This window comes from Pristiophorus japonicus, unplaced genomic scaffold (genome assembly GCF_044704955.1).
Source record: "Pristiophorus japonicus isolate sPriJap1 unplaced genomic scaffold, sPriJap1.hap1 HAP1_SCAFFOLD_52, whole genome shotgun sequence".
NCBI classification, from domain to species: domain Eukaryota; kingdom Metazoa; phylum Chordata; class Chondrichthyes; family Pristiophoridae; genus Pristiophorus; species Pristiophorus japonicus.
In genome coordinates this window covers 2228869-2300957 of record NW_027254426.1, presented here as the reverse complement: position 1 = coordinate 2300957, position 72089 = coordinate 2228869, and the positions used below count along the sequence as shown (strand labels likewise).

The following is a 72089-nucleotide window of genomic DNA, read 5'->3' as shown; positions in this document are numbered from 1 at the left end:
TCCCGGAGGATCATCTCACAGCACATGTCCTATCTCCCGGAGGGTCTCACACAGCACATGTCCCATCTCCCGGAGGGGCTCACACAGCACATGTCCCATCTCACGGAGGGGCTCACACAGCACATGTCCCATCTCCCGGAGGACCCTAACACAGCACATGTCCATCTCCCGTAGGACCCTCACACAGCACATGTCCATCTCCCGGAGGACCCTCACACAGCACATGTCCCATCTCCCGGAGGACCTTCACACAGCACATGTCCATCTCCCGGAGGACCCTCACACAGCACATGTCCCATATCCCGGCGACCCTCACACAGCAGATGTCCCATCTCCCGGAGGACCCTCACACAGCACATGTCCCATCTCCCGGAGGGGCTCACACAGCACATGTCCCATCTCCCGGAGGACCCTCACACAGCACAGGTCCCATCTCCTGGAGGACCCTGACACAACACAAGTCCCATCTCCCGGAGGGGTTCACACAGCACATGTCCCATCTCCCGGAGGGCCTCACACAGCACACGTCCCATCTCCCGGAGGACCCTCACACAGCACATGTCCCATCTCCCGGAGGGGCACACACAGCACATGTCCCATCTCCCGGAGGACCCTCACACAGCACATGTCCCATCTGCCGGCGGACCCTCACACAGCACATGTCCCATCTCCCGGAGGAGCTCACACAGCACATGTCCCATCTCCCGGAGGAACCTCACACAGCACATGTCCCATCTCCCGGAGGAACCTCACACAGCAGATGTCCCATCTCCCGGAGGACCCTCACACAGCATATGCTCCATCTCCCGGAGGACCCTCACACAGCACTTTCCCATCTCCTGGAGGACCCTCGGCTGCCTGCTCTCTGTATTTTTAAGTTCTTAATTTTTTTCTAATGCAATATTCTTATCTATGTTAATGTTACTGAGAAAAACTAGTGTTATTAAATTCTAATAGTTGAGCATAATCGTCAAGGGTGAAGACTGATGCAAAGTACTCACTAATATTTCCGCCATACTCAGTGAGTCCTTTGTAACCTGTCCTTGAACACCCTTCAGTGGCCCAACACAGTCTTTGATAGTTCTCTGACACTTTACATAAATAAAAAAGGCTCTTTGCATGACTGCCACAGTTGCCTACAATTCTTTTTTCCAAATAACCTTTTTGCTGATCGAATAGCAGCTTCCGTTTTCATTGTATTCAACGCTATTTATTTGAGTGTTAAATTTCTTTAATTTATAGAGATATTTCTGTTTTCATGTTATTTGTCTTTGGACAGAGCCAGTCAGCCACCTTGGCTTTTTCTTACCACATTTGCACCTTTAGATTTTGGCTACGTTAGTTTTCCACATTTTAATTCTGAAATACGTTCCATTTATATTCAACATCGGTCACATCACCACCGAGTAGGGTTGACCAATTTACCTGTTGCAAGTCCTCTGCCATATTCGAGAAGTTTGCCTTTCTGAAATGCGGTGCGAGTTGCAGGTTCTCAGTCACTTTTGTTTACCCGGCCAATTGGGACCCTGCAATGTGATCACTGTTGCCCAGATGTTCCCCCACACGGAGACCTGATACGACGTCAGGCTCACTACTAAACACCACATCCAATATATAATTTTCCCAAGTTACGTCATTAACATTTTGAGTCTGGAAATAAGAACATAAGAACATAAGAAATAGGAGCAGTAGTAGGCCATAAGGCCTCTTGAACCTGCTCCTCCGTTCAATAAGCTCATGGCTGATGCGATCATGGACTCAGCTCCACTTCCCTGCCCGCTCCCGATAACCCCTTAACCCCTTTTCGTTTAATTAAATTGAAGACAGAAATAGACAGTTTCTTAATGTCCCAACTTCCACAGCTCTCTGAGGCAACGAATTCCACAGATTCACAACCGTTTGAGAGCAGAAATTTCTCGTCATCTCAATTCTAAATGGGCGGCCCCTTATTCTAAGATCAAGCCATCTAGTTATATTCTCCCCCATGAGTGGAAACATCTTCTCTGCATCCACCTTGTCAAGCCCTGTCATGATCTTACATGTTTCTATAAGATCACCTCTCATTCATAGAAACATAGAAAATCGGTGCAGGAGTAGGCCAGTCGGCCCTTCGAGCCTGCACCACCATTCAATAAGATCATGGCTGATCACTCCATCAGTACCCCTTTCCTGCTTTCTCTCCATACCCCTTGATTCCCTTAGCCGTAAGGGCCATATCTAACTCCTTCTTAAATATATCCATTGAACTGGCATCAACAACTGTCTGCGGCAGGCAATTCCAAAGGTTAACAACTCACTGAGTGAAGAAGTTTCTCCTCATCTTAGTCCTAAATGGCCTACCCCTTATCCTAAGACTGTGTCCCCTGGCTCTGGACTTCCCCATCATTGGGAACCTTCTTCCCGCATCTATCCTGTCCTGTCAGAATCTTTTATGTTTCTATGAGATCCCCTCTGATCCTTCTCAATTCCAATGTATAAAGGCCCAGGTGATTCAGTCTCTCCTCATATGTCAGTCCGGCGATCCCGGGAATCAGTCTGGTGAATCTTCGCTGCACTCGCTCAATAGCAAGAACGTCCTTCCTCAGATTAGGAGACCAAAGCTGAACACAATATTCCAGATGAGGCCTCAACAAGGCCCTGTATAACTGCAGTAAGACCGCCATGCTCCTATACTCAAATCCCCTCGCTATGAAGGCCAACATACCATTTGTCTTCTTCACCGCCTGCTGAACCTGCATGCCAACTTTCAATGACTGATGAACCATGACACCCAGGTCTCGTTGCACCTCCCCTTTTCCTAATCTGCCACCATTCAAATTAAATTGTCATCGCGTTTTTGCCCCCAAAGTGGATAACCTCACATTTATCCACATTATACTGCATCTGACATGCATTGGCCCACTCACCTAACCTGTCCAAGTCAACCTGCAGTCTTTTAGTGTCCCTCTCACCGCTCACACTGCCACCCACTTTAGTGTCATCTGCAAACTTGGAGATATTGCATTCAATTCCTTCATCCAAATCATTGATGTATGTTGTAAAGAGCTGGGGTCCCAGCATTCAAATCCCCTCGCTATGAAGGCCAACATGCCATTTGCTTTCTTAACCGCCTGCTGTACCTGCATGCTAACCTTCAATGACTTATGTACCATGACACCCAGTTCTCGTTGCACCTTCCTTGTTCCTAATCTGTCACCATTCAGATAATAGTCTGTTTCTCTGTTTTTACCACAAAAGTGGATAACCTCACATTTATCCACATTATACTTCATCTGCCATGCATTTGCCACTCACCTAACCTACCCAAGTCACTCTGCAGCCTCATAGCATCCTCCTCGCAGCTCACACTGCCACCCAACTTAGTGTCATCCGCAAATTTGGAGATAGAGCATTTAATTCCCTCGTCTAAATCATTAATGTTCAATGTAAACAGCTGGGGCCCGAACACAGAACCTTGCGGCACCCCACTAGTCACTGCCTGCCATTCTGAAAAGTACCCGTTTACTCCTACTCTTTGCTTCCTGTCTGACAAGCAGTTCTCAATCCACGTCAGCTCACTACCCCCAATCCCATGTGCTTTAACTTTGCACATTAATCTCTTGTGTGGGACCTTGTCGAAAGCCTTCTTAAAGTCCAAATATACAACATCAACTGGTTCTCCTTTGTCCACTTTACTGGAAACATCCTCAAAAAATTCCAGAATATTTGTCAAGCATGATTTCCCTTTCACAAATCCATGCTGACTTCGACCTATCATGTCACCATTTTCCAGATGCACTGCTTTGACATCCTTAATAATTGATTCCATCATTTTACCCACTACTGAGGTCAGGCTGACCGGTCTATAATTCCCTGTTTTCTCTCTCCCTCCTTTTTTAAAAATTGGGATTACATTGGCTAACCTCCACTCCATAGGAACTGATCCAGAGTCAATGGAATGTTGGAAAATGACTGTCAATGCAACCGCTATTTCCAAGGCCACCTCCTTAAGTACTCTGGGATGCAGTCCATCAGGCCCTGAGGATTTATCGGCCTTCAATCCCAGCAATTTCCCCAACACAATTTCCCGACTAATAAAGATTTCCCTCAGTTCTCCCTCCTTACTAGACACTCTGACCCCTTTTATATCCGGAAGGTTGTTTGTATCCTCCTTAGTGAATACCGAACCAAAGTACTTGTTCAATTGGTCCGCCATTTCTTTGTTCCCCGTTATGACTTCCCCTGATTCTGACAGCAGGGGACCTACGTTTGTCTTTACTAATCTTTTTCTCTTTACATACCTATAGAAACTTTTGCAATCCGCCTTAATGTTCCCTGCAAGCTTTTTATCGTACTCCATTTTCCCTGTCCTAATCAAACCCTTTGTCCTCCTCTGCTGAGTTCTAAATTTCTCCCAGTCCCCAGGTTCGCTGCTATTTCTGGCCAATTTGTATGCCACTTCCTTGGCTTTAGTACTATTCCTGATTTCCCTAGATAGCCACGGTTGAGCCACCTTCCCTTTTTAATTTTTACGCCAGACAGGAATGTACATTTGTTGTAATTCATCCATGCGGTCTCTAAATGTCTGCCATTGCCCATCCACAGTCAACCCCTTAAGTATCATTCGCCAATCTATCCTAGCCAATTCATGCCTCATACCTTCAAAGTTACCCTTCTTTAAGTTCTGGACCATGGTCTCTGAATTTACTGTTTCATTCTCCATCCTAATGCAGAATTCCAAGATATTATGGTCACTCTTCCCAAAGGGGCCTCGCACAATGAGATTGCTAATTAATCCTCTCTCATTACACAACACCCAGTCTAAGATGGCATCCCCCCTAGTTGGTTCCTCAACATATTGGTCTAGAAAACCATCCCTTATGCACTCGAGGAAATCCTCCTCCACCGTATTGCTTCCAGTTTGGCTAGCCCAATCTATATGCATATTAAAGTCATCCATTATAACTGCTACACCTTTATTGCATGCACCCCTAATTTCCTGTTTGATGCCCTCCCCAACATCCCTATTACTGGTTGGAGGTCTGTACACTACTCCTACTAACGTTTTTTGCCCTTTGGTGTTCTGCAGCTCTACCCATATCGATTCCACATCATCCAAGCTAATGTCTTTCCTAACTATTGCATTAATCTGCTCTTTAACCAGCAATGCTACCCCACCTCCTATTCCTTTTATTCTATCCTTCCTGAATGTTGAATACCCCTGAATGTTGAGTTCCCAGCCCTGATCATCCTGGAGCCACGTCTCCGTAATCCCAATCACATCATATTTGTTCACATCTATTTGCACAATTAATTCATCCACCTTATTGCGGATACTCCTTGCATTAAGACACAAAGCCTTCAGGCTTGTTTTTTTAACACCCTTTGTCCTTTTAGAATTTTTCTGTTCAGTGGCCCTTTTTGTTCTTTGCCTTGGGTTTCTCTGCACTCCACTTTTCCTCATCTTCTTTCTGTCGTTTGCTTTTGCCTCCTTTTTGTTTCCCTCTGTCTCCCTGCATTGGTTCCCATCCCCCTGCCATATTAGTTTAAATCCTCCCCAACAGCACTCGCAAACACTCCCCCTCGGACATTGGTTCCGGTCCTGACCAGGTGCAGACCATCCGGTTTGTACTGGTCCCAACTCCCCCAGAACCGGTCCCAATGCCCCAGGAATTGGAATCCCTCCCTGCTGCACCACTGCTCAAGCCACATATTCATCTGCGCTATCCTGCGATTCCTACTCTGACTATCACGTGGCACTGGTAGCAATCACTAGATTACTACTTTTGAGGTACTACTTTTTAATTTAGCTCCTAGCTCCTTAAATTCATTTCGTAAGACCTCATCCCTTTTTTTACCTATGTCATTGGTACCAATGTGCACCACGACAACTGGCTGTTCTCCCTCCCATTTCAGAATGTCCTGCACCCGCTCCGAGACATCCTTGACCCTTGCACCAGGGAGGCAACATAACATCCTGGAGTCTCGGTCGCGGTCGCAGAAACGCCTATCTATTCCCCTCACCATTGTATCCCCTATCACTGTGGCGCTCCCACTCTTTTTCCTGCCCTCCTGTGCAGCAGAGCCAGTCACGGTGCCATGAACTTGGCTGCTGCTGCCCTCCCCTGATGAGTCATTCCCCTCAACAGTACCCAAAGCAGTGTATCTGTTTTGCAGGGGGATGACCGCAGGGGACCCCTGCACTACCTTCATTGCACTACTCTTCCTGCTGGTCTTCCATTCCCTATCAGGCTGTGGACCCTTCACCTGCGGTAAGACCAACTCACTACACTTGATACTCACGTCATTCTCAGCATCGTGGATGCTCCAGAATGAATCCACCCTCAGCTCCAGCTCCGCAACGCGGACCGTCAGGAGCTTGAGGTGGATACACTTCCCGCACACGGAAGTGTCCCTGAGTTCCCACATGGTACAGGAGGAGCATAACATCCGACCGAGCTCTCCTGCCATGCCTTAACCCTTAGATACACTTAAACTGGTGACAACAATGTTAAAAGTTACTGACTAATATAAGAAGAAAAAGAAAAACTACTCACCAATCACCAGCCAATCACTTACCCCCTAGGCTGTGATGTCACCTTTGTTTCTTTCTTTGCCTTCTCCCTGCAGCTGCACCGGCACGCCTCTCTCCGACCCCGGACTCGCGCTGCTCCGAGCTCCCGCCTCCTCGACGATAGTCCGGATGGCCGAGCGGTCTGCGGTGCTGTGTTTAGGTAATTGTCTCCTCTGGAGATGCGGGTTCATGTCCCACTTCTGATGTTATTTACGAGAATAGAATGATGGTGCGATATTTAGGAAGGCTGTGAGTGTGGCAGGAATTGATCTTGTGTTTCCCAAACTTTACACACAGGAACAGGAGATTGCCATTTAGCAGCGAGTGGTTAGGATCTGGGATGCACGGCTTGAAAGGGCGGTGGAGGAAGACTCAATCTTATCTTTCAGACGGGAGTTGGATAAGTGTCTGAAGGAAAAACAATTGCAGGGCTGCGGGGGAGTAGAACTCGCTGAGAGTCGGCGCACGGGCTCGATGGGCCGAATGGCCTTCCGTGCTGTAACCATTCCATGATTCGATAAGTTAGTGGCACATTTCATAGTGTGGGTGGGAGCACAACATTGCAAAGGGATATGGATTGAGTCGGCAAAACTAGAGGCATCTGATTCAGGAGATTCGCGGGGTGCGGAAATTCTGGTGTTTAATGACTTTGAAAGGAACATTTTTGTTTTCTGCCGTTTCGGTCATTCAAATATTTGTGAAAGGAATTTTTTGCAGAAAGGGATGCAGCATTTAACCTGCTGCCTTAACACTTCTTTCTGGGTGTCAGCTCACATTTCGTTTCGATTTTATTCTTCCAGAATTGCTATTTTCTTTGGTGTTTCACAATAACCAGACCCTTGCTCTGAAGTCAGTCTCGCTGTTTCCCCAGTCTCCTGTTGATGTTACCAGCAATGAACATTTTGATCCAGACCCCGAAAGCACAGTGTGTAAAATGGTTTATGGTTTCAGAGTTCACTTGCAGAGCACAGAAGAAATGATTCAATTATGGAGTTCCTTCAGTTAGCATTTATTTAATTGTGGTAAAGAAGATTGTGGGTTAATAAATGATGATTTTCCATGAAAGCAACAGTAAATTAAAATAAATCCAATCGCCTAACACGGGGCTCAAACCCACGACCCTGTAATTAAGAGTCTCATGTTCGACCGACTGAGCACGCCGGGCTTCTTGCGAATGCTGGATTTTGCCGCTCATTGCAGCCAGGCGCCTGTTGGCCACCCGCAGCCTGGATACACTAAGGTCCCAACAGCTCATTGACTGTCGGAGTGGGACCGTGCGGTGCTTCAGAAGACAGGTCGAAAAAGCAAAGTCACTGATTCCGTCCCATGTGCTCCTCCGATCAAGAATAGCAACACACTAAAAATGATTCAATAATGGTTACACCTGAGCTCCACATTGATCACGTAGTGGGCTCGTTGGTCGAGGGATATGATTCTCGCTTTGCCGGTTGTTATTTGAAATTTGCAAGAGGTCCCGGGTTCAAATCCCAGACGAGCTCTCAGTTTACCCACGATTTTTAAAATTGCATCGAATTTTTGCAAAGAAGGACTTGAATTTCTTCAACACCTTTCAGGAACTCATGACGCCCCAAAGAGCTTTACAGCCGTTGAGTTATGTTTGAAGGGTTGTAGTGTGGGGAAAGATGTGTCCAAATCACCACACTCGAACCGCAACTCTTTGCAAAGGAGTTCGGTGCAAAGAATCAGGTATCTCAGGGACTTGGACTTTCTATGAATGAGTTCTGCTTGTACCTACATTCAAGCTTGAAACAGCAACTGGGCTTCCATCTCACGGGAGTAGTGAGTCGGTGACCAGGTTGATGTGCGCCGCTTTCAATCTTTGAAATTTCACCAAACAAAGAAACGGTGAATCCAACTGTCCCTGTAAGCGACAGATTGAAGGGATCGGTGCTCCAAACAGATCTGGAACACGTGCAGTGCAGTAATAGGGTCCGCAACATTAAATGTCAGAGTTATTAAGCAGACAACAATTAAACATACGCTTAACAATAGTACTTGCACCCAAAACTTGCGAAAGTTCGCCGAAGAACTCAAACACGTTACAGTTCCCAGCTCGGTGTACAAATTGATCAAACATTAATCGGATTCTAAACTATCTGTTCCAAATGCCACATTTTATATATTTTCCTTACCCCTGCTACGTGACAATTTAAACTTTTCATAGTATTACCGAACACAACTGCCCAACTTCTGATGGAAGGTCATTAACCTGAAAAGTTAACTCTGTTTCTCGCTCCACAGATGCTGCCTGACCTGCTCAGTGATTCCAGCATTTACGCGTTTTATTCTCCAAACTTATAATCAGACTATCACTTCCCTTGTCATCTAACTACACTCCTTCCTGATATGTAGCCTTGTCCTACAAACAGGCTCCTTTCGCACGATTCAGGCATTCATTGGAATTTTCACTTCTTATCGATACCAATTATGTGAAGTATGCAACTATGTAATACTTGCCACCAGAGGGCGCAACTGTTGGAGTCCTAATGGTCACCTGCCTACACGTGCAGGGCCAGTATAAAAGGTAGGCTGCCATGTTGCTCAGGCACTCTGGAGTTGTAATAAAGAAGACTTAGGTCACACTAAGTTTAGCTCACAGTACTCAGCCTCGGGGAGATCTTCTATACACAACAATTGTCGACGAGTAACAGAATACGAACCTTCACACAACCATGGCTGCTGTTGGAATATTAGAGAGATCCGTAGAGGGTGATGATTGGGAAGCCTTCGTCGAGCAGCTCGAACAGTACTTTGTGGCCAACGAGCTGGAAGGAGACACTAACGTGGCCAAGCACAGGGCGGTTCTCCTCACCGTCTGTGGGCCGAAAATATACAGCCTCATCAAGATTCTGCTCACACCGACAAAACCAACGGAGAAGGAATATTCAGAGTTGTGCACACTGGTTTGGGACTACCTCAAGTCGAAGGAGAGTATCCTCATGGCCAGATATCGTTTTTACACGCACCATCCCTCCGGGGACCAGGACCTGGCGGATTATGTCACCGACCTGAGACACCTCGCGGGACCTTGCGATTTTGGAGCTGCGTTTGGACAAATGCTGTGTGACTTTTACGTGCTGGGCATCAGCCACGAGGTCATTTTTCGAAAGCTGCTGGCTGCTGAAACCCGAGACCTGAGCAGGGCCATCGCGATCGCCCAGGCATGCATGGCCACGGAGGATAACACCAAACAGATACCTTCTCAACATCGAAGCTCACCGGCAAGTACTGTGCATAAAATAATGTCGCTAGCAGGCCGAGCTGCATATGGCAGGGCCTATACCTCTGCGGCTGCAACACCTGTGATGACTCAGATTCCGCCATCGGGGGTTAATGTGAATCTATTAGCACCGTGTTGGTGCTGCGGGGGTAGTCATCGTGCCCAACAATGTCGATTCAAGCACTACGTGTGCAAAGGCTGCACAACGTTGGGGTACCTCCAGTGAATGTGCAAACGTGCTGTGACATACCACGTGGCAGAGGATGATCGATCCCGCATGGATCACGCAGCACAGGCAACTCAACCGGAGGAACAAGGACTCGCAGGTGCCGGTGGGGATGTTGCATTTTATCAGGGAGGCTTTGAGGATGTGCCCGAAACGTTTCCTCTGCCTGTAAAATCCTGACCCTTGCAGTACAGACTTACACGAGGCACATGCTGAAGTCAAGGTCACTCTGGACCTGCACCTTTATTTCACAGCTCTCAAGTGCCACAGTTGCCTGAGATCTGCCTTTATATACCTGTGTGGAACAGATATGCAGTGTCTCCTGCAAGTGCACCCCTCGTGGTAAAGTACCCTTTGGTTACAGGTCATATCTAGTTACAGTCATGTATAGCATGGTAAGGTACAGTTATATACAGTAGTGTGAGATACATGACATAACCCTCCCCCAAGGTCTTATTGTCTTTATAGTTTCAGTCTCTCAGGTGGTCTACGCTCTCGCGTGGAGCGTCTTATTGTGGTTCAGTTGTTTGCCTTGGTGCCTGTTTTTCTTTCGGTGTGATTGCTGGTATCTCGCCTGGGCTGTCTGTTGAGACTGCCCTTTTCTCAAATTGTTCCCTCTGTCTGTCCACCAGGTGTGGTGTGAGTTCCACATTGTAGTCTGCGTCTGATTCTGCAGTGTTATCAGTGAATCTACTTTTTACTTGGCCTACATGCCTCCGCCAGGTTTGGCCATTGTCCATGTGTACCACAGTAGCCTGTTTCCTTCCTTTTCTGTTACTGTCCCTGCAAACCACTTGGGACCCCGGCCATAGTTTAGCACAAACACTTTGTCCTCTATCTCATTCCACCACCCCGTCGAATTTCGGTCATAGTACTCAGTTTGCTTCCGGCGCTTTGCCTCAACAATTTCATGCATGTTTGGGAGGATTAAAGGGAGTCTCGTCTTTAAGGTTCGTTTCATCAATAGTTGCGCGGGGGGAACCCCTGTCAACGAATGCAGACGACGTCTGTATGTCAGCAACAGTCGCGACAGGCGGCTCTGCAGCGTTGGACCTTGGATTTTTAGCATATCTTGTTTCACGATTTGCACTGCTCGCTCCGCCTGGCCATTGGAGGCCGGCTTGAACGGTGCCGTCTCAACGTGATTTATGCCGTGGTTAACTATGAAATCTTGAAATTCTGCGCTGATGAAGCACGGACCATTATGACTGAGCAATATGTCAGGGAATCCGTGCGTTGCAAACATGGTTCTAATGCTCTCCACTGTGGTGGAGGTGGTGCTCGAGTTTAAAATGGTGCATTCGATCCACTTTGAAAATGCATCGACGACTACGAGGAACATTTTGCCCATGAATGCGCCCGCATAGTCTACATGCACCAGCGACCACGGTTTGGTTTGCTAGGGACTGGGGCTTAGGGAGGCCTCCCTGGGGGTCTTACTGCTTTGGGCACAAATAGTGCACCGCCGGACGCAGAGCTCCAAGTCCGCGTCAATGCCAGGCCACCAGATGTGGGATCTGGCTATGGCCCTCATCAGGACGATCTCTGGGTGCTCGCGGTGGAGCTCCCGGACAAACGCCTCTCTACCTCACAAGGGCATAACTACTCGGCTGCCCCACATCAGGCAGTCTGCCTGTAGTGATAGTTCATGCATGCGCCTATGGCAAGGTTTGATCTCCTCGGAGCAGGCATCACGAGCCTCTGCCCAGTCACCAGTTAAAACACATCTTTTGACTAAGGATAACGTGGGGTCGCTGGTCGTCCAAGCTCTGATTTGGCGAGCCGTCATGGGTGAACCTGTGGATTCAAAGGCATTGATTGCCATGACCATCTCACAGTCCTGTTCATCGGACCCTTCCGTGGTCGCCAGGGATAGCCTGCTAAGCGCGTCATCATATTTGTCTGTGCCTGGTCTGTGCCTTATTGTATAATCGTAAGACGCTAGCATGAGTGCCTACCGCTGAATGCACGCCGAGGCTTTGGCGTTTATTGCCTTGCACTCGGATAGCAGGGACGTGAGGGGTTTGTGGTAAGTTTCTCACGCGAACTTTTCCCCGAAAAGGAATTGGTGCTTCTTTTTGACACCGTACACGCACACGAGCGCCTCCTTCTCAACCATACAGTACCCGCGCAACGCCCGCGAAAGTGACCTGGAGGCATAAGCTATGGGTTGTAATTTACCCGCATCATTGACATGTTGTAAAACGCACCCGACCCAATGTGCTGACGCATCACATGTGAGAACTAGCTTGTTATCTGGATCAAAGAAAACCAAAACACTGTTGGAACATAGAAGATTGCATGCCTTATTGAAGGCGCATTCCTGGGTGTCCCCCCAAAACCAATCACACCTCTTCCTGAGTAGCACATGGAGAGGCTCCAGCAGCGTGCTTAAGTTCTGCATAAAGTTCCCAAAGTAATTGAGTAGCCCGAGAAAGGCGCACAGTTCTGAGACATTCCGGGGCCTGGGTGCCAGACGAATTGCTTCTGTTTTGGATTCTGTTGGTCAGATTCCATCAGCGGCAATCCTTCTGCCCAAAAATTCAACCTCGGGCGCGAGAAACAGACACTTGGATTTCATAACTCTTAGCCCTAACCGATCCAATCGACTTAGTACTGCCTCCAAATTGCAGAGATGGGAGTCGGTGTCCCTGCCCGTGATAAGTATGTCGTCTTGAAATACAACCGTCCCTGGGATGGACTTGAGCACACTCTCCTTGTTGCACTGGAATATAGCAGCTGCCGACCTGATGCCGAATGGGCATCGATTGTACATGAAAAGGCCTCGATGTGTGTTGATGGTGGTGAGTAGCTTACTCTCTTTGGTCCGTTCTTGCGTCATATACGCAGATGTGAGATCTAGTTTCGAGAAAAGTTTTCCTCCAGCCAATGTGGCAAATAGATCATCCGCTCTGGTCAGCGGGTACTGGTCCTGCAGGGAGACTCTGTTTATGGTAGACTTATAATCCGCACAGATTCGTACGGATCCATCAGGCTTCATGACGGGGACGATATGACTTGCCCATTCGATAAATTCCACGGGTGATATAATGCCTTCCCGCAGAAGCCAGTCCAGTTCGTGTTCAATCTTTTCCCTCATCACATAAGGCACAGCTCTAGCCTTGTGATGGACCGGTCTGGCATCCTGTGTGACGTAGATTTTAATTTTCGCCCCTTTGAATGCTGAAAGAGATGTTCAAAACGACTTGGAACTTTTGAGCAGGAGGTCCGTTCCTCGGACGACATGGTGTGAACATCATTCCATTTCCAATTTAGTTTTGCCAGACAGCTTCTTCCCAACAATGCTGGGAGATCTCCGGGGATAATCCACATGGAAATCGGTTCACTGTCCCTTTGTGTGTGACAGAGAGCATGGCGCTGCCAAGGACTGGGACGATTTCTTTGGTATAGGTCCTTAGTTTGGTGTCGATCCTTGTGAGTTTTGTTCTGTTGCTTTTGTGCGGCCACAGCTGTTCAAATTGTTGAACGCTCATGAGAGATTGACTAGCTCCCCTGTCCAGTTCCATGTTGACGGGTATCCCGTTGACTAGGACCCTCATCATTATTGGAGGCGTCTTGTTGTAAGAACAGTGGATATTGATCGTGTTGACCCGCTGTACCTCGGTGTCCCGGGCACTATCCTCACCGTCTTCTGGTCCGCTTTCCGACCCTTCTGATTCGTATACCAGCCGAGCTGCTGTTTTTTTGCACGTGAGCCAGATGTCCTGTATAGTTGCAGATTCTGCAAACAGCATGCTGAAATCAACACACCCTTGTTGAGTGCCTTCCCCCACATTTCTATCACAGACCGCTTCCATTGTTTCCGAAGGATGAGCTGCGTTTGGCTGATCTCTCTTGAGCTTCTCTCAGTCTGTAGTTGATTGCTTGCATTGTGGGTTGATGAGATGTGAATGGCTGTTCATGTGGCCCTTGATGGCTTCTGGCGCCACTGCCTGCTGTTGAAGGCCTGCTCTCCAGCCTTTGTCTGTGTGTGTGGGTAGCGGCTTGTTTCACGCTGTGAACTCCTTGTTCCGATGTTTCGTTAGTTGTCGTACCCGCAGTGTAGATCAACTTTGTTTCTTCTTCTCCTGACAAGAATGTCTGTGCGATCACTGCTGCTGCCTCTAGGATCAATTTCTTGGTCTCTATAAGCTTTCGGAATATGCCTGCGTGGCCTATACCTTCAATAAAAAAGTCTCTCAGTACTTCTCTCATCAGTTCATTGGAGAACTCACATAAACTCGCCAACGTCCGAAGTTCCGCCACAAAGTCGTGTATGCTCTGGCCCACACAGCGTCTGTAGTTGTAGAACCTGTGTCTGGCCATATGTAGGCTGCTCGCTGGCTTCAGGTGATCTCTCACTAGTGTGCTCAACTCCTCAAACGACTTGCTTGCTGGTTTCTGGGGTGCCAGCAGGTCCTTCATTCAGGCGTATGTTTTCGAGCCACAGCTGGTCAAGAGATTGTCTCTTCTCTTGTCTGCCTTATCGTCGCCGAACCAGTCTTTGGTTACAAAGCTTTGCTGGAGCCTTTCTATAAAGTCCTCCCAATTGTCTCCAGCATTATATTTCTCATCTGAGCCGTTGGTAGTCATTCTGTGGATTCCGTGATCCCGTAACTCGTCGACACTGTAAAGTCCTGACCCTGCAGTACAGACTTACACGAGGCACATGCTGAAGTTAAGGTCACTCTGGACCTGCACCTTTATTTCACAGCTCTTGAGTGCCACACTTGCCTGAGACCTGTCTTTATATATCTGTGTGGAACAGGTATGCAGTATCTCCTGCAAGTGAACCCCTGGTGGTAAAGTATGCTTGTGGTTACAGGTCATATCTAGTTACAGTCATGTATAGCATAGTAAGGTACAGTTATATACAGTAGTGTGAAATAAATGACACTGCTCACCTGGGGCTCGCTTACCGTGTCGGAGTTCTGAGTAGAGCGCTTGCTTAGGGAGTCTCGTGTCGGGCATGTGGACAATGTGGCCCTCCCAGCGGAGCTGGTCGAGTGTGGTCAGTGCTTCAATGCTGGGGATGTTGGCCTGAGCGAGTACACTGATGTTGGTGCGTCTGTCCTCCCAGGGGATTTGCAGGATCTTGCGGAGACAGCCCTGGTGGTATTTCTCCAGTGATTTGAGATGTCTGCTGCATATAGTCCATGTCTCGGAGCCATACCACGGGGCAGGTATCACCACCGCCCTGCAGACCAGAAGCCTGGTGCCAGATTTGAGGTCCTAGTCTTCAAACACTCTCCTCCTCAGGTGATCGTACACTGGAGGCGGTGTTGGACCTCGTCATCGATGTCTGCCCTTGCTGATAGTAGGTTCCCGAGGCGTGGAAAATGGTCCACGCTGTCGAAGGCCACACTTACAGCCTTCCTAAATATAGCACCCTCATTCTATTATCTGAAAACAAGTTCCTGAATTCTCGGCTAGCTGTGTAGGTTAGAGCTGTGGTTTTATCCTAAGATAGATTCTATCACAGTGTTTCCGTAGTGTAGTCGTTATCACATTCGCCTCACACACGAAAGGTCCCCGGTCCGAAACCGGGCGGAAAGATCTTGAAAACTTGAAAATGGGACGAATGGCTGACTCCTGTTCCTAACTCTTACGTTTTTATGATCTCTTGACCTTTCACAGGAGAACAAACTCTCCTCTGAACATGCATGAGAAAGCTCCAGAAAATATTTCCCCCCGAGGTGCTTTCGCGTGTGAGGCGAACGTGTTAACCGTTTCACTGCGGAAACATCTCCACTTTCAGCACCAGATTACCAAAATTAAACCCAATGAGATCGGGATAAAAGTTCCTCACATGCTCAGGGCAAAATATATGATTGCCGGTCTACAAAAGAATGACAAACTTCAGCACCAGGTCAGACAGAAATGTTAAGCGAGCAGGTGGACTGCTGAATCGGACTTTTGAGGAGTTGGTGGTGACAAAACAAATGGGTTCCGCTTAATGATTAAATAAAAGAAATGTCAGAAGTGGGACATAAATAAAGTGAAAGAATTTTACACTGAAAAGATTTGCAAGTGTTACTTGTATTTGCGTCTTTAATTAAACTTTTTGGCGTCTGACTCCCGTTCATGCCACTGCTGAATAAGAAAGGAGGGTTTGACGTTGATCAGACTGCACTGCGCCTGATATTTGTTAGCTCATCATTTATATTCAGTGGTTTCTCACCCTTTGATGGGCTGCAGTGCAGCGGATATCACGTTGGCCTCACACGCAAAAGGTCCTCGCTGGATCCGTTTTCTCTCAGTCAAAGTTATCCATTTATTGAAGTAAAATAAAGAGCAATTAATGAATAAGGGAGCCCTTTTGCCAGGGAATAAATAGCAAATAAATACAGCAAATGCTGGAAATCTCAGCAGGTCAGGCAGCATTTGCCGGGAGACTAAACTCGCCTCCGACTATTCATCCACAGAAAGTTTAAACATAATGTTTCTGCCCGGGATTGAACTAGGGTCTCTTTTGCGTGTAAAGCAAACGTGATACACACTACACAAGTTTCAACAGCAAGTTTCAACATCTGGGGCGGAGCCAACAGGCGCCTGGCTGCAATGAGTGATAAAAACCAGTGTTGGGCAGAAGCCCAGCGACCTCAGTCGGTAGAGTATGAGAGTTTTAATCTCAGGGTCGTGGGTCCGAGCCCAACGTTGGGTGATTGCATTTCTTTAAATTTAATGCAGCTTTCATGGAAAAACATAATTAATTAACCCACAATCTTCTTTTGCACAATTTACGAAATGCAAACTGAAGGAACTCCATAATTCAAGTCTGTGAGATACACAATCATGATTTCAATCATCATTAATCCACCCACAACATTTGCCATATGTCAAGGATCCAATATTTGCCAAGCCCGGCTTGCTCAGTCGGTAGAGCATGAGACTCTTAATCTCAGGGTCGTGTGTTCAAGCCCCACGTTGGGCGAATAAGTGTTGTTAAACTTTTATGTTGCTTTCACGGGAAAACATCATTAATTAACTGATCAATTGGAGAGGCTGGGTCCGTTTCCTTTGGAACAGAGTATTTGTCCTCCAGAATCGATAGTTTCCTTGCTGAATCACAATAACCAGACCCGAAACCTCCTTCTGGATGTTCGGGGGTCTCTCGTACATTCCGAGTCGTGTGATCGGCCTTTTTCTGTTCTCCAATTCAATCAATATGGCCTCGTTCAAAAATCTGTCTATCTCCACCTTAAATATATTCAATGACCCAGCCTCCACAGCTCTCTGGGGCAAAGAGCTCCAAAGATTCACCACCCTCTGAGAGAAGAAATTCTCCCTCATCTCCGTTTTAAATGGGTCACCCTTAAACGTTCAGGGAATAAGGGGTTATGGGGATCAGCCATGATCGTATTGAATGGTGGAGCAGGCTCGAGGGACCATGTGGCCTACTCCTGCTCCAACGTCTTATGTTCTTATGACACCTTATTCTGAAACTGTGCCCCCAAGTTCTAGATACCCCCACAAGGGGAAACATAGAAACATAGAAAATAGGTGCAGTAGTAGGCCATTCGGCTCTTCTAGCCTGCTCCGCCATTCACTATGATCATAGCTGATCATTCCCTCAGTACCCCTTTCCTGCTTTCTCTCCATACCCCTTGATCCTTTTAGCCATAAGGAAGATATCTAACTCCTTTTTGAATGTGTTGGTTAATTCCCGTGAAAGTAACATAAAATCTTAAGGAAAATAATTCATGCAAGGTGGGGCTCGAACGCATGACCTTAAAATTAAAAATCTCATGCTCTATAGACTGAGCTACCCAGACTTGGCCACATCTACTTTGGCAATGGTGAATACCAGGATGTTGATGTGTACTAGTCAAAGGAACATAAGAAATAGGAGCAGGAGTCGGCCATACGGCCCCTCGAGCCTGCTCTACCATTTAATAAGATCACGGCTGATCCAATCATGGACTCAGCTCCACTTACCCGCCCGCTGCCCATTACCTCTTAACCCCTTATTGTTTAAGAAACTGTCTATTTCTGTCCGAAATATATTCAATTTCCCAGCTTCCACAGCTCTCTGGGGCATGAATTCCACAGATTTACAACCCTCTGAGAGAAGAAATTCCTCCTCCTCTCAGTTTTAAATGGGCGGCCCCATATTCTAAGATCATGCCCCTTGTTCTAGTCTCCCCCATAGGTGGAAACATCCTCTCTGCATCCACTGTTAGTAAAAATAAATTCACATAGACTTTGGTAAGGTAAGAGAGAAAACTTTATTGCTAACAGAGCTCTGGGAGAAGAGTTGAGATCCAGCGATCTCCCCGAGTGCCTTTTGCCGCGGGGTTATAAGCAGTTTACAGGGGGCGGAATACAATCATTTAAATTCATTTATATACAACCAATCGATCCTTGGCTCATGGAGATGGCCTTCTGCAGTGTGACTGTGGTATCCGCTGACAGTAGCTTATGAAGAAGGCCCTCGTGGCCGATTCCGATGACAAAGATATCCCGCAGTGCTTCGGTGAGGTGGTCACCAAAATCTCATGGTGCCGCCAGCCTCCTGAGGTCTGCAGCATATTTTGTGATCTCCTGGCCTTCGGGCCGTCGCTGTGTATGAAACCGCTGTCTGGCTGTGAGGATGCTCTCTTTGGGCTAGATTTGTTCTTGGATCAGTGTTACAAGCTCCTCGTACGCCTTGGTCGTTGGCTTCGCTGGTGCAAGCTAATCCCTGACGAGGCCATAGACGGTGGGCCCACAACTGGTTAGCATGATAGCTCTGCACTTATCAGCCAGTGTGGCCGGGTTGTCACCTGCCAGGTCGTTTGCTGTGAATAAATGGTCGAGTCTCTCCACAAAGGCTTCCCAATCATCACCACCAGTGAACTGCTGCAACGTACCAAGGTTAGCCATTTTCGTGTGAAGGTCCGTAATCTCGTCGCCAATTGTTATACCTTCAGATGCTCTGATGAAGACTCCACGAGACAATGTGTCGTGCTTGAACTGTAGTAACATTAGTCCTTTATTGATAACCACAGAGTGAGGATCACACCTGATGGCCTGCCTGTTACACTAGGCCAGGCACACCTGTACAGGTAAGCTACAAGTCTCCCACTGCAGTGCCTTCTGGTGCACACCTTGTTATAGTACAAGCAGTAACCATGTGGAACACATGACAGTTGTCACTGTGAACAATTTCTCTCACTCAAAGGTAGAGAAACTACCGTGGGCACCACGAGGTCTAGGTAGGTAGCCATTTACATTCAGGTTCATATATCAATATATATAAATATATCGACATGTATCATAACTGTTCCCTGGTGGTCAAGGAGTTAAGATCCGGCGCACTAATCTGGTTTCAATCCTCGATCAATTCATCGCATAAAAATAATTGAGGTCTGTGAGACGATTAATAATTGCTGTAATCACCATGAATACCAATACTTTCTGTGATAGACCGAGCTTACAGACTATCTGGCTTCTCCTGACCTTTGCCGGGCACGTGTTCTGCTTTTAATTTTGTAAACTGGGTGAGTTCGCTGATCGCGGGGAGACGGTAGGAGCCTCTGCAGCCCCACTGTGAGGATGTGGAAGTGAACACGGTGGCTGGGTGATCCGTGACATTTCTGTAAAGGGCAGCGGAGGAGAAGGATTGAGAACTTTCAGTGTGGGACAGAAGTTGTTTTAGGTGAGCCAACACATTCCCAATCAGCACAGAGGGAGCTCACTGGTCAGCTCCCTTCTGTTGGGGCTCCTGTGGCATAGGTTTTTGTAGTGCAGTGGTTATCACGTTTGCTTTACACGCAAAAGGTCCCTGGTTCGATCCAGAGTAGAAACATTATGTTTAAACTTGCTGTGGATGAACAATCGGAGGCGAGTTTAGTCTCCCTGCAAATGCTGCCTGACCTGCTGAGATTTCCAGCATTTGCTGTTTTTATTTGCTATTTATTCTCCTGGCAAAAGGGCTCCCTTATTTATTAATTGCTCTTTATTTCACTTCAATAAATAGATAACTTTGAGTGAGAGAAAACGGATCCACCGAGGACCTTTCGCGTGTGAGACCAACGTGATATCCGCTACACTGTAGCCCATCAAAGGGCGAGAAACCACTGAATATAAATGATGAGCTCACAAATATGCGGTGCAGTGCAGGCTGGTCAACGTCAAACCGTCCTTTCTTATTCAGCAGTGGCATGAACGGGAGTCAGACGTCACCAAGTTTAATTAAAGACACAAATACAAGTAACACTTCCAAATCTTTTCAGTTTAAATTTCTTTCACTTTATTTGAAATCCTATTGCGTTGAATCTGAAAATACGCACGGTGGGATTTTATCTTCACTACCGATTGCATTTTGTGTGCATGATAGAAATAACCGGTTCTGTTAAATTTGATAAAAGTTGCCCCAGATTCCTGGTGTCATCGGCAATGTAGACTTTGAACCAGAAAGCTAAAATACAGTGAGTAAAATGGGATATGGTTTAACAGTTAACATGCAAAGCAGAGGACAAATGATTGAAGTATGGAGTGTGCCTGAGTTAGCATTTGTTTGATTGTGCAAAAGAAGGTGAGGGGTTAATTAATGATGCTTTCCTGTTAAAGCAAGAGAAAAGTTTTCGAACAAACCATCCGGTGACTGGCAGGTGAGCGCTGCTTGTGATACCTGGTGGGAATGGGTGTGGATTTTACAGACTCTTGTATTGCAGAACCTTTATATAGACGAACATCCGTTAACTACTGTGTAGACCTTGTGGTGTAACGGTAGTGCGTCTGACTCCAGATCAGAGGATTGCGTGTTTAAATCATGTCGGGGTCACTGTTCCTTTAGCAATTGCTGTTTCACAATAACTAGACCCTTGCTGTAATGTCTGTCTCACTGGTTAGTCGTTGTAAGGTTGGGGACAGCATCAAACAAGAAAGAAGGGATGTGTGCAGTGGTGGTTCAGCAGTTATCATGGGTGACTTTAATCTACATCGTGATTGGGCTAACCACATGGTAGTAATGTGGTGGAGGAGGATTTCATGGAGTGTATTATGGATGGTTTTCTCAACCAAGAAGAGAGCAGGCCATCCTTGACTGGGTGATGTGTAATGCGAAGGGACTAATGAGCAATCTTTTTGTGCGAGGCCCCTTGGGGAAGAGTAACATAATATGGTAAAATTGTTCATTAAGTTGGAGAGTGTCACAGTTAATTCAGAAACTTGGGTCCTGAACTTTAGGAAAGGTAACTTTGAAGGTATGAGGTGTGAATTGGCTAGAATAGACTGGCCAAGGATACTTAAAGGGTTGACGGTGGATAGGCAATGGCAAACATTTAAAGATCACACGGGTGACTTCAGCAATTGCACATCCCTGTCTGGAGCAAAAATAGAACGGAGAACGTTGCTCAACCGTGGCTAACAAGGGAAATTAAGGATAGTGTTAAAACCATGGAAGAGGCAGATAAATTGGGTAGAAAAAGGAACAAACTTGAGGACTGGGAGAAATTTAGAATTCAACAGAGGAGGAATAAGGGTTTCATTAGCAGGGGGAAAATGGATTATGAGAGGAAGCTTACTTGGAACATAAAAACTGACTGCAAAAGCTTCTGCAAATCTGTGAAGAGAAAAAGATTAGTGAAGACAACTCTAGGTCCCTTGCAGTCGGATTCAGGTGAATTTATAATGGGGAACAAAGAAATGGCAGACCGATTGAACAAATACTTCAGTTCCATCTTGACGAAGGAAGATACGAATAACCTTCCAAAAGTACTAGGGGACCGAGGGCCTAGTGAGAAGGAGGAACTGAAGGATATCCTTATGAGGTGGGAAATTGATGGGATTGAAGGATGATAAATCCCTGTGGCCTGATAGTCTATATCCAAGAGTACTTAAGGAAGTCGCCCTAGAAATGGTGGATGCATTGGTGATCATTTTCCAACAGTCTATTGATTCGGGATCAGTTCAAATGGACTGGAGATTAGCTAATGTAAAACCACTTTTTAAGAAGGGAGAGAGAGAGAGAAAGCGAGTAATTATAGACCGGTTAACCTGACATCAGTCATGGGGAAAATGTTGGAATCAATAATTAAGGATGAAACAGCAGCGCATTAGGAAAGCAGTGACAGGATCGGTCCAAGTCAGCATGGATTTATGAAAGGGATGGATTTATGCTTGACAAATCTTCTGGAATTTTTGAGGATGTAACTCGTAGAGTGGACAAGGGAGAACCAGTGGATGTGGTGTACTTGGACTTTCAAAAGGCTTTTGACAAGGGTCCACACAAGAGATTGGTGTGCAAAATCTAAGCACATGGTATTGGGGGTAATATACTGATGTGGATAGAGAACTGGTTGGCAGACAGGAAGCAGAGAGTCGGGATAAAAGGGTCCTTTTCAAAATGGCAGGCAGTGACTAGTGGAGTGCCGCAGGGCTCAGTGCTGGGACCCCAGCTCTTTACAATGAACATCAATGATTTGGATGAAGGAATTGAGTGTAATATCTCCATGTTTGCAGATGACACTAAACTTGGTGGCGGTGTGAGCTGTGAGGGGGACGCGAAGAGACTGCAGGTTGATTTGGACAGGTTAGATGAGTGGGCAAATTCATGGAAGATGCAGTATAATGTGGATAAATGTGAGGTTATCCACATTGAGGGCAAAAACGTGAAGGCAGAATATTATCTGAATGGTGGCAGATTTGGAAAAGGGGAGGTGCAACGAGACCTGCGTGTCATGGTTCATCAGTCACTGAAAGTTGGCATACAGGTACAGTAGGCAGGAAAAAGGTAAATGGTATGTTGGCCTTCATAGCTAGGAGATTTGAGTATAGGAGCAGGGAGGTCTTACTGCAGTTGTACAGGGCATTGGTGAAGCCTCACCTGGAATATTGTTTTCAATTTTGGTCTCCTAATCTGAGGAAGGACGTTCTTGCTATTGAGGGAGTGCTGCGAAGGTTCACCAGACTGATTCCCGGGATGACTGGACTGACATAAAAGGAGAGACTGGATCAACTGGGCCTTTATACATTGCAGTGTAGAAGGATAATAGGGGATCTCATCGAAATATACAAGATTCTGATGGGACAGGACTGGTTAGATGCGGGAAGATTGTTCCCGATGTTGGGGAAGTTGGAGCAGGCTCGAGGGGCTAGATGGCTCACTCCTGTTCCTAATTCTTATGTTCTTATAGCAATTCTGGAAGAATAACATTGAAACTAAATGTGACCTGACACCCAGAAAGAAGTGTTAAGGCAGAAGGTTAAATGCTGCATTCCTTTCTGCAAAAAATTCCTTTCACAAACATTTCTCTGACCGAACGGCACAAAACAAAAATGTTCCTTTCAAAGTCATTACACTCCCGAATTTCCGTGCCCCGCGAATCTCCTGAATCAGATGCCTCTCGTTTTGTCGACTCAATCATGTCCCTTTGCAATGTTCTGATCCCACCCACACTATGCAATGTGCCACTAACTTATCGAATCATGGAATGGTTACAGCACGGAAGGCCATTCGGCCGATCGAGCACGTGCCGACTCTCAGCGAGTCCCACTCCCACGCCCTTTCCCCGTAGCCCTGCAATTGATTTTCCTTCAGACACTTATCCAACTCCCGTTTTAAAGATAAGATTGAGTCTGTCTCCACCGCCCTTTCAAGCCCTGCATTCCAGATCCTAACCACTCGCTGCTAAATGGCCACCTCCTGTTCCTATGTGCAAAGTCTGGGAAACATGAGATCAATTCCTGCCACACTCACAGCCTTCCTAAATACAGCACCGTCATTCTATTCTCGGAAAACCAGCTCCTGAAGTATCGGCCAGCTGTGTAGGTTAAAGCTCTGGTTATATACCTAATATTACTTTAACTGTCGTGTAATGGTTATCACGTTTGCTTCACACGCGAAAAGTCCCCGGTTCGAGCACGGGTGGAAACATTATTTTGGAGACAATTTTTGCTGTGAAATAAATTGAACAAATGTCGCCCCAGGTTCCTTGTCGCATGAGCACTGAACATTTTAAACCAGTCTCCAACATACAGAGTGATTAAAATCAGATAGAGGAGAAAACTTCTTCAATGATTCAAAATCGTTAAATCATTAAAATTCAGTTATTTGAAGTTTCCACTGTCCCTCAGTAACAATTCTACAAAACAACGCTGTCGGTTAATGAATGGGGAATAAAACAAATATTCTTCACCCATCCCCATCCCCCGACACACAGTTTAATTAGTTGCATGTCATTATTTTAAAGATTTTGAATGAAAGATTTACTTTCTGAATCCGTGCTCCCTCTGTGAGCGCCGCATCACTAAACGAGCAGGTAACACATAAAAGAGTTTGCCACAATTGCTGACATTTCTTAGCTTTTTTCTTGTATTTTTTCAGCTCTTCGTCCTTTTCAGCTCCTGACTGCGGATATTGCTGTGATTAAACCTGAACACAATGCAATGTCTGTCTCACTGTTTCCCCAGTGTCAGGCAGAGATACGCCTGCTGCCTCGTTTATTTCATGTGACAGGACACGGAAGTTCAAAATTAAACTGCAGGTGGCCACACACAGCCCTAATTAATCAGGATAGCCGAGCGGTCTGCGGTGCAGTGTTTAGGTCTTTGTCTCTTCTGGAGATGCGGGTTCATGTCCCAATTCTGATGTTATTTTTGAACCAAAAACTAATGTGCGATAAATTGGAACAAGAGCAGTCCGGAGTGCATTGTCACTTGATGCAAGCGACCTCGGACCCGGACCAAAGCTCCCTGTACACCGAGCACAGGCTCAGGAAAACCCCGGAGGAGACGATATCCCGGTCACTGGGCCTTCCAGTAACACTGAACAAGTGCCCGGTCTGAAACTTTCCAGAGTAATAACTTGTAACTGGAACTTCTAACAGTCAGGATGGCCAAGCGGTCTGAGGTGCTGTGTTCAGGTCACATTCTCCTCTGGAGGTGTGAGTTCAAATCCCACTCCTGACATTCAGTGTTTTTAATTACAAACTCATTTGTTTGGACACCACTCTCAAGTGCTTTGGAACATCCATCGATGTCCCCACTTCAATTACAAACAATGATATCAAAGTTACTTCTCAAACCGGGAATCGATCCTGGGTGGCTGCAGCGAAAGGAATGGTTTTGTGAAGCATTGAAATGTGCCCTCTAAATATCTCGCACTGCTAATTTAAAAACACGGTTATAATTTGTTTCAGTGCAAAAGAAGGCAGGCTCAAAGGGCCAAATGGCCGACTCCTCCTCCTGGTAATTGTGTTCTTATATATGAGCACAGTACAAATGATCAAATGATCAACTCTCCCTCAGTTCGCATTTCTTTCATTGTGCAAAAGAAGATTATGGGTTAATTATTGATGTTTTGCTGTGAAAGCACCAAAAAAGTTTAAGGAAAATATTTCACCCAACATGGGGCTCGAACCCACGACCCGGAAATTAAAAGTCTAATACTCTTCCGACTGAGCGAGCCAGGCCTGCTTCAGTTGCATCTTCCTGTCGCTGATTGCTGCCAGGTGCCTGTTGGCATCGCCCCGTGGGTTTATCTCGAGCTTCAAACCACGAAACCGGTTCTCCTGAATGTCAACGCGTGTACGGAGATCAATCATCAAAAGCCGTGTCATTAACCACAGCTGGGACGTCAATTTTCTGAACGCAAAGTGCTTTCCGTCCTTGTCAATATCTCTTGTCTATTTGCCGGTGTTTCTCGATTCTGTCGGTCACTCTGGCTCTTTAATCTGTGTGTGGTCACCTGCAGGTTGATTCTCGATGAATGCCTGTGTTTGTGTCTTCAACAACAATAGAAAATGTTTCTTATATATTTCTTACGTTCTCTCCAATGCCTTGATATCCTCCTAAATTTTGGTGCTCAGAACTGTAAACAGTTCTCCAACTGAGGCCTAATCCGGGATTGAAACGTTCTGGTATAACTTACTCGCTGGTGTCCTCTATTTCACTACATATAAAGCCAAGGGCCCTGTATTCTTTTTAAACAACTTAGCAACTTATCTACCCAGCTTCAAAGATTTCTGTGTGTTAATAACTCAATCCTTCTGCTTCCCTTTTAACACAATACCCTTTAGTTTACGTTTTCTCATATCACCTCCCTTTGTTTCCCAGACCTTACACACAGTTACAGGAGGAGGCCCATTCAACCCCTTGAGCCTGTTACACAGGAACAGGAGGAGGCCCATTCAGCCCCTTGAGCCTGTTACACAGGAACAGGAGTAGGCCCATTAAGCCCCTCGATCGTGTTACACAGTAACAGGACTAGGCCCATTCAGCCCCTGGAGCCTGTTGCACAGGAACTGGAGGAGGCCAATTCAGCCCCACGAGCCTGATACACAGGAACAGGAGGAGGCCATTCTGCCCCTCAAACCTGTCACACAGGAACAGGAGGAGGCCAATGAGCTCCTCGAGCCGGTTCCACCATTCAATGAGATCATGGCTGATCTATGAGCAAACTACATTTACCCGCCTTTGGCCCACATTCCTTAATACCTTTGGTCAAAATGCTATGTAAAATGAACAACTGACCCAGCACCAACTGCCCTTTGCAGAAGGGAGTTCCAAACCTCTCCCACCCTGTGTGTGTAGAAATGTTTCGGAATTTCACTCCTGAAACATCTGGCTCTAATATTTAGACTATGGCCCCCAGTCTGGGTCTCCCCAACCAGCGGGAATCATTTCTCTCTATCTACTCTATCTGTTCCCTTATTATCTTGAAAATTTTGATGAAATCACTGCTCGACCCTAAAATTTCCAGTGGGTGTAATCTCATATCTTCATTTAAACCTTGGAATCCAGGTATCATTCTGGGAAAACGACACAGTGCTCCCTCCAAAGCCAATAGAGCATTCCTAAGGCAAAGTCAGTGAAAACTGAATCAAGGGACGGGTCTTACTAGATTTAATCTGATGGTTTCCAGCAGGCATTTGGTAAGGTCCCACACATCATCATCATCATCATAGGCGGGTCCTCGCACGAGGAAGGCTTACTTCCACATGGGTTCACAGGTGTTTCAATGAAGGACCCGATGTTCCAGTCCTGAACTCCAATCAAAGGGTGGAAGATGCCTGTGAGTGGATTGTTTTAACGTGGTGTGACCGCTGCACACCAGCCACCACACGGGCTTGACAGATCGAGGCCTTGGTCCAGTGGCAAGGGTTAACCAGGGCGGCTGGAGACCTGCTCTGCTGCACGTCATCAAAACCCAGGTCGCCGTTTGGTGCGTGCGCAGAAACATCGGCGGACCCAGGTACAGCGGAGGAGCGGGAAGGTCAGTGTGGAGGAACGGTGAGAGGTCGTGGTGGAGGAGTGGTGAGAGATTGTGGCGGAGGTGCGGCGAACTTTAAACACAAGGGATGTTGGCAGAAATCAAATTTGAGACAACGTATGTGTTGTGTATCTCTAAAGCATGCACTCCCATGTTCCCACTCCAGGGAGCTCATCCCCTGAAGTCCCAAGGGATCCCAGCACCACTTGGTGGCAGTGTATTTAAGCCGGCCCCTAAGGCCAGTTTCTCACTCTGGAGTGTCTTATGAAAGACTGAGGTCACTGTTACATTAACCTCCCTGTGTGCAGCATCATCTGTGTTCGGAACACCAAAACTGGCGTCAAGAATACGAAACCAACACAAACTTGCAGCAAACGGCGAGCATCCTGGAGAAGTTCTCTGAGGGTGAGGACTGGGAAGCCTATGTCGAACTGCTAGACCAATATTTTGTAGCCAACGAGCTGGACGGAGAAGGAAGTGCTGCAAAAGGAGAGTGGTCCTCCTCACAAATTGTGGGGCACCGACCTACAGCCTCATGAAGAAACTTCTGGCTCCGGTGAAACCCACAGATAAGTCGTATGAGAAGCTGTGTACACTGGTTCGGGAGCATCTTTACCCGAGGGAGAGCGTGCTATGGCGGGATATCGGTTATATACGAGCCAGCGATCTGAAGATCAGGAAGTGGCGAGCTACATCGCCGAGCTAAGGCGACTTGCAGGATAATGTGAGTTTGATGGCTACCTGGAGCAAATGCTCAGAGACTTTTTTGTACTGGGCATTGCCCATGCGACCATCCTACGAAAACTTTTGGCTGTAGAGACACCGGCCCTCAGTAATGCCATTGCGATAACAGAGGTATTTATGTGCACCAGTGATAACACCAAACAAATCTCTCAGCACACAAGTAGTAGCAATGTTCATAAATTAACTGGAACTTTGTTTGTGAGCAGAAATGTACAGGGCAGAACCCACGAGTCTGCTACTGCCAACAGGCCTCAGGTGACCCAGATGACTCAGAGTCCCCAACAAAGGATGAGTGCAAGGGAATTCACACCTTGTTGGTGTTGTGCAGGCTTCCATTCAGCCTATTCATGCCGCTTCAAAGGGTATGTTTGCAAGAGCTGTGGAACAATGGGGCATCTCCAACGAGCTTGCGAATGAGCTGCAAGCTCTGCAAAACCAGCTACCACCATGTGGCAGAGGAAGATCGGTCCATGGTGGATCAAAGCAATTTCGAGCCTCAGAGAGAGGAGGCAGATGCTGAAGTACACGGGGTGCAGACATTTTCGACGAAATGTCCACCTATAATGCTAAATGTAAAATTGAATGGCTAACCCGTAAACATGGAACTGGACACTGGCGCTAGCCAATCCATCGTGAGTAAAAATATGTTTGAGAGACTGTGGTGCAACAAGGCATTCAGACCAGCCCGAAGCCCCATCCACACGAAACTGAGAATGTACACCAAAGATCTTATCACTGTCCTGGGCACGCCATGGTCAAGGTCACCTACGAGGGCACGGTGCATGAACTGCCACTCTGGATTGTCCCGGGCGTTCGCCCCCACTGCTTGGAAGGAGCTGGCTGGGCAAATTCCGCTGGAACTGGGATACCATCCGAACGCTATCACATGTCGATGAGGCCTTATGTACCCAGGTTCTGAACAAATTTCCTTCCCTTTCTGAGCCAGGCATTGGATACTTTTCCGGGGCGAAGGTGCGGATCCACTTGGTCCCAGAGGCACGACCCATTCACCATAAGGCGCGAGCGGAACCACACCTGATGAGGAGAGAGTGGAAATCGAGCTGGACAGGCTGCAACACGAGGGCATCATCTCCCAGTGGAATTCAGCGAGTGGGCCAGACCGATTGTTCCAGTACTCAAAAGTGATGGCACGGTCAGGGTTTGCGGCGATTATAAAGTAACTATTAATCGTTTCTCGCTACAGGACCAATGCCCGCTACCTAAATCGGACGACCTATTTGGCGCGCTGGCAGGAGGCAAGGCGTTCACCAAGCTTGACCTGACTTCGGCCTCCATGACGCAGGAGCTGGAGGAGTCTTCGAAGGGCCTCACCTGCATCACCACGCAAAAGGGACTGTTCAGCGACAACAGATGCCCGTTTGGAATTAGGTCAGCTGCAGCGATCTCCCAGAGAAACATGGAGAGCCTACTCAAGTCGGTACCACGCACGATGGTCTTTCAGGACGACATATTGGTCACGGGGTCGGGACCTCGCCGAATACATACAAAACCTGGAGGAGGTCCTCCAGCGACTGGATCGCGTCGGGCTGCGGCTGAAGATGTCGAAATGCGTCTTCATGGCAACAGAAGTGGAGATTTTGGGGAGAAAGATCACAGCAGACAGCATTCGGCCCACAGACGCCAAGACAGAAGCTATCAGGAACGCGCCCAGGTCACAGAATGTCACGGAGCTGCGGTCGTTTCTCGGACTCCTCAACTATTTTGGTAAATTCCTTCTGGGGTTAAGCACCTTTTAGAGCCCCTACATGTGTTATTGCACAAAGGTGAGAACTGGGTCAGGGGAAAAAAAACATGTAATTGCTTTTGACAAAGCCAGCAACCTTTTATGCTCCAACAAGCTGCTTGTTTTGAATAACCCGTGTAAAAGACTTGTGCTAGCATGTGACGCGTCGTCGGACAGAGTCGGGTGCGTATTACAACAAGCTAACATTGCGGGGAAGTTGCACCTGTCGCCTATGCTTCCAGGAGCTTGTCGAAGGCCGAGAGGGCCTACAGCATGATTGAGAAAGAGGCATTAGCGTGTGTGTTCGGGGTAAAGAAAATGCATCGGTTCGTGTTTGGCCTCAAATTTGAGCTGGAAACCGATCACATGCCCCTCACATCCCTGTTCGCTGAAAACAAGGGGTTAAATACTAATGCCTAAGCCCGCATACAAAGGTGGGCACTCACGTTCTCAGCATATAACTAGACCATCCATCACAGGCCAGGCACTGAGAACGGTGCGGATGCTCTGTCGGCTACCATTGCCCACCACGGGGTGGAAATGGCGCAGCCTGCAAACTTGTTGATGGTGGCGCAGCCCACTGACTTGTTGATGGTCATGGAAGCGTTTGAAAATGATAAATCACCTGTTACGGCCCGCCAGATTAGGACTTGGTCCAGCCAAGATCCTCTGCTGTCCCTAGTAAAAAACTGTGCACTGCATGGGAGCTGGGCCAGCATCCCCGTTGAAATACAAGCGCCAATCAAGCCGTTCCAGCGGCGAAAGGACGAGCTGTCCAGTCAGGCAGACTGCCTGTTGTGGGGTAACCGCGTAATGCTACCAGAAAAGGGCAGGGAGACGTTCATCTCGGATATCCACAGCACATACCCGGGTATAGTAATGATGAAAGCGATAGCCAGATCCCACGTGTGGTGGCCCGGTATCGACTCTAACTTCGAGTCCTGTGTACGGCAATGCAGTGTATGTGCTCAGATGTGCAACGCGTCCAGAGAGGCACCACTAAGTTTGTGGTCCCGGCCCTCCAGACCATGGTTTAGGATCCGTGTCAACTATGCAGGCCCATTTCTTGGTAAAATGTTCCTGGTGGTGGTGGATGCTTTTTCAAAATGGATTGAATGTGAAATAATGTCGGGAAGCACCGCCACCGCCACCATTGAAAGCCTGCGGGCCATGTTTGCCACCCACGGCCTGCCTGACATACTGGTCAGTGACAACGGGCCATGTTTCACCAGTGCCAAATTTAAAGAATTCATGAACCGCAATGGGTTCAAACATGTCACCTCGACCCCGTTGAAACCAGCCTCCAATGGGCAGGCAGAGCGGGCAGTAAAAAACCGTCAAACAGATGCTCAAACGGTCACATAAGGCTCATTCCAAACCCGCCTCTTCCAAGTAATGCTCAGCTATTGCACGAGGCCCCACTCGCTCACAGGGGTGCCCCCGGTTGAGCTACTCACGAAAAGGACACTTAAAAGCAGACTCTCGCTGGTCCACCCCAACGTGCATGATCAGGTAGAGAGCAGGCGTCAGCAACAAAATGTAAATGATGGTCGTGCCACTGTGTCACGGGAAATTGATCTGAATGACCCTGTGTATGTGCTCAACTATGGACATGGTCCCAAGTGGATCGCGGGTACGGTGATAGTTAAAGAAGGGAGTAGGGTGTTTGTCGTCAAACTAGACAATGGTCAAGTTTGCAGAAAGCACCTGGACCAAACGAGGCTGCGGTTCACAGACTGCCCTGAACAACCCATAGCAGACACCACCTTTTTCGAACCAACAACACACACCCAAAGGATCAACGACACCACCCCGGACCTGGATATCCAACTCATCACACCCAACAGCCCAGCAAGGCCAGACTCACCCAGCAGCCCTGCAGGGCCAACAATACGCCAGCCCAGCGATGGCACAGCCAACACACCAGAACAGACATTTGTACCGAGGCGGTCCACCAGGGAAAGAAAGGCTCCCGACCGCCTGACCTTGTGAATAGTTTTCACTTTGACTTTGGCGGCGGAGTGATGTTGTGTCTCTGTAAAGCATGCACTCCCATGTTCCACCACAAGGGAGCGCATCCACTGAAGTCCCAAGGGATCCCAAGAGACTGTTGGATGCTCTAGTTACAAGTTATTACTCTGGAAAGTTTCAGACCGGGCACTTGTTCAGTGTTGCTGGAAGGCCCAGTGACCGGGATATCCTCTACCCGGGGTTTTCCTGAGCCTGTGCTCGGTGCACGGGGAGCTTTGGTCCGGGTCCGAGATAGCTTGCATCATGTGACAATGTACCCCGGACTGCTCTTGTTCCATTTTATCGTCCACAAGTTTACATTTCAAAAACGTTTCCGCCAACAGGCGCTCAATCCGTCTCTCTGCAAAACGTTCTTTTCACAAACATTTCTCTGACCGGAACTGCACCAAACAACAATGTTCCTTTCAAAGTTATTAAACTCCCCAATTTACACGTCCGCAATGTTAAGGACAAGGACTGAAAGCGCATTGCGATCAGAAAATTGCCGGACCCCCTGTGGTTAATGACAGAGCTTTTGATGGTAGATCTCCGTACACACCTTGGACTTCAGGACAACCTGTTTCGTGGTTTGAAGTTCGAGATAAACCCACGGGGCGGAGCCAAGAGGCGCCTGGCAGCAATCAGCGACAGGAAGATGCAACTCAAGCAGGCCCGGCTTTCAACGGCATGATCATCGCCGAATCCCCCGCCATCAACAGCCTGGGATCACCATTGACCACTAACTGAAGGGGATTGACTGGAGTGATGTTGAGAAGCCTGGCTAGCTCAGTCGGTAGAACATGAGGCTCTTAATTTCAGGGTCATGGGTTCGAGCCCCACGTCGGGTGAATTATTTTCCTTAAACTTTTATGTTGCTTTCACGGGAATTAATCTTCTTTTGCACAATGAAAGAAATGCTAACAGTTTTGGTCTCCTTATTTATGGAGGGATATACTTACATTGTAGGCAGTTCAGACAAGGTTCACGAGGATGCAGGAAGAATGTTCCCGATGACAAGTTGGCAAAAATAATTCAAGTCTGTGAGATACTCAATCATTATTTCAATCATTAATCCACCCACAACATTTGAGATACAACAAGGATCCATAGCTTTGCCAAGCCCAGCTAGCTCAATTGGTCAAACATAAAACTCTTAATCTCATGGTTGGGGGTTTGAGCCCCACGTTGGGTAAATAGCTTTTGTTGCAAGCCAGTAATGACATGGATTCTTTCACTAAACCACCCCAACTTACAGTAACAAAGCCCCGCCTAAAGAATGAGCAATTGTGGGTGACTGCATGTTGATCAGCAGAGAACTTCCTCCTCTGCGATTCAACTGAGGCTCAGCCTCCCACGATCACCTCTCGACAGTACAGGCTGCTGTCCAGATCGATTATACAGAGGCATGGAATACAAGAGCAGGGAGGTTATTCTTGAACTGTTAGGCCACAGCTAGAGTACTGCATGCAGTGCTGGTCACCAAATTACAGCAAGGACGTGATTGCACTGGAGAGGGTACAGAGGAAGTTTATGAGGATGTTGCCGGGACTGGAGAATTTTAGCTCTGAGCAGAGATTGGTTAGGCTGGGTTTGTTTTCCTTGGAACAGAGGATGCTGAGGGGAGACCTGATTGAGGTGTATAACATTATGAAGGGCCTGTATAGAGTGGACAGCAAGGGCCTGTTTCCCTTAGAAGAGGGGTCAACAACCAGGGTGCACAGATTTAAAGTAATTGGTCGAAGGTTTAGAGGGGATTTGAGGGGAAATCACTGGAACTCACTGCCTGAAAGGGTGGTAGAGGCAGAAACACTCAGCACATTTAAAAAGTACTTGGATGTGCACCTGAAGTGCCGTAAACTACAGGGCTACGGACCGAGAGCTGGAAAGTGGGACTGGGCTGGGGAGCTGTTTGTCGGCTGGCACGGACACGATGGGCCGAATGGCCTCCTTCCGTGCTGTAAATTTCTCTGATTCCATGATGAGCAATTAACATTTTAAACCAGTCTCCTAAAACACAGAGTGAGTAAAGTCAGATAGGGGATAACAATTCCTCAAGGGACGCACAGGGTAAGATAAAGGAAAAAGGGAAGCCCTGGACAGATAGCGGGAACTCGACACTGCAGAAACTCGAGAGGAGTATAAAAAGAGCAGGGGTGCAGGATCAGAACAGCCACGATATTATTAGATGATGGAGCAGGCTCGAGGGGCCGAATGGCCGACTCCTGCTCCTTACGTCCTTATGTTAATTGTTGAATCATTGCCCATTGCACGCACTTTACTTGAGGTGTCTGATTCAGAATGTTCATTGTAACATGTAATGAACATGTAACAGTGTAATATCTCGAAGTTTGCAGATGACTCTAAACTGGGTGGCGGTGTGAGCTGTGAGGGGGACGCTAAGAGGCTGCAGGGTTACTTGGACAGGTTAGGCGAGTGGGCAAATGCATGGCAGATGCAGTATAAAGTGAATAAATGTGTGGTTATCCACTTTGGGGGCAAAAACACTGGGGCAGAATATTATCTGAATGGCGGCAGATTAGGAAAAGGGGCGGTGCAATGAGACCTGGGTGTCATGGTTCAACAGTCATTGAAAGTTGGCATGCAGATACAGAAGGCGATGAAGAAGGCAAATGGTATGTTGGCATTCATAGCGAGGGGATTTGAGTATAGGAGCAGGGAGGTCTTATTGCAGTTGTACAGGGCCTTGGTGAGGCCCCATCTGTAATATTGTGTTCAGTTTTGGTCTCCCAATCTGAGGAACGACGTTCTTGCTATTGAGGGAGTGCAACGAAGGTTCACCAGACTGATTCCCGGGATCGCAGGACTGACATATGAGGAGAGACTGGATCAACTGGGCCTGTATTCACTGGAGTTTAGAAGGATGAAAGGGGACCTCATAGAAACATTTAAAATTTGGACGGGACGGGACAGGTTAGATGCAGGAAGAATGTTGCCGATGTTGGGGAAGTCCAGAACCAGGGGACACAGTCTGAGAATAAGGGGCAAGCGGACATGACATATGAGGAGAGACTGGATCAACTCGGCCTTTATACAATGGAATTTAGAAGGATGAGCGGGAATCTCATAGAATCATTTAAAATTCTGATGGGACTGGGTCGTGCCAACTTTAGCTCAGCCGTTACATCGTAAAACCATCTTTGTGAAGAGTTTGAATTTGTAGTAATGTAGTCGCTGCCTGGTGTTTTTGTTGTCATTTTCAATCTCCTTCTTTCACACTGAAACAAATGGTAACCCTATTTGTAAATTAGGAATGCGAGATTTTTAGAGAGCATATTTAAATGCTTCACAAAAACATTCTGATCACGACAACTACCGGGGATCGATTCCCAGTTAGAGAAGAAATTTTGCTACCACCGTTTTTAATTGAAGTGAAGTAATTTAATTAAATTACACAGATGACCCAAAGCACTTCAGAGTGGTGTCAAAACAAATGAGTTGGTAATTAGAAATAAGGAATGTCAAAAGTTGGATTTGAGTTTCTGGGATGGAGTATAAATAACCCTCTGTGCACTGGAACTGGGAAGGGTGAATATTGAATGAGTTGTTTGCGGGTTTGAAATGCGGCTTGTATCTGCTGGTATTAACCGATAGCATTGTTTAGCAGAATGAAAGAAATGCTAACATGATCACTGAGGGACAGTCGAAACTTCAACAACTTAATTTTAATAATTTGTGAAACTTGAATCATTGAGGAAGTTTTACGCCCTTTCTGATTTTACACAATCTGTATTTTGGGAGACTGGTTTTAAATGTTCATTGCTCATCATGGAATCAGAGATGTTTACAGCACGGAAGGAGGCCATTGTCACATGAACAATGAACATTTAAAACCAGTTTTTGCTGCAGAAATAATGTTTCCGCCCATGCTTGAACCGTGGACTTTTCGCGTGTGAGAAGAATTTGACAACATCTGCACGACAGAAAATGGTGCCTAGTTCTGTGCGCAGAGAGAAGTGTTCAGCAACAAGCTGAAATACTCAATCCCTCTTTCTGCAAAAAGTTCCTTTCACAACATTTCTCTGACCGGAACTGCACCAAACAAAAATATTCCTTTCAAGTGTGCAAATTATTTTCGTTTAACTTTTATTTTACTTTCATGGTATAACATCGTTAAGGAATCGATAATCTGCTTTTGCACAATGAAAGAAATGCTAACTGAGGGAAAGTCAGTCGGTCAATAATTGGTTCTGTGCTCTGCATGTTGGTAATGTAGCCAAGATGATCCAAAGATCGTTGGGAAAGCAAGTTGTGAGGAGAACACAAACAATCTGCAAAGCGATATCGATAGGCTCAGTGGCTGGGCAGTAATTTGTCAGATGGAGTATAATGTGGGAAATATGAGGTTATCCACTGTGGTCGGGATAAAAGTCAGGCCATCCTGACGATTCAGTGCTGTGTGTGGCCACCTGCAGGTTGAGTTTGAACTTTAGTCTCCTGTCACATGAAATAAATGAGGGCAGCAGGCTATCTCTGCCTGACACCGGGGAAACAGTGAGACAGACCTTGGAGCAAGGGTCTGGTTATTGACAAACAGCAAAGGAAATATTAATTATGGAAAAAAAATGTCTGAAAGAACAGTGACCCGACCTGATTTGAACACACAACCTTCGGATTTAGAGTCAGACACACGACCGTTGCGCCACGCGGCCTATAAAGGGAACTGGAGATGTTCGTCGAAATGAAGGTTCTGCAATACAAGGGGCTTGGAAATCAGGAGAACGAGTTTCGAGGTTTGAAATTCGAGATAAACCCATGGTGCGGATGCAACAGGCCCCTGGCAGCCATCAGCGACAGGAACATGCAACTTAAGCAGTCCTGGCTAGCTCAGTCGGTAGAGTATGAGATTCTTAATCTCATGGTTGTGAGTTCAAGCCCCACTTTGGCCGATTTTTTTTCCTTACATTTTTATGTTGCTTTCACAGGAAAACATCATTAATTAACCCATAAATTCTTTTGCACAATGAAAGAAATGCGAACTGATGGAGAGTTGAACTTTTAATCATTTGTTCTGTGCTTTGTATAAGAACACAAGAACCATTTGGCCCTTCTTTTGCACTGAAACAAATTATAACCGTGTTTTTTAATGAGCAGTGCGAGATATTTAGAGGGCACATTTCAATGCTTCACAAAACCATTCCTTTCGTTAAAGCCACTCGGGATCGATTCTCGGTTTGGGAAGTAACTTTGATGTAACTGTTTGTAATTGAAGTGGGGTCATTTTATTAATTTCGATGCATGTCCCAAAGCACTTCAGAGGGGTGTCCAAACAAATCAGTTTTTTATTAAAAACACTGAATGTCAGGAGTGGGAGTTGAACCCACGCCGCCAGAGGAGACTGCGACCTTAACGTAGCGGCCTTCGACCGCTCAGGCATCCTAACTGTTGGATGTTCCAGGTCCAAGTTATTACCCTGGAAAGTTTCAGAACGGGCACTTGTTCAGTGTTGCTGGAAGGCCCAGTGACCGGGATATTCTCTCCCCCGGGGTTTTCCTGAGCCTGTGCTCGTTGTACGGGGAGCTTTGGCATGGGTCCGTGGTAGCTTTCATATGTCGGCTGCTTGCTGGCTTCAGGTGCTCTCTTACCAGTGTGCTCAATTCTTCAAACGACTTGCTTGCTGGTTTCTCGGGTGCGAGCAGGTCCTTCATTAAACCGTATGTTTTCGAGCCACAGCTAGTCAAGAGATGGGCTATTCTCTTGTCTGCCTTATTGTCGCCGAACCAGTCTTTGGTTACAAAGCTTTGCTGGAGCCTTTCTATAAAGTCCTCCCAAATAGCTCCAGCATTGTATTTTTCTTCTGAGCCGTTGGTCGCCATTCTGTGGATTCTGTAATCCCGCAACTCGTCGCCACTGTAAAGTCCTGACCCTGTAGTACAGACTCACACGAGGCACATACTGAAGTCAAGGTCACTCAGGACCTGCACCTTTATTACACAGCTCTCGAATGCCACACTTGCCTGAGACCTGTCCTTCTATACCTGTCTGGGAAAGGTATCCAGTGTCTCCTGCAAATGCACCACTGGTGGTAAGGTAAGCTTGTGGTTACAGATCATCTCTGGTTACATTCATGTACGGCATGGTAAGGTACAGTTATGTACAGTAGTGTGAGATACATGACAGTATTGGTATTCATGGTGATTGCAGCAATTATTTATCGTCTCACAGACCTTAATTATTTTTATGCGATGAATTGATCGAGGATTGAAACCAGGTTAGTGCGCCAGATCTTAACCCCTCGACCACCAGGGAACAGTTACGATACATGTCGATATATTTATATATATTTATATATGAACCTGAATATCAACGGCTACCTACCGAGACCTCGTGGTGGAACGGTAGTGTGTCTAACTTTGAGTGAGAGAAATTGTTCCACAGAGACATCCAGATCATCTTTTGTTCCTTTTAAACACTAGAAACTGAGACAGGGGAATAAATAGAGAAACCAAAGTACAGGAATATAGTCAAGAGGAAGAGAGAAGGGGAAAGATACTGTCCCCACCCAGAACTAATGCAGAAACCCCTCTGCTGCGCTCGGGGTGACCACACACAGCCTGGATACACTAACGTCCCAACAGCTCATTGACTGTCGCAGTGGAACCGTGCGTTGCTTCAGAAGACAGGTCGAAAAAGCGAAGTCACTGATTCCGTCTCATGTGCTCCTCCGATCAAGAATAGCAACACACTAAAAATGCTTCAATAATGGTTACACCTTATCTTCACATTAGTTAAATTGTTGGGTCGTTGTTCTAGGGGTATGCTTCTTGATTCGGGGTTGTTACTTGAAATTTGCGAGAGATCTCTGGTTCAAATCCTGGACAAACCATCAGTTTACCAAAGATTTTTAAATTACATCGAACTTTTGCAAAGAAGGGCTTGTATTTCTTCAACACCTTTCAGGAACTCATGACGCCCCAAAGCGCTTTACAGCCGTTTAGTTATGTTTGAAGTGTTGTCGTGTGGGGAAAGATGTGCCCAAATCACCCCACACGAACCGCACATCTTTGCGAAGAAGTTCGGTGCAAAGAATCAGGTATCTCAGGGACTTGGACTTTCTATGAATGAGTTCTGCTTGTACCTGCATTCAAGCTTGAAACAGTAACTGCGCTTCCATCTTACGGGAGCACCGTGTAGCGGTTAGTGAGTAGGTGACCAGTTGATGTGCGCCGCTTTCAATCTTTGAAATTTCACCAAACAAAGAAACAGTGAATCCAACTGTCCCTGTAAGCGACAGATTGAAGGGATCGGTGCTCCAAACAGAGCTGCAACACTCGCAGTGCAGGAATAGGGTCCGCAACATTAAATGTTAGAGTTATTAAGCAGACAATAATTAAACATACACTTAACAATAGTACTTACACCCAAACCATGCGAATGTTAGCCGAAAAACTCAAACACGTTACAGTTCCCAACTCGGTGTACAAATTGATCAAACATTAATAGGATTCTAAACTATCTGTTCCAAATGCCACATTTTATATCTTTTCCTTACCCCTGCTACGTGACAATTGAAACTTTAAATAGTATTACCGAACACAACTGCCCAGCTTCTGATGGATGGTCATTAACCTGAAACGTTAATTCTGTTTCTCTCTCCACAGATGCTGCCTGGCCTGCTCAGTGATTCCAGCATTTATTCTTTTTATTCTCCAAACTTATAATCAGAGTATCACTTCCCTTGTCATCTAACTACATTCCTTCGTGATATGCAGCCTTGTCCTACAAACCAGGATCCTTTAGGAAGATTCAGGCATTCATTGGAATTATAACTTCTTAACGATAACAATTATGTGAAGTATGTAACTATGTAATAATTGCCACCAGAAGGCACGACTATTGGAGTCCTAATGGTCACCTGCCCACACGTGCAGGTCCAGTATAAATGGTTGGCTGGTATGTTGTTCAGGCATTCTGGAGTTGTAATAAAGAAGACGAAGGTCACACTAAGTTTACTCACGGTACTCAGCCTCGGGGAGTTCTTCTATACACAACAATTGGGGACGAGTAACATAATACGAACCTTCACACAACCATGGCTGCTGTTGGAATATTAGAGAGATCCGTAGAGGGTGATTATTGGGAAGCCTTCGTCGAGCAGCTCGAACAGCACTTTGTGGCCAACGAGCTGGAAGGAGACACTAACATGGCCAAGCACAGGGTGGTTCTCCTCACCGTCTGTGTGCCTAAAATATACAGCCTCATCAAGAATCTGCTCACACCGACAAAACCAACGGAGAAGAATATTCAGAGTTGGGCACACTGGTTTGCGACCACCTCAGACCGAAGGAGAGTATCCTCATGGTCAGATATCGTTTTTACAAGCACCATCGCTCCGGGGACCAGGACCTGGCGGATTATGTCACCGACCTGAGTCACCTCGCGAGACCTTGCTATTTTCGAGCTGCGTTGGGGCAAATGCTGTGGGACTATTACGTGCTGGGCATCAGCCACGAGGACATTCTTCGAATGCTGCTGGCTGCTGAAACCCGAGACCTGAGCAGGGCCATCCCGATCGCTCAGGCATGCATGGCCACTGACGATAACACCAAACAGATATCTTCTCAACATCGAAGCTCACCGGCAAGTACTGTTCATAAAATGACGTCGCTAGCCGGCCGAACTTCATATGGCAGGGTCTATACGTCTGTGGCTGCAAGACATGTGATGACTCAGAGTGCGCCATCGGGTGTGAATGTGAATCTATTAGCACCGCGTTGGTGCTGCGGTGGTAATCCTCGGGCCCATCAATGTCGATTCAAGCAGTACGTGTGCAAAGGCTGCACAACGATTGGGTACCTCCAGTGAATGTGGAAACGTGCTGTGAAATACCACGTGGCTGAGGATGATCGATGCGGTACGGATCACGCAGCAAAGGCAACTCAACCCAAGGAACAAGGACTCCCAGGTGCAGGTGGGGGTGTTGCATTTTATCAGGGAGGCTTTGAGGGTGTGCCCGAAACGTTTCCTCTGCCCACCTGTGGCTCGCTTACCGTGTCGGAGTTCTGAGTAGAGCGCTTGCTTAGGGTGTCTCATGTTGGGCATGTGGACAATGTGGCCCGCCCAGCGGAGCTTGTCGAGTGTGGTCAGTGCTTCAATGCTGGGGATGTTGGCCTGAGCGAGAACACTGATGTTGGTGCGTCTGTCCTCCCAGGGGATTTGCAGGATCTTGCGGAGACAGCCCTGGTGGTATTTCTCCAGTGATTTGAGATGTCTGCTGTATATAGTCCACGTCTCTTGAATGGTGACAGATTAGGAAAAGGGATGGTGCAAGGAGACCTGGGTGTCATGGTACATCAGTCATTGAAGGTTGGCATGCAGGTACAGCAGGCGGTTAAGAAAGCAAATGGCATGTTGGCCTTCATAGCGAGGGGATTTGAGTACAGGGGCAGGGAGGTGTTGCTACAGTTGTACAGGGCCTTGGTGAGGGCACACCTGGAGTATTGTGTACAGTTTTGGTCTCCTAACTTGAGGAAGGACATTCTTGCTATTTAGGGAGTGCAGCGAAGATTCACTCGACTGATTCCCGGGATGGTGGGACTGACCTATCAAGAAAGACTGGATCAACTGGGCTTGTATTCACTGGAGTTCAGAAGAGTGAGAGGGGACCTCATAGAAACGTTTAAAATCCTGACGGGTTTGGACATGTTGGATGCAGGTAGAATGTTCCCAATGTTGGGGAAGTCCAGAACCAGGGGTCACAGTCTAAGGATATGGGGTAAGCCATTTCGGACCGAGATAAGGAGAAACTTCTTCACCCAGAGAGTGGTGAACCTGTGGAATTCTCGACCACATAAAGTAGTTGAGGGCTATTCACTAAAAATATTCAAAAGGGAGTTAGATGAGGTCCTTACTACTCGGGGGATCAAGGGGTATGGCGTGAAAGCAGGAAGGGGGTACTGAAGTTTCATGTTCAGGCATGAACTCATTGAATGGTGGTGCAGGCTGGAAGGGCTGAATAGCCTGCTCCTGCACCTATTTTCTATGTTTCTATATTTCTATGTCTCGGAGCCATACCGCGGGGCAGGTATCACCATCGCCCTGCAGACCATAAGCATCGTGCCAGATTTGAGGTCCTGGTCTTTAAACACTCTCCTCCTCAGGTGATCGAAGGCTGTGCTGGCACACTGGAGGCGGTGTTGGACCTCGTCATCGATGTCTGCCCTTGCTGATAGTAGTTTCCCGAGCCGTGGAAAAGGTTCCCGAGGCGTAGTAAAGGCACTTACAGTCTTCCTAAATATAGCACCCTTATTCTATTCTCTTAAAACAAGTTCCTGAATTCTCGGCTAGCTGTGTCGGTTTAGAGCTGTGGTTTTATCCTCAGATAGATTCTATCACAGTGTTTCCGTCGTGTAGTAGTTATCACATTTGCCTCACACACGAAAGTTCCCCGGTCCGAAACTGGGCGGAAAGATCTTGATAACTTGAAAATGGGCCGAATACCTGACTCCTGTTCCTAACTCTTACGTTCTTATGATGTCTTGACCTTTCACAGAAGAACAAACTCTCCTCTGAACATGCATGAGAAAGCTCCAGAAAATATTTCCCCCCGAGGTGCTTTCGCGTGTGAGGGAAACGTTTTAACCGTTACACTGCGGAAACATCTCCACTTACAGCACCAGATTACCAAAATTAAAACGAATGAGATCGGGAGAAAAGTTCCTCACATGCTCAGAGCAAAATATATGATTGATGGTCTACAAAAGAATGAACAAACTTCAGCACCAGGTCAGACGGAAATGTTCAGCGAGCAGGTGGACTGCTGAATCGCACTTTCAAGGAATTGGTGGTGACAAAACAAATGGGTTCCGCTTAATGATTAAATGTAAGAAATGGGACATAAACCCACATCTCCAGAGGAGACAGTGACCTGAACACAGCACCTTAGACCGCTCAGCCATCCTGACTATTCAGTACTGTGTGTGGCCACCTGCAGGTTGATTTTGAACTTTTGTGTCCTGTCACATGAAATAAATGAGGGCAGCAGGCGTATCTCTGCCTGACACCGGGGAAAGAGTCAGACAGGCCTTGGAGCAAGGGTTTGGTTATTTCGACACAGCAAAGGAAGTATTAATTCTGCAAGAACAATATCCAAAAGAACAATGACCAGTGAGCTCCCTCTGTGCTGATCGGGAATGTGTTGGCTCACCTTAAACAACTTCTGTCCCACACTGAAAGTTCTCAATCCTTCTCCTCCGCTGCCCTTTACAGAAATGTCACCAATCACCCAGCCACCGTGTTCACTTCCTCACAGTGGGGCCACAGAGGCTCCTACCATATCCCCGCGAACAGCGAACTCACCCAGTTTTCAAAATTAAACCCCGAACACGTGCCTGGCAAAGGGCAGGAGAAGCCAGATAGTCTGTAAGCTCGGTCTATCACAGAAAGTATTGGTATTCATGGTGATTACAACAATTATTAATCGGCTCACAGACCTCAATTATTTTTATGCGATGAATTGATCGAGGATTGAAACCAGGTTAGTGCGCTGGATCTTAACTCCTTGACCACCAGGGAAAAGTTACGATACATGTTGATATATTTATATATATTTATATATGAACCTGAATGTCAATGGCTACCTACCAAGATCTCGTGGTGCCCAGTGTAGTGTGTCTAACTTTGAGTGAGAGAAACGATTCCACAGTGACACCTGTCATGTGTCCTACATGGTTATTGCTTGTACTATTACAAATTTTGCACCAGAGGGCACTGCAGTGGGAGACTTGTAGCTTACCTGTCCAGGTGTGCCTGGCCTAGTATAAAAGGCAGGCCACCAGGTGTGATCTTCACTCTGTGGTTATCAATAAAGGACTAAGATCACTACAGATCAAGCACGACACATTGTCTCGTGGAGTCATTATCAGAGCATCTGAAGGTATAACAATTGGCGACGAGATTACGGACCTTCACACGAAAATGGCTAACCTTGGTACGTTGCAGCAGTTCGCCGATGGTGATGATTGAGAAGCCTTTGTGGAGAGGCTTGTCCATTTCTTAACAGCAAACGACCTGGCAGGTGACAACCCGGCCAAACTGGCTGATAAGTGCAGAGCTATCCTGCTAACCAGTTGTGGGCCCACCGTCTATGGCCTCGTCAGGGGCTTGCTGGCACCAGCGAAGACAATGACCAAGATGTACGAGGAGCTTGTAACACTGATGCAAGAACAATTCAAGCCCAAAGAGAGCATCCTCACAGCCAGACAGCGGTTTTGTACACACCGACGGCCCGAAGGCCAGGGGATCACGAAATATGCTGCAGACCTCAAGAGGCTGGCGGCACCGTGGGATTTTGGTGACCACCTCACCGAAGCACTGCGGGATATCTTTGTCATCGGAATCGGCCGCGAGGGCCTCCTTCATAAACTACTCTCAGCGGATACCACAGTCACACTGCAAAAGTCCATCTCCGTGAGGCAAACATTCATGACCTCGACCTGTGGCTCTAGGAGGATGACTCATCCTCAGGACTCAAACCCGGCAAGTACTGTACACAGAAGGGTGTCTTTTAGAGGCTGGACTGTAGAACGTGAACCTTCTCAGGGGAGAGAGAACAGGCCCCCGAGTCCCTTAACTCAGAGTTCATGGTCAGATCAGCCATGATTTTATTGAATGGCAGAGCATGATCGAGAGGCCGAATGGCCGACTCCTGTACCTATTTCTTATGTTCTTATGTTAATCATTTAAGGAGCTTCAATCATTGATGAAGTGTTCTCCCCTATCTGACTATATACACTCTGTATTTAGGAGACTGGTTTAAAATATTCACTGCTCATGCGACTTTTGTTCAATTTATTTGCAGCAAAAATAGCCTCCAAAATAATCTTTCCGCCTGGGCTTGAACCAGGGACTTTTCGCGTGTGAGGTGAATGTGATAACCGCTACACTACAGAAACGTTGTAGTTAAAGTAATCTTAGGAATATAACCAGAGTTTAACCTACACAGCTGGCCGATACTTCAGGAGCTGGTTTTCCGAGAATAGAATGATGGTTTTGGAGTGGATTTTCAGACATAGCAAAGCATGATGGGGTAAGCCACCACGAAATGAACTTTGTACCAAGAAGCCTATCTGCTATCCCTGATATAAACTCTGCAGGAAGAAGTGACTCCTGGCCAGGTGCAGGCCACTGTTTCATCGAAAGCTTTGCAGCAGAATAACTAACCACAAAAGAAGATAACGAGGAAGGGCCCCCAAACTCGCACCATGCTATCAGGTTTCACTAGGACTAAAAAGTTGAATGTAAATGAATTGCGTTGCCATATGGATCGATTGGTTGTATGTAAATGAATTTAAATGATTGTATTCCGCCCCCTGTAAACTGCTTATAACCCTGCAGCACAAGGCACTCGGGGAGATCGCAGGATCTCAACTCATCTCCCATAGCTCTGTTAGCAATAAAGTTGTCTCTTTTAACTTACCAGAGTCTATGTGAATTTATTTTCAATGACAGTGGATGCAGAGAGGATGTTTCCACCGATGGGGGTGACTAGAACTAGGGGCATGATCTTAGAATAAGGGACCGTCCATTTAAAACTGAGATGAGGAGGAATTTCTTCTCTCAGAGGGTTGTAAATCTGTGGAGTTCACTGTCCCAGTGAGCTGTGGAAGCTGGGAAATTGAATATATTTAGGACAGAAATAGAGAGTTTCTTAACCAATAAGGGGTTAAGGGTTATGGGCAACGGGCGGGGATGTGGAGCTGAGTCCATGATCGGATCACCCATGACCTTATTAAATGGTGGAGCAGGCTCGAGGGACCGTATGGCCGACTCCTGCTCCGATTTCTTATGTTCCTTTGACTAATACACATCACCATCCTGGGGGTCACCATTGCCAAAGTAGATGTAGGAAAGCCTGGCTAGCTCAATCTGTAAAGCATGAGATTTTTAATTTTAAGGTTAATGGTTCGAGCCCCACCTTGCGTGAAATATTTTCCTTGAACTTTTATGTTACTTTCACGGGAATTAACCCACACATTCAAAAAGGAGTTAGATATGTCCCTTATGGCTAAAAGGATCAAGGGGTATGGAGAGAAAGCAGGAAAGGGGTACTGAGGGAATGATCAGCTGTGATCATAGTGAATGGCGGTGCAAGCTGGAAGGGCCGAATGGCCTACTACTGCACCTATTTTCGATGTTTCTAAATTTCCCCTTGTGGGGGAATCTAGAACTTGGGGGCACAGTTTCAGAATAAGTGGTCATAAGAACATAAGAGGTCGGAGCAGGAGTAGGCCACATGGTCCCTCGAGCCTGCTCCACCATTCAATACGATCATGGCTGATCCCCATAACACCTTATTCCCTGAAAGTTTAAGGGTCGCCCATTTAAAACGGAGATGAGGAGGAATTTATTCTCCCAGAAGGTGCTGAATCTTTGGAGCTCTCTGACCCAGAGAGCTGTGGAGGCTGGGTCATTGAATATATTTAAGGTGGAGATAGACAGATTTTTGAACGAGGCCATCTGGATTGAATTGGAGAACAGAAAAGGGGCGATCACACGACTGGGAATGTACGAGAGACCCCCAAACATCCAGAGGGAGATATAGGGTCTGGTTATTGTGATTCAGCAAGTAAACTATCGATCCTGGGGGACAAATATTCTGTTCCAGAGGAAACGGACCCAGCCTCTCCAATTGATCAGTTAATTAATTATGTTTTCCCGTGAAAGCAACATAAAAGTTTAACAAAACTTATTCGCCCAACGTGGGGCTTGAACCCACGACCCTGAGATTAAGAGTCTCATGCTCTACCAACTGAGCTAGCCGGGCTTCTACCCAACACAGGTTTTTATCGCTCATTGCAGCCAGGCGCCTGTTGGCTCCAACCCAGATGTTGAACCTTGCTGTTGAAAGTTGTGTCGTGTTTATCACGTTTGCTTTGCACGCAAAAGGTCCCTGGTTCAATCCCGGGCAGAAACATTATGTTTAAACTTTCTGTGGATGAACAATCGGAGGCGAGTTTAGTCTCCCAGCAAATGCTGCCTGACCTGCTGAGATTTCCAGCATTTGCTGTTTTTATTTGCTATTTATTCTCTTGGCAAAAGGGCTCCCTTATTCCTTAATTGCTCTTTATTTCACTTCAATAAATGGATAACTTTGACTGAGAGAAAACAGATCCACTGGGGAACTTTTGCATGTGAGGCCAACGTGATATCGGCTACACTGCAGCCCATCCCAAAGGGCGAGTAACCACTGAATATGAAGGATGAGCTGACAAATATCAGGGGCAGTGTAGTCTGGTCAACGTCAAACCCTCCTTTCTTATTCAGCAGTGGCATGAACGGGAGTCAGACGTCATAAAGTTTAATGAAAGACACAAATACAAATAACACTTGCAAATCTTTTCAGTGTAAAATTCTTTCACTTTATTTGAAATCCTATTCCGTTGAATCTGCAAATACGCACAGTGGGATTTTATCTTCAATACTGATTGTATTCTGTGTGCACGATATGAATAAACGGTGCTGTTAACTTTGATAAAAGTTGCCCCAGATCCCTGAAGACTTTGAACCAGAAAGCTAAAATACAGTGAGTAAAATGGGATATGGTTTTCGAGTAAGATGCAAAGCACAGGACAAATAATTGAAGTATGGAATGTTCCTGAGTTAGCATTTGTTTGATTGTGCAACAGAAGGTGAGGGGTTAATTAATGATGGTTTCCCGTGAAAGCAAGAGAAAAGTTTAAGAAGAAATCATACGGTGCCTGTCAGTTGAGCGCTGCTTGTGATACCTGTTGGGAATGGTCGGGGATTTTAAAGCCCCATGTATTGCAGAAACTTCATATAGACGAACATCGCCAGCTCAGTGTGTAGGTCTCATGGGGCAACGGTCGTGTGTCCGATTCCATATCCGAAGGTTGCGTGTTCAAATCACGTCGTGGTCACTGTTCTCTTGGATATGGTTTGTCTAGAATTATTATTTCCTTTGCTGTTTGGCAATAACCAGACCCTTGCTCCAAGGTCTGTTTAATTATTTCCCCGGTGTCAGGCAGAGATACACCTGCTGCCCTCATTTATTTCATTTGACAGGACACAAAGTTCAAAATCAACCTGCATGTGGGCACATGCAGCATTGAATAGTCAGGATGGCCGAGCGTTCTAAGGTGCTGTGTTCAAGTCATCGTTTTCTCTGGAAATGTCAGTTTATGTCCCATTTCTTATATTTAATCATTCAGCGGAACCCATTTGTTTTGACACCACCAACTCCTTAAAAGTACGATTCAGCAGTCCATCTGCTCATTTAACATTTCCGTCTGACCTGGTGCTGAAGTTTGTTCATTCTTTTGCAGACCGGCAATCATATATTTTGCCCTGAGCATGTGAGGAACTTTTATCCCGATCTCATTGGGTTTTATTTTGGAAACCTGGTGGTGAAAGTGGAGATGTTTCCGCAGTGTACCGGTTAACACGTTCGCCTCACATGCGATAGCACCTCGGGGGGAAATATTTACTGGAGCTTTCTCATGCATGTTTAGAGGAGAGTTTGTTCTCCTGTGAAAGGTCAAGAGATCATAAGAACGTAAGAGTTAGGAACAGGAGTCAGTCATTCGTCCCATTTTCAAGTTTTCAAGATCTTTCTGCCCAGTTTCGGACCGGGGGCCTTTCGTGCGTGAGGGGAATGTGATAACTACTACACTACGGAAACACTGTGATAGAATCTATCTTAGGATAAAACCGCAGCTCTTAACCTTAGCAGCTAGCCGAGAATTCAGGAACTTGTTTTCAGAGAATAGAATGAGGGTGCTATATTTAGGAAGGCTGTAAGTGTGGCCTTCGACAGCGTGGTACATTTTCCACGCCTTGGGAACCTACTATCAGCAAGGTACCAGACATCGATGACGAGGTCCAACACCGCCTCCAGTGTGCGAGCACAGATTTCAATCAACTGAGGAGGAGAGTGTTTGAAGACCAGGACCTCAAATCTGGCACCAGGCTTATGGTCTGCAGGGCGGTGGTGATACCTGCCCCGAAGTATGGCTCCGACACATGGACTATATACAGCAGACATCTCAAATCACTGGAGAAATACCACCAGGGCTGTCTCCGTAAGATCCTGCAAATCCCCTGGGAGCACAGACGCACCATCATCAGTGTTCTCGCTCAGGCCAACATCCCCAGCATTGAAGTACTGACCACACTCGACCAGCTCCGCTGGGCGGGCCACATTGTCCACATGCCCGACACTAGACTCCCTAAGCAAGCGCTCTACTCAGAACTCCGACACGGTAAGCGAGCCCCAGGTGAGCAGTGTCATTTATTTCACACTACTGTATATAACTGTACCTTACCATGCTATACATGACTGTAACTAGATATGACCTGTAACCACAAGCATATTTTACCACCAGGTATATAAAGGCAGGTCTCAGGCAAGTGTGGCACTCAAGAGCTGTGAAATAAAGGTGCAGGCCCAGAGTGACCTTGACTTCAGCCTGTGCCTCGTGTAAGTCTGTACTGCAGGGTCAGGACTTTACAGTGGCGACGAGTGACGGGATCACATAATCCACAGAATGGCTACCAACGGCTCAGATGATTAATATAATGCTGGAGATAATTGGGAGGACTTTATAGAAAGGCACCAGCAAAGCTTTGTAACCAAAGACTGGTTGGGCGACGATAAGGCAGACAACAGAAGAGCCCATCTCTTGACCAGCTGTGGCTCGAAAACATACGCCTTAAAGAAGGACCTGCTGGCACCCGAGAAACCAGCAAGCAAGTCGTTTGAGGAGTTGAGCACACTGGTGAGAGATCACCTGAAGCCAGCGAGCAGCCTACATATGGCCAGACACAAGTTCTACAACTACAGACGCTGTGTGTGCCAGAGCATACCCGACTTTGTGGCGGAACTTCGGACGTTGGCGAGTTTATGTGAGTTCTCCAATGAACTAAGGAGAGAAGTACTGAGAGACTTTTTTATTGAAGGAATATGCCACGCAGGCATATTCCGAAAGCTTATAGAGACCAAGAACCTGACCCTAGAGGCAGCAGCACTGATCGCACCGACATTCTTGGCAGGAGAAGAAGAAACAAGGTTGATCTACACTGCGGGTACGACAATTAACGAAACATCGGAACAAGGGGTTCACAGCGTGAGACAAGCCGCTACCCCCACACAGAGACAAAGGCAAGAGAGCAGGCATTCAACAGCAGGCGGTGGCGCTAGAAGCCATCAAGGGGAACATGAACGGCCATTCACACCTCATCAACCCACAATGCGAGCAATCAACTACAGACTGAGAGAAGCTCAAGAGAGATCAGCCTGATGCAGCTCATCCTTCGGAAACAATGGAAGCGGTCTGTGCTAGAGATGTTGGGGAAGGCACTCATCAAGGGGGTGTCGATTTCAGCATGCTGTTTGCAGAAACTGCAACTATATAGGACATCTGGCTCACGTGCAAAAAAACAGCAGCTCGGCTGGTATACGAATCAGAAGGGTCGGAAAGAGAACCAGAAGACGGTGAGGAAAGTGCCCGGGACACCGAGGTACAGCGGGTCAACACGATCAATGTAAACTGTACTTACAACAAGACGCCTCCAATAATGATGAGGGTCCTACTCAACGGGATACCCGTCAAAATGGAACCGGACACGGGAGCGAGTAAATCTCTCATGAGCGTTCAACAATTTGAACAGCTGTGGCCGCACAAAAGCAACAGACCAAAACTCACAAGGAATGACACCAAACTAAGGACCTATACCAAAGAAATCGTCCCAGTCCTTGGCAGCGCCATGCTCTCTGTCACACACAAAGGGACAGTGAACCGATTTCCATGTGGATTGTCCCCGCAGATCTCCCAGCATTGTTGGGAAGAAGCTGTTTGGCAAAACTAAATTGGAAATGGGATGATGTTCACACCGTGTCGTCAGAGGAACTGACCTCCTGCTCAACAGTTCCAAGTCGTTTTGAACATCTCTTTCAGCCTTCAAAGGGGCGAAAGTTAAAATCTACGTCACACCGGATGCCAGACCGGTCCATCACAAGGCTAGAGCTGTGCCTTATGTGATTAGGGAAAAGATTCAACACGAACTGGACCGGCTTCTGCAGGATGGCATTATCTCACCCGTGGAATTTAGCGACTGGGCAAGTCCCATCGTCCCCGTCATGAAGCCTGATGGATCCGTACGAATCTGTGGGGATTACAAGTCTACCATAAACAGAGTCTCCCTACAGGACCAGTACCCGCTGCCCAGAGCGGAGGATCTATTTGCCACATTGGCTTGAGGAAAACTTTTCTCGAAACTAGATCTCACATCTGCGATTAAGACGCAAGAACTGACCAAAGAGATTAAGCTACTCACCACCATCAACACACATCGAGGCCGTTTCATGTACAATCGATGCCCATTCGGCATCAGGTCGGCAGCTGCTATATTTCAGCGCAACATGGAGAGTCTCCTCAAGTTCATCCCGGGGACGGTTGTATTTCAAGACGACATACTTATCACGGGCACGGACACCGACTCCCATCTCTGCAATTTGGAGGAATTACTAAATTGATTGGATCGGGTCGGCCTAAGAGTTAAGAAATCCAAGTGTCTGTTTCTCGCGCCCGAGGTTGAATTTTTGGGCAGAAGGATTGCCGCTGATGGAATCTGCCCAACAGAATCCAAAACAGAAGCAAATCGCCTGGCACCCAGACCCCGGAATGTCTCAGAACTGTGCGCCTTTCTCGGGCTACTCAATTACTCTGGGAACTTATGCAGAAATTAAGCACGCTGCTGGAGCCTCTCCATGTGCTACTCAGGAAGGGGTGCGATTGGTTTTGGGGGGACACCCAGGAACGCGCATTCAATAAGGCATGCAACCTTCTATGTTCCTACAGTGTTTTGGTTTTCTTTGATCCAGGTAAAAAGCTAGTTCTCATATGTGATGCGTCAGCGTATGGGGTCGAATGCATTTTACAACATGTTAATGATGCGGGTAAATTACAACCCTTAGCTAATGCCTCCAGGTCACTTTCGCGGGTGGAGCGCGGGTACTGTATGGTTGAGAAGGAGACGCTCGTGTGCGTGTACGATGTCAAAAAGATGCACCAATACCTTTTCGGGGCCAAGTTCGCGTGAGAAACTTACCACAAACCCCTCACGTCCCTGCTATCCGAGTGCAAGGCAATAAACGCCAATGCCTCGGCGCGCATTCAGCGGTGGGCACTCATGCTAGCGTCTTACGACTATACAATAAGGCAGAGACCAGGCAAAGACAACTGTGCCGACGCGCTTTGCAGGCAATACCTGGCGACCACGGAAGGGTCCGACGAACAGGACTGTGAGATGGTCATGGCAATCAATGCCTTTGAATGCACAGGTTCACCCATGACGGCTCGCCAAATCAGAGCTTGGACGACCAGCGACCCCACGTTATCCTAATTCAAAAGATGTGTTTTAACTGGTGACTGGGAAGAGGCTCGTGATGCCTGCTCCGAGGAGGTCAAACCTTTCCATAGGCGCATGCATGAACTATCACTACATGCAGACTGCCTGATGTGGGGCAGCCGGGTAGTTATGCCCTTGCGAGTTGGAGAGGTGTTTGTCCGCGAGCTCCACCCAAAGATCGTCCTGATGAAGGCCATACCAGATCCCACATCTGGTGGCCTGGCATTGCCGCGGACTTGGAGCTCTGCGTCCTGCGGTGCACCATTTGTGCCCAACGCAGTAATACCCCCAGAGAGGCCCCGCTAAGCCCCTGGCCCTCGCACACCAACCCGTGGTCGCTGGTGCATGTAGACTATGCGGGCGCATTCATGGGCAAAATGTTCCTCGTAGTCGTCGATGCATTTTGGAAGTGGATCGAATGCACCATTTTAATCTCAAGCACCACCTCCACCACTGTGGAGAGCCTTAGAACCATGTTTGCAACGCATGGAATCCCTGACATATTGCTCAGAGATAATGGTCCGTGCTTCACCAGTGCAGAATTTCAAGATTTCATAGTTGACCACGGCATAAATCACGTTAAGACGGCACCGTTCAAGCCGGCCTCCAATGGCCAGGTGGAGCGAGCAGTGCAAATCGTGAAACAAGGTATGCTAAAAATCCAAGGTCCCACGCTGCAGAGCCACCTGTCGCGACTGCTGCTGACATACAGACCTCGTCCGCATTCGTTGACTGGGATTCCCCCCGCGCAACTATTGATTGAACGAACCTTAAAGACGAGACTCCCTTTAATCCTCCCAGACATGCATGAAATTGTTGAGGCAAAGCGCCGGAAGCTAACTGAGTACCATGACCGAAATTCGAGGTGGAGGTGGAATGAGATAGAGGACAAAGTGTTTGTGCTAAACTATGGCCGGCGTCCCAAATGGTTTGCAGGGACAGTAACAGATAAGGAAGGACACAGGCTACTGTGGTACACATGGACAATGGCCAAACCTGCCGGAGGCATGCAGACCAAGTAAAACGTAGATTCACTGATAACACTGCAGAACCAGAGGCAGACTACAATGTGGAACTCACACCCCACCTGGTGGACGGACAGAGGGAACAACCTGAGAAAAGGGAGAGATACCAGCAATCAGATCGAAAGAAAAACAGGCACCAAGGCAAACAACTGAACCACAACTAAGACGCTCCATGCGAGAGCGTAGACCACCTGAGAGACTGAACATATAAAGACAATAAGACCTTGGGGGAGGCTTATGTCATGTATCTCACACTACTTTATATAACTGTACCTTACCATGCTATACATGACTGTAACCAGATATGACCTGTAAACATATCGTACTTTACCACCAGGGGTGCACTTGCAGGAGACACTGCATATCTGTTCCACACAGGTATATAAAGGCAGGTCTCAGGTAAGTGTGGCACTTGAGAGATGTGAAATATAGGTGCAGGTCCAGAGTGACCTTGACTTCAGCATGTGCCTCGTGTAAGTCTGTACTGCAAGGGTTAGGATTTTACAGGCAGAGGAAACGTTTCGGGCACACCCTCAAAGCCTCCCTGATAAAATGCAACATCCCCACCGGCACCTGGGAGTCCTTGTTCCTCGGGATGAGTTGCCTGTGCTGCGTGATCCATGCCGGATCGATCATCCTCTGCCACGTGGTATGTCACAGCACGTTTGCACATTCTTACTGGAGGTACCCCAACGTTGTGCAGCCTTTGCACACGTAGTGCTTGAATCGACATTGATGGGCACGATGATTACCCCCGCAGCACCAACACGGTGCTAATAGATTCACATTAACCCCCGATGGCGCACTCTGAGTCATCACAGGTATTGCAGCCACAGACGTACAGGCCCTGCCATATGCAGCTCGGCCTGCTAGCGACATCATTTTATGCACAGTACTTGCCGGTGATCTTCGATGTCGAGAAGGTAACTGTTTGGTGTTATCGTCCGTGGCCATGCATGCCTGGGCGATCGCGATGGCCCTGCTCAGATCTCGGGTTTCAGCAGGCAGCAGCTTTCGAAGAATGACCTCGTGGCTGATGCCCAGCACGTAAAAGTCCCACAGCATTTGCCCCAACGCAGCTCCAAAATCGCAAGGTCCCGCGAGGTGTCTCAGGTCGGTGACAGAACCTGGTCCTCGGATCGGTGGTGCGTGTAAAAACGATATCTGGCCATGAGGATACTCTCCTTCGGCTTGAGGTAGTTCCAAACCAGTGTGCACAACTCTGAACATTCCTTCTCCGTTGGTTTTGTCGGTGTGAGCAGATTCTTAATGAGGCTGTATATTTTAGGCCCACAGACGCTGAGGAGAACCGCCCTGTGCTTGGCCACGTTAGTGTCTCCTTCCAGCTCGTTGGCCACAAAGTACTGGTCGAGCTGCTCGATGAAGGCTTCCCAATTATCACCCTCTATGGATCTCTCTAATATTCCAACAGCAGCCATGGTTGTGTGAACGTTCGTATTCTGTTACTCGTCGCCAATTGTTGTGTATAGAAGAACTCCCCGAGGCTGAGTACTGTGAGCTAAACTTAGCGTGACCTTAGTGTTCTTTATTACAACTCCAGAGTGCCTGTAAAACATGGCAGCCTCCCTTTTATACTGGCTCTGCACTTGTGGGCAGGTGACCATTAGGACTCCAATAGTTGCGCCCTCTGGTGTCAAGTATTACATAATTACATACATCACATAATTGTTATCGTTAAGAAGTTATATTTCCAATGAATGCCTGAATCGTGCGAAAGGAGCCTGTTTGTACGACAAGGCTACATATCAGGAAGGAGTGTAGTTAAATGACAAGGGACGAGATACTCTGATTATAAGTTTGGAGAATAAAAAGACTAAATGCTGGAAACACTGAGCAGGTCAGGCAGCATCTGTGGAGAGAGAAACAGAGTTAACGTTTCAGGTTAATGACCTTCCATCAGAAGTTGGGCAGTTTTGTTCGGTAATACTATTACAAGTTTAAATTGTCAAGTAGCAGGGGTATGGAAAAGATAAAAAATGTGGCATAACAGATAGTTTAGAATCCGATTAATGTTTGATCAATTTGTACACCGACCTGGGAACTGTAACGTGTTTGAGTTCTTCGGCGAACATTCGCAAGGTTTGGGTGTAAGTATGTTGTTAAGTGTATGTTTAATTATTGTATGCTTAATAACTCTGACATTTAATGTTGCGGACCCTATTACTGCACTGCTCGTGTTCCAGCACTGTTTGGAGCACCGATCCATTCAATCTGTCGCTTACAGGGACAGTTGGATTCACCTTTCTTTGTTTGGTGAAATTTCAAAGGTTGAAAGCGGCGCGCATCAACCTGGTCACCAACTCACGAACTGCTACACGCTGCTCCCGTGAGATGGAAGCCCAGTTGCTGTTTCAAGCTTGAATGCAGGTACAAACAGAACTCATTCATAGAAAGTCCAAGTCCCTGAGATACCTGATTCTTTGCACCGAACTTCTTCGCAAAGATTTGCGGTTCGTGTGGGGTGATTTGGGCAAATCTTTCCCCACACGACAACACTTCAAACATAACTGAACGGCTGCAAAGCGCTTTGAGGCGTCATGAGTTCCTGAAAGGTGTTGCAGAAATGCAAGTCCTTCTATGCAAAAGTTCGATACAATTTCAAAATTCGTGGAGAAACTGAGGATTCGTCCAGGATTTGAACCCGGGACCTCTCGCAAATTACAAATAACAACCCCAAAGCGAGAATCATACCCCTAGACCAACGAGCCAACTACTTGACAAATGTGGAGCTCAGGTGTAACCATTATTGAAGCATTTTTAGTGTGTTACTATTCTTGATCGGAGGAGCACATGAGACGGAATCAGTGACTTTGCTTTTTAGACCTGTCTTCTGAATCACCGCACGGTCACACTCCGACAGTCAATGAGCTGTTGGGACGTTAGTGTCTCCAGGCTGCGGGTGGCCTACAGGTGCCTGGGTGCAATGAGCGATAAAATCCAACGTTAGCCAGAATCCTGGCGTGCTCAGTCGGTCGGACATGAGACTCTTGATTACAGCGTCTTTGGTTTGAGCCACTTGTTGGGCGATTGCATTTCTTTTAATTTCATGTTGCTTTCATGGAAAATCATCATTAATTAACCGACAATCTTCTTTTGCACAATTAAAGAAATGCTAACTGAAGGAACTCCATAATTGAATCATTTCTTCTGTGCTCTGCAATGAACTTTGAACCATAAACCATTTTACACACTGTGCTTTAGGGGTCTGGGTCAAAATGTTCATTGTTGGTAACATCAACAGGAGACTGGGGAAACTGTGAGACTGACTTTAGAACAAGGGTCTGGTTATTGTGAAACACCAAATAAAATAGCAATTCTGGAAAAATAAAATCGAAACGAAATGTGAGCTGACACCCAGAAAGAAGTGTTAAGGCAGAAGGTTAAATGCTGCATCCCTTTCTGCAAAAAATTACTTTCACAAATATTTCAATGACCGAAACGGCACAAAACAAAAATGTTCCTTTCAAAGTCATTAAACACCCGAATTTCCGCACCCCGCGAATCTCCTGAATCAGATGCCTCTAGATTTGCCGACTTAATCCAGGTCCATTTGCAATGTTGTGCTCCTACCCACACTATGAAATGTGCCACTAACTTATCGAATCATGGAATGGTTACAGCACGGAAGGCCATTCGGCCCATCGAGCCCGTGCCGACTCTCAGCGAGTCCCACTCCCCCGCCCTTTCCCCGTAGCCCTGCAATTGTTTTGCCTTCAGACACTTATCCAACTCCCTTCTGAAAGATAAGATTGAGTCTTCCTCCACCGCCATTTCAAGGCATGCATTCCGGATCCTAACCACTCGCTGCTAAATGGCCATCTCCTATTCCTATGTGTAAAGTCTGGGAAACACGAGATCAATTCCTGCCACACTCACAGCCTTCCTAAATATAGCACCATCATTCTCTTCTCGTAAAACCAGCTCCTGAAGTATCGATCAGCTATGTAGGTTAAAGCTCTGGTTATAGTCCTAAGATTACTTGAACCACAGCGTTTCTGTAGTGTAGCGGTTATCACGTTCGCTTCACATGCGAAAGGTCACCGGTTCGAGCCTGGGCAGGAACATTGTTTTGGAGACTTTTTTTGCCGTGAAATAAATTGAACAAAAGTCGCCCCAGGTTCCTTGTCGCATGAGCACTGAACATTTTAAACCAGTCTCCTAAATGCAGAGTGTGTAAAGTCAGAGAGGGGAGAAAACTTCATCAATGATTCAAAATCCTTGAATGATTAAAGTTCAGTTCTTGAAGTTTCCACGGTCCCTCACTAACAATTCTACAAAACAACGCTGTCGGTTAATGAATGGGGAATAAAGCAAATAATCTTCACCCACCCCCATCCTCCGACACACAGTTTAATTCGTTGCATGTCATTATTTTAAAGATTTTGAAAGAAAGAGTTACTTTCTGAATCCGGGCTCCCTCTGTGAGCGCCGCACCACTAAACGAGCAGGAAACACATTAAAGAGTTTACCACAATTGCTGTCATTTCTTAGCTTTTTTCTTGTGTTTTTTCAGCTCTTCGTCCTTTTCAGCTCCTGACTGCGGATATTGCTGTGATTAATACTGAACACAATGCAATGTATCACAACCCCTGCCTCGGTTAATACCAGCAGATCTAAGCCGCATTTCAAACCCACAAACAACTCATTAGTTATTTGCTCTTCCCAGTTCCAGAGCTCAGAGGGTTATTGTCCATCCCTGGGATGCAAGCTACCTCGGACCCGGGCCAAAGCTCCCCGTACACCGAGCACAGGCTGTGGAAAACCCCGGGGGAGAGGATATCCTGCTGTGGGGGGCTACAGGACCCACGGACCCTTAAATAATCCCTCACAGCTCATCTGAAAGCAGCCGGGTTGTGCCTGCCTCAGCCGGGAGGCTACACTTGTTTATTTATAAAAAGAGAAGCAACTATCCTCATTCTGCAGATATAAGGCAAGATATCATCAAAAGAGGTTTTTGGACATTTTAAGTGATTTGTTTAATGCTTCAGTCCTTTTTGTGTTTAATTCCCACCTCCTCTCTGGCTGTGCCTGCACTGAGCTTACCTCTAGGTAAGGTTGTTCTGAACTTACAAAAGTGGGCACTTACTCCAGCCTAAGTTAGTTTGTAGTAAGTTTTCACTGCCGAAACTTGCAAAACAGGCCTGAGTGGCTGGACACACCCCATTTGAAAAAAAATACCTTACCTGAAGCCAACCTCAACTAACTCAGTAGAACTGGAAAAAACTAATATCCGAGGATTGCAATTTCTATCATTCTCCAAACTAAACTAGTTGCTCCAAAAAACTAGGAGCAACTCCATCCGAAACTTGGGCCGTCAGTGTGGGACAGAAGTTGTTTAAGGTGAGCCACCATATTCCCGATCAGCACAGAAGGAGCTCACTGGTCAGCTCCCCTCTGTTGGGGCTGTTGTACCAGATGATTCTGGAAGGCAATAAACGCCAGCGCCTCAGCGCGAATTCAACGGTGGGCACTCATGCTGGCGTCCTACAACTATACCATAAGGCACAGACCAGGTACAGACAACTGTGCCGACGCGCTCAGCAGGCTACCCCTGGCGACCACGGAAGGGTCTGACGAACAGGACTATGAGATAGTCATGGCAATCAATGCCTTTGAGTCCACAGGTTCGCCCATAACAGCTCACCAAATCAGAGCCTGGATGGCCAGCGACCCCACGTTATCCTTAGTAAAAAGATGTGTCATAACCGGTGACTGGGCAGAGGCTCGTGATGCCTGCCCCGAGGAATTGAAACCCTTTGACAGGAGCATGCATGAGCTACAAGCAGACTGCCTGATGTGGGGCAGCCGAGTAGTCATGCCTCTGCGAGGCAGAGAGGCATTTGTCCGGGAGCTCCACCGCGAGCACCCGGGGATCGTTCTCATGAAGGACATAGCCAGATCCCACGTCTGGTGGACTGGTATTGACGCGGACTTGGAACTCTGCGTCCGAAGGTGCACTATTTGTGCCCAACTCATCAATGCCCCCAGGGAGGCTCCACTGAGCCCCTGGCCCTGGCCTACAAAACCGTGGTCGCGGGTGTGTGTAGACAATGTGGGCCCATTCATGGGCAAAATGTTCCTCGTCGTTGTAGATGCATTTTCAAAGTGGATCGAATGCACCATTTTAAACTCGAGCACAACCTCCACCACTGTGGAGAACCGCACGTGAAACGTCCCAGGTTTGAACCCGTGTAGAAACATTATTTTGGAGACTTCTTTTGCTATGAAATAAATTGAACAAAATTCGCCCCAGGTTCCTTGTCGCATGAACAGTGAACATTTTAAACCAGTCTCCGAAATACAGCGTGTGTAAAGTAAGATAGGGGAGAAAACTTCATCAATGATTCAAGCTCCTTAAATGATTAACATAAGAAAATAAGAAATAGGAACAGGAGTCGGCCATTCGGCCCCTCGATCCTGCTCTGCCATTCAATAAGATCATGGCTGATCTGACCATGGACTTTGAGTTAAGGGACTCGGGGGCCTGTTCTCTCTCCCCTGAGAAGGTTCACGTTCTAAGTCCAGCCTCTAAAAGGCACCACTCTGTGCACAGCACTTGCTGGGTTTGAGTCCTGAGGATGCGTCATCCGCCTAGAGCCACAGGTCGAGGTCATGAATGCTTGGCTCACGGAGATGGCCTTCTGCAATGTGACTGTGGTATCCGCTGACAGTAGCTTAAGAAGAAGGCCCTCGTGGCCGATTCCGATGACAAAGATATCCCGCAGTGCTTCGGTGAGGTGGTCACCAAAATCCCACGGTGCCGCCAGCCTCCTGAAGTCTGCAGCATACTTCGTGATCTCCTGGCCTTCGGGCCGTCGGTGTGTATAAAACCGCTGTCTGGCTGTGAGGATGCTCTCTTTGGGCTTGAGGTGATCTTGGATCAGTGTTACAAGCTCCTCGTACGCCTTGGTCGTTGTCTTCGCTGGTGCCAGCAAGTCCCTGACGAGGCCATAGACGGTGGGCCCACAACTGGTTAGCAGGATAGCTCTGCACTTATCAGCCAGTTTGGCCGGGTTGTCACCTGCCTGGTCGTTTGCTGTGAAGAAATAGTCGAGCCTCTCCACAAAGGCTTCAAAATCATCACCATCAGGGACTACTGCAACGTACCAAGTTTAGCCATTTTCGTGTGAAGGTCCATAATCTCGTCGCAAATTGTTATACCTTCAGATGATCTGATGATGAGTCCACGAGACAATGTGTCGTGCTTGAACTGTAGTGACCTTATTCCTTTTCTGATAACTACAGAGTGAGGATCACACCTGGTGGCCTGCCTTTTACACTAGGCCAGGCACACCTGTACAGGTAAGCTACAAGTCTCCCACTGCAGTGCACTCTGCTGCACATCTTGTAATAATACAAGCAGTAACCATGTAGAACATATGACAGGTGTCACTGTGGAACAATTTCTCTCACTCAAACTTAGACACACTACCGTGGGCACCACGAGGTCTAGTTAGCAAGCCATTGACATTCAGGTTCATATATAAATATATATAAATATATTGACATGTATCGTAACTGTTCCCTGGTGGTCAAGGGGTTAAGATCCGGCGCACTAACGTGGTTTCAATCCTCGATCAATTCATCGCATAAAAATAATTGAGGTCTGTGAGACGATTAATAGTTGCTGTAATCACCATGAATACCAATACTTTCTGTGATAGACCGAGCTTACAGACTATCTGGCTTCTCCTGCCCTTTGCCAGGCACGTGTTCGGGGTTTAATTTTGTAAACTGGGTGAGTTCGCTGATCGCGGGGAGACGGTAGGAGCCTCTGTGGCCCCACTGTGAGGATGTGGAGGTGAACACCGTGGCTGGATGATCCGTGACATTTCTGTAAAGGGCAGCGGAGGAGAAGGATTGAGAACTTTCAGTGTGGGACAGAAGTTGTTGAAGGTGAGCCAACACATTCCCGATCAGCACAGAGGGAGCTCACTGGTCAGCTCCTCGCTGTTGGGGCTGTTGTACCAGAGGTTTCTGTAGTGCAGTGGTTGTCACGTTTGCTTTACATGCAAAAGGTCCCTGGTTCGATTCTGGGTAGAAATATTATGTTTAAACTTGCTGTGGATGAACAATCGGAGGCGAGTTTCGTCTCCCTGCAAATGCTGCCTGACCTGCTGAGATTTCCAGCATTTGCTGTTTTTATTTGCTATTTATTCTCCTGGCAAAAGGGCTCCCTTATTATTAATTGCTTTTTATTTCACTTCAATAAATAGATAACTTTGAGTGAGAGAAAACGGATCCACCGGGGACCTTTCACGTGTGGACCAACGTGATATCCGGTACACTGCAGCCTATCAAAGGCCGAGAAACCACTGAATACAATGGATGAGCTAACAAATATGCGGTGCAGTGAAGTCTGGTCAATGTCAAACCCTCCTTTCTTATTCAGCAGTGCCATGAACGGGAGTCAGACGTCACAAAGTTTAATTAAAGACACAAATGCAAGTAACACTTCCAAATGTTTTCATTGTAAAATTCTTTCACTTTATTTGAAATCCCACTGCGTTGAATCTGAAAATACGCACGGTGGGATTTTATCTTCACTACTTATTGTATTTTGTGTGCATGGTAGGAATAACCGGTGCTGTTAAATTTGATAAAATTTTCCCCAGATTCGTGGTGTCATTAGCAATGAAGACTTTGAACCAGAAAGCTAAAATACAGTGAGTAAAATGGGATATGGTTCAACAGTTTAAATGCAAAGAACATGAAAAATGATTGAAGTATGGAGTGTCCCTGAGTTAGCATTTGTTTGATTGTGCAAAAGAAGGTGAGAGCTTAATGAATGATGCTTTCCTGTGAAAGCAAGAGAAAAGTTTTCGAACAAACCATCCGGTGACTGTCAGGTGAGCGCTGCTTGCGATACCTGGTGGGAATGAGCGGGTATTTTAAAGCCCCTTGTATTGCAGAACCTTCATATAGACGAACATCCCTTGACTACTGTGTAGACCTTGTGGTGCAACGGTAGTGCGTCTGACTCTAGATCCAAAGGTTGCGTGTTCAAATCATGTCGGTGTCACTGTTCTTTTAGCAATTGCTATTTCACAATAACCAGGTTGGGGACAGCATCAAACAAGAAAGAAGGGATGTGTGCAGTGGTGCTGCAGCAGTTCTCATGGGTGACTTTAATTTACATAGTGATTGGGCTAACCACACGGTAGTAATGTGGTTCAGGAGGATTTCATGGAGTGTATTATGGATGGTTTTCTCAACCAAGAAGAGAGCTGGCCATCCTTGACTGGGTGATGTGTGATGAGAAGGGACTAATTCGCAATCATGTTGTGCGAGGTCCCTTGGTGAAGAGTAACATAATATGGTAGAATTCTTCATTAAGATGGAGAGTGTCAAAGTTAAATCAGAAAGTTGCGTCCTGAACTTAAAGAAAGGTAATTTTGATGGTATGAGGTTTGATTTGGCTAGAATAGACTGGCCAAGGATACTTAAAGGGTTGACGGTGGATAGGCAATGGCAAACATTTAAAGATCACACGGGTGACTTCAGCAATTGCACATCCGTGTCTGGAGTAAAAATAGAACGGAGAACGTTGCTCAACCGTGGCTAACAAGGGAAATTAAGGATAGTGTTACAACCAAGGAAGAGGCAGATAAATTGGCCAGAAAAAGGAAGAAACCTGAGGGCTGGGAGAAATTTAGAATTCAACAGAGGAGGACTAAGGTTTCATTAGGAGGGGGAAAATGGATTATGAGAGGAAGCTTGCTTGGAACATAAAAACTGACTGCAAAAGCTTCTGTAAATATGTGAAGAGAAAAAGATTAGTGAAGACAACTGTAGATCCCTTGCAGTCGGATTAAGGTGAATTTATAATGGGGAACAAAGAAATGGCAGACCAATTGAACAAATACTTCACTTCCGTCTTCACGAAGGAAGACACGAATAACCTTCCAAAAGTACTAGGTGACCGAGGATCTAGTGAGAAGGAGGAACTGAAAGATATCCTTATGAGGAGGGAAATTGATGGGATTGAAGGATGCTAAATCCCTGGGGCCTGATAGTCTACATCCAAGAGTACTTAAGGAAGTCGGCCTCGAAATGGTGGATGCATTGGTGATCATTTTCCAACAGACATTTGACTCGGAATCAGTTCCTATGGACTGCAGGTTAGCTAATGTAAAACCACTTTTTAAGAAGGGAGGGAGAGAGAAAGCGAGTAATTATCGAACGGTTAGCCTGACATCACTCATGGGGAAAATGTTAGAATCAATTATTAAGGATGAAACAGCAGCGCATTTGGAAAGCAGTGACAGGATCGGTCCAAGCCAGCATGGATTTATGAAAGGGATGGATTTATGCTTGAAAAATCTTCTGGAATTTTTGAGGATGTAATTGTAGAGTGGACAAGGGAGAACCAGTGGATGTGGTGTATTTTGACTTTCAAAAGGCTTTTGTCCTGGGTCCACACAAGAGATTGGTGTGCAAAATCAAAGCAAATGGTATTGGGGGTAATATATTGACCTGGATAGAGAACTGGTTGGCAGACAGGAAGCAGAGAGTCGGGATGAAAGGGTCCTTTTCAAAATGGCAGGCAGTGACAAGTGGAGTGCCACAGGGTTCAGTGCTGGGACCCCAGCTCTTTACAATGTACATCAATGATTTGGATGAAGGAATTGAGTGTAATATCTCCATGTTTGCAGATGACACTAAACTGGGTGGCGGTGTGAGCTGTGAGAGCGACGCTAAGAGACTGCAGGATGACTTAGACAGGTAAGGTGAGTGGGCAAATTCATGCAGATGCAGTATAATGTGGATAAATGTGAGGTTATCCACTTTGAGGGCAAAAACGTGAAGACAGATTATTATCTGAATGGTGGCAGATTAGGAAAAGGGGAGGTGTAACGAGACCTGGGTGTCATGGTTCATCAGTCACTGAAAGTTGGCATACAGGTACAGCAGGCAGCAAAAAGGTAAATGGTATGTTGGCCTTCATAGCTAGGGGTTTTGAGTATAGGAGCAGGGAGTTCTTACTGCAGTTGTGCAGGGCCTTGGTGAGGCCTCACCTGGAATATTGTTTTCAATTTTAGTCTACTAATGTGAGGAAGGACGTTCTTGCTATTGAGGGAGTGCTGCGAAGGTTCACCAGACTGATTCCCGGGATGGCTGGACTGACATATGAGGAGAGAGTGGATCAACTGGGCCTTTATACATTGGAGTTTAGAAGGATGAGAGGGGATCTCATCGAAACATACAAGATTCTGATGGGACAGGACTGGTTAGATGCGGATAGAATGTTCCCGATTTTGGGGAAGTTGGAGCAGGCTCGAGGGGTTAGATGGCCCACTCCTGTTCCTATTCTTATGTTCTTATGTTCTTATAGCAATTCTGGAAGAATAACATTGAAACGAAATGTGACCTGACACCCAGAAAGAAGTGTTAAGGCAGAAAGTTAAATACTGCATTCCTTTCTGCAAAACATTCCTTTCACAAACATTTCTCTGATCGAAACGGGACAGAACAAAAATGTTCCTTTCAAAGTCATTAAACTCCCGAATTTCCATGCCCCGCGAATCTCCTGAATCAGATGCCTCAAGTTTTGCCGACTCAATCCATGTCCTTTTGCAATGTTCTGCTACCACCCACACTATGAAATGTGCCACTAACTTATCGAATCATGGAATGGTTACAGCAAGGAAGGCCATTCGGCCCATCGAGCCCGTGCCGAATCTCAGCGAGTCCCACTCCCCCGCCCTTTCCCCGTAGCCTTGCAATTGATTTTCCTTCAGACACTTCTCCAACTCCCGTCTGAAAGATAAGAATGAGTCTGCTGCCACCGCCCTTTCAAGCCGTGCATCCCAGATCCTAACCACTCGCTCCTGTTCCTATGTGTAAAGTCTGGGAAACACGAGATCAATTCCTGCCACACTCACAGCCTTCCTAAATATAGCACCGTCATTCTATTCCGTAAAACGAGCTCCTGAAGTATCGGCCAGCTGTGTAGGTTAAAGCTCTGGTTATGTTCCTAACACTGTGTCAATCGCAGTGTTTCTGTAGTTTAGTGGTTATCACGTTCGCTTAACACGCGTAAAGTCCCCGGTTTAAAACCGGGTGGAAACATTTTGAACATTGTTGTATTAAATATTAGAAAAAATTGAATAATTGACATTAATGTTTCAATATTAACAAAGTTGGTGTTTGTTTGTGCTGATGTTAATAACCCTTCAACTAGGCTGGAGTTTAATATTTTGATATTTCAAATAACACTGTTGATATTTGATGTCTCCAAGATAAGAGAGGCTGATTGATGTCCTGTTTCTGACTGCTCCATTTTTGATCGGGGCGGAGGAGCGGTGAGAGATCGGGGCCCAGGAGCGTCGTGATCGCGGCTCAGGAGAGGCGAGGGCCCAAGGACAGCACGGGCCAGCCCACACTGCGATCTATGGATAGTCGGCGCATTGGTACACACTGGGTCCATGCAGCAGAGCTTCGTCTATGGTCGTCTTGGATAATCCTTGCCACTTGACCAAGACCTAGCTCTGTCAAGCCCGTGTGGTGGCTGGTGTGCAACGGTCACCCCACGTTAAAACAATCCACTCACAGGCATCTTCCACCCTTCAGGATGGAGTTCGGGACCTAGACTGTCAGGTCCCTCATCGAAACACGTGTAAACTCATCCCTTTTTAGTGTGGAAACAAGTCATCCTCGATACGAGGGACTGCCTAATACTATACTATTAACAACATGCAGTGTCTCACAGCCCTGTTACATTGCCGGGTTTCTTTGTACAGTTCTGTACACACTCAAACTCTACACAGTGTCTCTCACTCCCTCCCGTTATCAGCACTGACGGTGCAGAAAGCCCCTCTCAAAGCTGCACGTTCCGGCTGCTTTCAGTTAAGTTGTGAGAGTTTATTCAACGATCCTACATCTCCGCCTCGCTTCACAACAGCAGATCGAAGCCGCAAACAACCCATCGACTGATCGCTCGTCCCCAGCTCCAGAGTGAGTGAGGCCGGGACTGTCATTTATTCAACCAGCATTGTAACCCATGTATAATCTGACCTCAGTTGTACACTGTGAGAACAATGACCACCATGTGGTGAACTTGTGGGAGACACTACTAACCTGGACCTTCAGGTATAAAAGGGGAAGCTCCACCCACTTCCATCACTTGAGTGCTAAGGAATAAGGGACAGGTCATAGACTGACCTTCTCTGAAGCATGGGTCTCGTGTGCATTTACACTGTATAGTAAGGACGTATCAATGGCAACGAGAAACTGGGATTTAAACCACGCGAGCATGGCCACAAGCATAACAGACGAGAGGTACTGTCTTAAGCAATGGTTGGGACAGAGATTCAACATTGTTAAAGCACAGTTCTCCAGGCAGCCAAGGGCAATCAGGCACGCGCCAATATATAGCCGAACCCAGAGGGGGAGTTCGACAGAGACAATGGCAAGCTGAACGGCGATTCACATCATTGCAAGGGACAATGCGGCCAGTAATGGAGCCATCAACACCTGTTAATGGTGCACTCAAGGACAATCACGGGGCAGTCAGTTACGATCAACTGGCAAGAGACCTTTTGTTTCCAACAGCAGCTCAAGTTGGAGGCGTGGAGGCACACACTCAGCCGGAGTTTGAAGAGATGAGCAAAATACCTGCAGAAATTGCAGAAATGGACACTGGGGGAAATCGCTGGAAGCTGAAGTTCAGCGAGTTCATGTGGAGCACGGATACATTTCATACACAAGGACGCCACCGATAATGATGAAAGTGCTCCTCAATGGCATCCCAGTATCAGTGGCGCTAGACACGTGGGCCAGCCAGTTCCTGATGGGTATCAAATAGCTCAAAAAGTTGTGGGCGTCCAAGGACAGGAGGCCAAAATTATTGCCGATTGACGCACAGCTGCGAACATACACAAAGGAGATCATTCCGGTGCTAGGCAGCGCCATGGTCGTCGTGACCCACAAAGTTGGCTTGCTGTCATGAACTGGAAATGTGGCGATGTCAATGCAATTTCCTCTGTGGAGCGAGTATCATGCACACAGCTCCTGGACAAATTTGACTCATTATTTCAACCCGGCATTGGCACTTTCATGGGGGCCAAGGTAGTGAATCACATAAACCCGGACGCCAGGCCAGTACACCACAACGCCAGGGCGGAACCGTACGTGATGCGGGAAAAGATAGAAGGCGAATTGGACTGCCTGCTATCTTCCAATGAAATATGCAAAGCCTCCTCAAGTCGATTCCAGGGACGGTGGTTTTTCAGGACGACATCCTCATCACGGGTTACGATACTGAAGAACACCTCCACAACCTGGATGAGGTGCTACGCAGACTGGATCGGATAGGGCTGCTCCAGAGGTAGAATTCCTGGGGAGGAGGGCAGCAGCAGACGGGATCAGCCCTACTGCCTCCAAAATGGAAGCGATCCAGAGAGCATCTAGACCCCGTAACACAACGGAGCTGGATTCGTTCCTGGGGCTCCTGAACTATTTTGATAACTTGCTTCCCAAATTGAGCACGCTGCTAGAGCCGCTACACGTGCTCCTACGCAAAGGTCGCGCATATGTCTCGGGGGACAGCCAGGAAAGGGCTTTTAATAGAGCACGCAATTTGTTATGTTCCAACACTCTGTTAACGCTATATGACCCATGTAAGAAACTTGTGTTAACGTGCGATGCGTCGTCCCATGGTGTCGTGTGTGTGTTGCAGCATGTCGATGCCATGGTCAGTTACAGCCAGTAGCTTTGGCCTCCAGAAGGCTGTCCCAGGCAGACAGGGGCTACGGGATGGTAGAAAAGGAGGTGCTCGCATTTGTATATGCGGTGAAGAAAATGCACCAGTACCTGTTTGGCAGGGAATTTGAGCTGGAGACAGATCACAAACCCCTAACCTCCCTTTTGGCCGACAGCTAGGCCATAAATGCAAACGCATCGGCCCGCACACAGAGGTGGGCACTCACGTTAGCCGCCTATGACTAGACAATTCGGCACAGACCAGGCAACGAAAACTGCGCCGATGCACTCAGCAGGCGGCCACTAGCCACCACTGAGGGGGCTACTGAGCATGGTGCTGAGATGGTCATGGCTGTTGAAGCTTCCGGAAGTGAAGGCTCACCCGTGACAGCCCGTCAGATTAAAGTCTGGACAAATAGAGACCCGCTATTGTCTCTAGTCAAGAAATGTGTCCTGAATGGGGACTGGGCAGCCACGTACAGGGCATACCCTGAGGAAGTTAAACTATTTCACAGGCGCAGGGATGAACTCTCGATTCATGCCGATTGCCTACTGTGGGCAAACCGCGTAGAAACCAGATGGACAGAGAGGTGTTCATCAGAGAACTCCACAATGAGCACCCCGGCATTGTCATGAGGAAGGCAATTGCCAAGTCACACATTTGGTGGCCAGGGATAGATGCAGATCTGGAACTTTGTGTTCGCAGGTGCAACACGTTTGCCCAGCTGGGTAATGCGCCCAGGGAAGCCGCCCTTAGCCCCTGGTCCTGGCCCACCAAGCCTTGGGCACTCATCCATGAGGACTACGCAGGTCCTTTCAAAAATGTTTTTGGTTGTAGTAAGAAACATTAGAAACATAAGAATTAGGAACAAGAGTAGGCCATCTAGACCCTCGAGCCTGCTCCGCCATTCGACAAGATCATGGCTGATCTGGCCGTGGACTCAGCTCCACTTACCCGCCCGCTCCCCGTAACCCTTATTTCCCTTAGTGGTTAAAAATCTATCGATCTGTAACTTGAAGACATTCAATGAGCTTGCCTCAACTGCTTCCTTGGGCAGATAATTCCACAGATTCACAACCCTCTGCGAGACGGAATTCCTTCTCAACTCGGTTTTAAATTGGCTCCCCCGTATTTTGAGGCTGTGCCTCCTCGTTCTAGTCTCCCCTACCAGTGGAAACAACCTCTCTGCCTCTATCTTGTCTATCCCTTTCATTTTTATAAACGTTTCTGTGAGATCACCCCTCATCCTTCTGAACTCCAAGGAGTAAAGATCCAGTCTACTCAATCTATCATCATAAGGTAAACCCCTCATCTGCGGAATCAGCCGAGCGAATCGTCTCTGTATCCCCTCCAAAGCCAGTATATCCTTCCTTAAGTAAGGTGACCAAAACTGCACGCAGTACTCCAGGTGCGGCCTCACCAATACCCTATACAGTTGCTGCAGGACCTCCCTGCTTTTGTACTCCATCCCTCTCTCAATGAAGGCGAACATTCCATTCACCTTCCTGATCACCTGCTGCACCTGCAAACTAAATTTTTGGGATTCATGCACAAGGACCCCCAGGTCCCTCTGCACCGCAGCATGTTGTAATTTCTCCCTATTCAAATAATATTCCCTTTTACTGTTTTTTTTCCCAAGGTGGATGACCTCACACTTTCCGACATTGTATTCCATCTGCCAAACCTTCGCCCATTCGCTTAAGCGATCCAAATCTCTTTGCAGCCTCTCTGTGTCCTCTGCACAACCCGCTTTCCCATTAATCTTTGTGTCATCTGCAAATTTTGTGACAATACACTCTGTCCCCTCTTCCAGTTCATCAATGTATATTGCAAACAGTTGTGGTCCCAGCACCGATCCCTGTGGCACATCACTAACCACCGATTTCCAACCTGACAAGCACCCATTTATCCCGACTCTCTGCTTTCTGTTCGCCAGCCAAATCTCGATCCATGCTAATATATATCCTCTGACTCCACGTACCTCTATCTTCGGAAGTAAACTTTTGTGTGGTGCCTTATCGAATGCCTTTTGGAAATCTAAATACACCACATCCATCGGTACGCCTCTATCCACCATGCTCGTTATATCGTCAAAGAATTCCAGTAAATTAGTTAAACATGATTTCCCTTTCATGAATACATGCTGTGTCTGCTTGACTGCACTAAGCCTATCTAGATGTCCCACTATTTCTTCCTTAATGATAGTTTCAAGCATTTTCCCCACTACAGATGTTAAACTAACCGGCCTATAGTTACCTGCTTTTTGTCTGCCCCCTTTTTTAAACAGAGACGTTACATTAGCTGCTTTCCAATCCGCTAGTACCTCCCCAGAGTCCAGAGAATTTTGGAAGATTATAACGAATGCATCTGCTATAACTTCCGCCCTGGGATGCATTTCATCAGGACCAGGGAACTTGTCTACCTTGCGTCCCATTAGCCTGTCCAGCACTACCCGCCTAGTTAGAGTCATTGTCTCAAGGTCCTCCCTTCCCACATTCCTGTGATCAGCAATTTCTGGCATGGTTTTTGTGTCTTCCACTGTGAAGATCGAAGCAAAATAATTGTTTAAGATCTCAGCCATTTCCACATTTCCCATTATTAAATCCCCCTTCTCATCCATTGAGGGACCAACATTTACTTTAGTCACTCTTTGCCGTTTTATATATCGGTAAAAGATTTTACGATCTGTTTTTATGTTTTGCGCAAGTTTAATTTCGTAATCTATCTTTCCTTTCTTTATTGCTTTCTTAGTCATTGTTTGCTGTCGTTTAAAATTTTCCCAATCTTCTAGTTTCCCACTAACCTTGGCCACCTTATACGCATTGGTTTTTAATTTGATACTCTCCTTTATTTCCTTGGTTTTCCACGGCAGGTTATCCCTTCTCTTACTGCTCTTCTTTTTCACTGGAATATATTTTTGTTGTGCACTATGAAAGTGCTCCTTAAAAGTCCTCTGCTGTTCCTCAATTGTGCCACCGTTTAGTCTGTGTTCCCAGTCTACTTTAGCCAACTCTGCCCTCATTCCACTCTAGTCCCCTTTGTTTAATCATAGTATGCTCGTTTGAGACACTGCTTCCTCACCCTCAATCTATATTACAAATTCATCCAAACTGTGATCACTCATTCCGAGAGGATCTTTTACTAGGAGATCGTTTATTATTCCTGTCTCATTGCACAGGACCAGATCTAAGATAGCTTGCTCCCTTTTAGGTTCTGTAACATATTGTTCTAAGAAACAATCCCGTATGCATTCTATGAATTCCTCCTTCAGGCTGCCCCGTGCGATTTGATTTGACCAATCAATATGTAGGATAAAATCCCCCATGATTACTGCCGTTCCTTTTTCACATGCCTCCATTATTCCCTTGATTATTGCCCACCCCACCGTCAAGTTATTATTTGGGGCCTATAAACTACGCCCACCAGTGACTTTTTCTCTTTACTATCTCTAATCTCCACCCACAATGATTCAACATTTTGTCCATTTGAGCCAATATCATCTCTCACAACTGCCCTGATATCATTCTTTATTAACAGAGCTAGCCCACCTCCTTTCCCTTCTTGTCTATCTTTACGAATTGTCAGCTACCCCTGTATGTTTAATACCCAGTCTTCGCCACCCTGCAACCACGTTTCTGTAATGGCCACCAAATCATACCCATTTGTCATGATTTGTGCCGTCAACTCATTTACTTTATTTTGAATGCTGCGTGCGTTTAGGTAGAGTGTTTAACACTAGTTTTTAAACCATGATTTTTAGTTTTGACCCCTCCTGCAGCCACTTTTTATTTATGCATATTATCCCTTCCTGTTACCTTGTGGTTTACACTTACCCCAGTGCAACTCTGCTCTGTTGCCTCCTGCCTTTGGCATTCTTTCTTGGAGTCCTGTTTATCTGCGCTCTCACCCACTCTAACTAGCTCAGAGACCTCTCCTGCGTTCGGAATACTTCTCGCATTGAGGTAGCAAGCTTTCAGGCTTGCCTTTTTATTGCACTTTGATCCTTTAGAATTTTGCTGTATAGTGGCCCTTTTTGTTTTTTGCCTTGGGTTTCTCTGCCCTCCACTTTTACTCATCTCGTTTCTGTCTTTTGTTTCTGTCTCCATTTTGTTTCCCTCTGTCTCCCTGCATTGTTTCCCATCCCCCTGCGATATTAGTTTAACTCCTCCCCAACAGCACTAGCAAACATTCCCCCGAGGACATTGGTTCCGGACCTGCCCAGGTGCAGACCTTCTGGTT

The 72089-nt window shown here is 46.9% G+C and overlaps 5 non-coding genes across 5 annotated transcripts; 4 read left to right on the top strand and 1 right to left on the bottom strand.

Moving 5' to 3' along the window:
• Window positions 1-16881: 16881 nt before the first annotated feature.
• On the top strand, window positions 16882-16954 carry trnak-cuu (transfer RNA lysine (anticodon CUU)). Its single transcript has one exon. It is a non-coding gene; the product is annotated as a tRNA-Lys (tRNA).
• A 15536-nt stretch (window positions 16955-32490) lies between these two features.
• Window positions 32491-32563, top strand: trnak-cuu (transfer RNA lysine (anticodon CUU)). The gene has a single exon. It is a non-coding gene; the product is annotated as a tRNA-Lys (tRNA).
• A 13861-nt stretch (window positions 32564-46424) lies between these two features.
• On the bottom strand, window positions 46425-46497 carry trnak-cuu (transfer RNA lysine (anticodon CUU)). The gene has a single exon. It is a non-coding gene; the product is annotated as a tRNA-Lys (tRNA).
• A 10640-nt stretch (window positions 46498-57137) lies between these two features.
• trnav-cac (transfer RNA valine (anticodon CAC)) lies at window positions 57138-57210 on the top strand. Its single transcript has one exon. It is a non-coding gene; the product is annotated as a tRNA-Val (tRNA).
• Window positions 57211-61119: 3909 nt separating this feature from the next.
• On the top strand, window positions 61120-61192 carry trnav-uac (transfer RNA valine (anticodon UAC)). The gene has a single exon. It is a non-coding gene; the product is annotated as a tRNA-Val (tRNA).
• Window positions 61193-72089: the final 10897 nt, after the last annotated feature.